General features: G+C 53.2%; 4 protein-coding genes and 5 non-coding genes across 14 annotated transcripts; 1 reads left to right on the top strand and 8 right to left on the bottom strand.

Annotated features, from left to right (window-relative positions):
- Window positions 1-14,328: 14,328 nt before the first annotated feature.
- Window positions 14,329-33,800, bottom strand: SCARB1 (scavenger receptor class B member 1). Of its 3 annotated transcripts, none has more exons than XM_040080876.2 (12): window positions 33,664-33,800; window positions 29,844-30,001; window positions 28,156-28,297; window positions 27,510-27,713; window positions 27,216-27,311; window positions 26,513-26,625; window positions 24,443-24,609; window positions 23,729-23,847; window positions 22,615-22,688; window positions 21,788-21,839; window positions 21,146-21,292; window positions 14,329-14,975 (listed from the first exon to the last, which is right to left on the bottom strand). In XM_040080876.2, the coding sequence occupies exons 1-12, from the start codon at window positions 33,781-33,783 to the stop codon at window positions 14,853-14,855; spliced, it is 1,515 nt and encodes a 504-aa protein (XP_039936810.1). In that variant the 5' UTR covers window positions 33,784-33,800; the 3' UTR covers window positions 14,329-14,852. The 3 variants fall into 3 exon arrangements, with proteins under 3 accessions (XP_039936810.1, XP_039936811.1, XP_039936813.1); XM_040080877.2 differs by lacking the exon at window positions 14,329-14,975 and adding an exon at window positions 17,583-18,250; XM_040080879.2 differs by lacking the exon at window positions 14,329-14,975 and adding an exon at window positions 18,484-18,876.
- Window positions 33,801-35,720: 1,920 nt separating this feature from the next.
- UBB (ubiquitin B) lies at window positions 35,721-38,386 on the bottom strand. Of its 2 annotated transcripts, XM_040080935.2 has the most exons (3): window positions 38,229-38,386; window positions 37,152-37,876; window positions 35,721-36,540 (listed from the first exon to the last, which is right to left on the bottom strand). In XM_040080935.2, the coding sequence occupies exon 2, from the start codon at window positions 37,868-37,870 to the stop codon at window positions 37,181-37,183; it is 690 nt and encodes a 229-aa protein (XP_039936869.1). In that variant the 5' UTR covers window positions 37,871-37,876; window positions 38,229-38,386; the 3' UTR covers window positions 35,721-36,540; window positions 37,152-37,180. The 2 variants fall into 2 exon arrangements, with proteins under 2 accessions (XP_039936869.1, XP_039936868.1); XM_040080934.1 differs by lacking the exon at window positions 35,721-36,540 and having other exon boundaries at window positions 37,106-37,876.
- Window positions 38,387-40,793: 2,407 nt separating this feature from the next.
- TRNAA-UGC (transfer RNA alanine (anticodon UGC)) lies at window positions 40,794-40,865 on the bottom strand. The gene has a single exon. It is a non-coding gene; the product is annotated as a tRNA-Ala (tRNA).
- A 280-nt stretch (window positions 40,866-41,145) lies between these two features.
- Window positions 41,146-41,217, bottom strand: TRNAD-GUC (transfer RNA aspartic acid (anticodon GUC)). Its single transcript has one exon. It is a non-coding gene; the product is annotated as a tRNA-Asp (tRNA).
- A 247-nt stretch (window positions 41,218-41,464) lies between these two features.
- On the bottom strand, window positions 41,465-41,537 carry TRNAF-GAA (transfer RNA phenylalanine (anticodon GAA)). The gene has a single exon. It is a non-coding gene; the product is annotated as a tRNA-Phe (tRNA).
- Window positions 41,538-41,850: 313 nt separating this feature from the next.
- TRNAD-GUC (transfer RNA aspartic acid (anticodon GUC)) lies at window positions 41,851-41,922 on the bottom strand. Its single transcript has one exon. It is a non-coding gene; the product is annotated as a tRNA-Asp (tRNA).
- Window positions 41,923-42,231: 309 nt separating this feature from the next.
- Window positions 42,232-42,303, top strand: TRNAA-UGC (transfer RNA alanine (anticodon UGC)). The gene has a single exon. It is a non-coding gene; the product is annotated as a tRNA-Ala (tRNA).
- Window positions 42,304-43,037: 734 nt separating this feature from the next.
- DHX37 (DEAH-box helicase 37) lies at window positions 43,038-59,488 on the bottom strand. Its single transcript, XM_040081193.2, has 27 exons — window positions 59,386-59,488; window positions 58,325-58,494; window positions 57,240-57,352; window positions 56,346-56,673; window positions 55,583-55,731; window positions 55,214-55,306; window positions 54,512-54,608; window positions 54,047-54,160; window positions 52,960-53,061; window positions 52,370-52,484; window positions 52,152-52,247; window positions 51,751-51,827; window positions 51,114-51,255; window positions 50,776-50,852; window positions 50,044-50,276; window positions 48,936-49,047; window positions 48,234-48,340; window positions 47,722-47,910; window positions 47,509-47,633; window positions 47,154-47,270; window positions 46,870-47,042; window positions 46,357-46,471; window positions 45,822-45,959; window positions 45,444-45,538; window positions 44,951-45,024; window positions 43,951-44,048; window positions 43,038-43,414 (listed from the first exon to the last, which is right to left on the bottom strand). Exons 1-27 carry the CDS (start codon window positions 59,486-59,488, stop codon window positions 43,332-43,334), a joined length of 3,435 nt encoding a protein of 1,144 aa, XP_039937127.1. The 3' UTR covers window positions 43,038-43,331.
- A 672-nt stretch (window positions 59,489-60,160) lies between these two features.
- On the bottom strand, window positions 60,161-66,990 carry BRI3BP (BRI3 binding protein). 3 transcript variants are annotated; one of them, XR_009208390.1, is made up of 4 exons: window positions 66,775-66,988; window positions 65,775-65,877; window positions 61,639-65,121; window positions 60,161-61,549 (listed from the first exon to the last, which is right to left on the bottom strand). XR_009208390.1 is itself a non-coding variant. In XM_040080965.2 (3 exons), exons 1-3 carry the CDS (start codon window positions 66,976-66,978, stop codon window positions 64,703-64,705), a joined length of 726 nt encoding a protein of 241 aa, XP_039936899.1. In that variant the 5' UTR covers window positions 66,979-66,990; the 3' UTR covers window positions 60,161-64,702. The 3 variants fall into 3 exon arrangements, 1 of the variants encoding a protein (XP_039936899.1); XR_009208391.1 differs by having other exon boundaries at window positions 60,161-61,682; window positions 61,773-65,121; XM_040080965.2 differs by having other exon boundaries at window positions 60,161-65,121; window positions 66,775-66,990.
- Between the last annotated feature and the right edge of the window lie 351 nt (window positions 66,991-67,341).

Below are 67,341 nucleotides of genomic sequence, written 5' to 3'. Positions count from 1 at the left end.
AAAACAAACAACCCACCAACCCCCCCCAAACCTAACAAAAAAAAAAAATCCAAAAAACCAAAAAACCCCCCTACAACAACAACAAAACCCCCCACAAACTAAGCACAACCAAGAAGACATTTCAAACCCAAAGCTCAGAAGACTGCTCCCACTGAAAGACAGTCAGGGATCAGCCCCAGGTCCCATCCCTGACAAAGAACAGGGGCACATCTCACCGTGGGAAACTTCAGGACTGTGACTAGACGAGGAAAAGCAAGGAAAGAAAAGCCAAGCTGTGCTGCTGTCAGGGACAAAGGCTGCTCCAAAGGCACCTGCACTTGCCAGCAGAGCAGAAGGGCCCTTGGCAAAGCCCACAGTGCGCTCCAGAAGCGGAGCTACCTCGCCAGAACACGGATTCCGGAGCAAACAATGGCTCTTTGTACGGCTAAAACACACCAGATGGCCCGTGGGGTGAGGATCCAAGTTTGAGGATGCACTGAGCCGCTGGAGAGGAGGAGCAGAGCAAGGCCAGGCTCAGCAAGGGATGCAGAGGTAACGGGCTGCGACATCCCCGCCTGCCTCGACCTCCAAACACACCCAAAGCCCCAAAAGCGCTCTCCAAAGGGACCCAGGGAAGAAGCAGCGCCTCGAGGAGAGCTGACTGACCAGGCTCTGCAGGGAAACACACCTCTCCTGTCTCACAAAAAGCACAATGTGGGTGTAGGAAAGAGGAGAAAAACCAGCCGAGGCTGATTGCCCGTGTGCTGTGAAGAAAACCTCTCCCAGAGAGGCGCCCTGGGTGTGCAACCCCCTGCAACGTGCACAGCAAGGGGAATTATGCCAAAGTCAGCAGCCTGAAGGGAGGAGAGCCCCAAGCAGTGAGTCAGAGGAAGGGATTTTGCCTATAGATGGTAGGAGCGCAGCAGAGAGCTGTGGAGGGGGCAGATGGGCGGCGGAAAAGGCCACCACCGCCACCAGCACCAGATGAGGGGATGGAGGCAGCCACGAAAGCTGAGCTGGGCTGGAGATCTCTGCATTATGCAAGGCAGTAAAAACTACAGCAGCCCAGCCAAGGGCTGCATTCTGCAGCGCTGCTGTCATCGTCCCAGCGGGCACCATAAACCACGGAGCGGCGGGGGAAGGCACAGGCGCACGGTGTGAGCCGTGGAAAACCAACAATAACTCAGGACCAACGGGATTCGTCAACCAAACGAGCCCAAAGCCAAAGAGAGCGGTTGCTACAAGGGAAAAACTGAAATTTGTGCCCACAGCTGTTAAAAACCCAGGGAGATCTGCCCTCAGGTTACCAGGGCATCGCTGGCAGGGATGCAGCATCTCCTGAGCACAAATCAGTGCTGGAGATTGTGGAACTGCAGCCTCAGCTCTGAGGATGTGTGGATTTAACTCTCTGGGGACGCCTGGCACTGAAAGATGAGCAGGAGGAGAGCAGCAGCCCCTCCAAGCACAGCAGCAGGACACAAACACGCCGTTTTCAACCCCAAAAGCACCGGCAGAGCTGCACAGGGCGGATGTCAGGTGCTGGGCACAGGAGGGTCCCCAGCAGCGGGGTCTGGAGCAGGACCAGCCCCAGGCTGTGTTTCCACTCCCTCACACCCAAAGCAGCCTCTCCAAGGAGTTTCACACTTCCCTCAGCTGCCAAAAACCACGCCGGAGCTCGCACCCTCACAGCCCCAGCAGTTCCAGGCCCCCAACGACAGCAGCACCCCTCCTCCTTTCCGATCAAGTTGTTCTAAGCGACAAAACTTCCTGTGGATTTGCACCATTTATCCTGGCAGCTCATCCAGGAGCACCAAGGGTCCCAACACTGCCAGATGCTGCTGACATTGCCAGGGGGCAATACAATAAATCTCCTGGAAACCCCCAATTTCTGCCCCTGCCTCCCTTTCCACCCCCAAATCACTCATTGATTTACCACTGAACTGTTAGGACAGAGGGGGGGAAAAAAAAACCAAAAACTTCAGGGGATTTATTTCTTGACCCAAAGCTATCCCTTTTGGAGGAGGCCTTACATGCCAAGTCCTAACTAAAAAAAAATATATATATAATAAAATAAAAAGAAAATAATAAAATCACATTCATTAGTCAGCTCACTTGGCTGGATCTGTAATAAGAATGCAATAAACTTTCCATATGTCTCTGATAAACTAGACAGCTTAAGTTACGAGCAGAAAAAGGCATCAATTTTTAAAATGTCAAAATTTGCCACGAGGCTCGGGCCAAGCACTTGTTCCTAACGAGATGGTGGAAAGAGTCAGCTCCAAGTTTAGAGACAAAAGGGCTGGAGCAGGACACGCCAGCTCAGCACTCCTGGCTCCTTTTAAAGCCCTCGCTTTCCCCAGCAGCGTCCGTGGCGAGCTCCTTCCCCTGGCGCTGGCAGCCGGCTCTCCCTGCTCCCAAAGCCATCCCAGCACGGGTGGGAGGCACTGCTGACCCTGCCAGGACACCCTGAGGAGCAAACTTTGCCTTCCCAGGGTGGGACTGTACCCTTTGCCCTCCGGCCCCGGGGATTTGCTGCCTTTACACCGACACCGTCCCAGTGCGGGAAGCAGGGGGACAATGACCTCTTCTCAGGCTGACACGTGTCCAGGGTCACTGCCCTGAGCTCAGCTCTGATGAACCCCAGCGGCTGCACCCCTCTGGAAAAGGGTCTTGAGGAGTTCTGGCACCCCTGGGTCCCACCCAAACATACTCTGCTGGTCAGAGTCACACACAGCCAGGGTGGAGATCTGTCCCCTGCCACACTCCTGATGCTGAACCCTGGGGATGAGCAGTTCGAGGGATGGGGCAAACCTTCAGCGTGTCCCCTGAGGGCCAAAGCTCATTTCGAGCCCACCAGGGATGGTTCCCATGGATGCAGAGTGGGGCTGTGGGGTTTCCAGTCAGTCCAGGGGACAGCAGCTGCTCCCCAGCCCCACACAAGCTCTGGGGCGGCAGGAGCAGGCTGAGACTGATCTATAAACATTTTGCAACCTGTCCTCCTTGCAGGTAGGCACGGAGCTGGCCCCCACCCGGGGGTGAATCCGAGCGAGCCCGGCAGAGTGATGGGCTTTCAGCACTTTAATTACAAAGCAGTAGGCGAGAACAGCCCGCCTGATGTTCAGCAGGAAATTGAACCGCACCAGCACAGCAGATATATTCCTGCGCGGCTCCCCTAGCAACTCCGGGAATGTTTCCAAATTCCTGCACCATTAACATTTAAGGAATCGTCTCTGAACTCCGGTAGTTAAACAGCGAGGAGAAACAAGACGCTGTAAATGGATTTGTTCGGTGGAGGTCACTTGCTGAAGGGGCCGTTTAAATCAGGGCTTGCTGCTGCACACTGGCAGCAAAGGTCTGCCCCAAAGCACTTGGTCATTTCAAGTTTTCCACCTATCCTTGTACTCTTTGCCCGCTCTCAGGCCATGGTGATATCCCGTGGTTGTGCCCTCCCACGGCACAGAGTGAAGGTGAGGGGGCACAGAGCCTCAGGCGAGAGCAGCTGCTGCTTGTGCCCACCCTGAGCTGGCCCTGGTGGCCACATCCCAAATTCCTGGGTGGATCAGACCAGTCCCACCTACAGCCAGCGCCGATGGGAAGGGGCTGAAAGCAGCAGTGGGTGGCACAGGCAGCCCTCATCCCCAGCACAGACCCAAAAATCACCTCCTGCCCCTCCCCTGGCTCCTCCTGACGCTGCACCAGGAGACAGCTCGATGCTGTGGGCAGGAAAAGAACGCCGTGATTGATTTATTTCCCCACACACAGCAGTCTGACATCTCTATTGGGGCTTGCAGCAGGCGCAGGAGCTGCGCTGCAGACAGACCCTGGCAGGAAACCACCATCCTCCAGTGCCCGGCACACGGTGCTGCAGGGGCTCAGGCTGCCCCCAGCATCCCTCACCCGGCAGGAATCATTTCCTGCCCAAATCACCCTCCGGAGCTCCCCGTGCCCCAGGCTGGGGGGGCAGCCACAGGGCAAGGCTCGCCTCTGGTTTTGTTCTCCAGTGCCCACCTCACCCTGGAGTTTAGCCCCTCTCTGAGGGTGAGTAGATGGTTGAAATTGTCCCTTTTCAAACGAGCCAGAGCTCCCCAGCCTCAGAGTTCAACACCAGCCCAGAAGATGCAGTTTCTTCCCTCCTCTCTTTCAGTTAACCTGCCCAATGCTACACAAGTGTAATTACAGTAACGAGCTCCTGATTCAGCATCCTCTGTCCCAGACTGAGAACCAGTCCTGCCTCCACTGCCCCTCTTGCAAAGACATGGATTTGGGGTTCTCAGTTGAAGAATCTAATTTAATTTTTATGTATATTTTTTTTCCCTAAGCCTGGGTCTGTTGTGGTGCAAGCTGCTGGGAAGCACAACCCAGTCAAGCTCCAAACCGTTCCACCTCTTAAAAGGGAGTTTTCCAAGTCCCCTTCCCCTTCCTACTGGCAGTAGATGAGAGAAAACAGTTCCAACCTGACCAAAAGGTGCCCCTGTCCTGGCTGAGCCCTGTCCACGCACCCAGCGGGACACAATGGCCCTGCCCAACCCATCTGAGCTGGTCAGACACATCTGGGAGTCATTGGGAGGGAGACCAGGAACACCCAGAGCTTCAAAAGGCAGGATCTGCACCCAAAATTCCATGTGTATCCCAGTGCTTGTCCTGGCCCAAGCTGCTGACGGCCTCTCAGTGCAAAATGCTGCACTGGAGGATTCACAGCACCAATAAATAGAGTAAAGTGCTCGTCTGGACACAGCCCACTGCCACGGGGCTTGGGTCCCCTCGGAGCAGTGCAAGCAGCCTGTGATTTAAGAGTATGTAATTTTTAAGTTTACAGTAAGTTTAAGAGTGTATAATGAGCCAAAATCACCTCCAATTAGTTCTGGGACCACCCTGTGCATGAAAGAGTTTGCTCCAGCCTGATGGCTCTACCTCTCCTGCAAAAGGCAGGGAATTGTGGAGAGCACAAGGGGAGAGGGGACTGTCCCCTCTCAGGTCTCACAGACCTGGCTGTGCTCCTGTGCCTCAGAAAACCAGAGCTGGCATTTGGAGACACAAAGCACTCGTGCTCCTCCTCAGCCCAAGTGTTTGCTGGATGTGTAATTCTCTCCACTAACAAATCCAGGAGGAGAAAGAAAAAAAAAAAAAAAAAAAAAGATAAATCCTGAAAGAATTCATGCACACCCTCCTGAGACTTTTGTTTTGAGTCTAATTGCCACTTACACGTATTCAATTCCAAGTGTTGACATCACGATTTCTCCCGGTGCAAACTGAGGACGGGAGGCAGAGGCTGCTCCTGTCCCCAGCCCAGAGCAGCAGGTGCTGTGTCAGACACTGAAAACCAGCAGTGATTTTCCCAGCCCTTTGTGGGTACCAGGGATGGGGCTGAGGCTGCCCCAGCCCCCAGATCCACAGACATTGCCCACGTCTGTATTTATACCCAAGAGTATTTCAGTAAATGAGTGAAGCCCTGCACAAGCCCAGCCCCACTGCTGAGAAGGGAACCCCAAACCCCTCTGAAGCAGTGTGAACCTGGGCTGGGAGCAGCTCTGAGATCAGCCCTGCACGGTAAATGGACAAGCAGCTCTCCTGCAGCAGCAGCAAGGCAAGCACAGCCCCAGAGCACACCCTGGCCAGGCAGAGCCAGCCCACACACAGCCCTGCTCACCTCTGGAAGGAAAATCCCCACTCGGTGATGCACAGTCCAGCACTCCTGGATTCGCTGTTATCCATTTGCACAAGCCCAAATCCCCCTGGTCAATGGAGCTGCAGGAGAGCCCATCGCTCAGGCGCCCCGGCTCTCAGGCACGGTGATGCACTGGCATCAATCACCAGGCACAGCAGAAATAAAAGCACCGGAATATTGTTGTTCCAGGATTAATGCCTCTAGCTGCGAAAACAAACGTCCCAGACCTGCCTCAACATTCGTTTTTGATAAATGATTTGACTTCACCTTGACGCTCCTGTAGCGGCGGGAGACCATTATCCTGAGACAATGTTTTATTCTATTGACATTATCTCTTAATTATAATGTGAGGGATATCAGAGAGAGCAGGAGCCCACCAATTCCTCAGGCAGAGTTCCTGTAGTTTCTCCTGTCAGGATCTCTGGGGGAGGTTTGTTACAGCAGTTCAATGATCTGCTCCAGTCCAGCCTGCAAAGGGGACCCTGACCCCCGAAGAGATGATTTTATCCAGTAGCAAAAGACTGCTGGCCTAGTTTCTTTTTTTTTTCCCCACCCTTTTTAATTTCCAGAGAGCTTTTCAGAAAGACAGAAAGGTCGCTTGCATATTTTAAACCGAGATTTTTAGCAAGATTCAAAAGGGATTTGGCATTTACTATACGTCACTTAACATTCAGATGCAATTTTTGGAAGGGATCACAAACCTTATGCTTCGAGGCATCCTGCCAGTTGCTAACTACTGGCAGGAGACTGACGAGGTGAGTTATGTGCTCACCTGTGCTATTTTGGGGTTGTTTTTCCCCACCAGAAGCCCCCACCAGCAGGCAAAACCCGGACGGCGCTGTTCGGATGTCAGCCCATGCTCCGGGGCTGTCAGCGAGCCCGATTGGCATTAATTGTTCGAAAGGCTTTGTTTTGCAAAACCGTTCTGCAAGGCAGAGAATAAACACGGCGGCGGGGAACCAAAGCCCTGAACCACAGCAAGCATCCCTGCTCCTGCCCGAGGGCCCATGGAAGGGAGGAAAAAAATAATAATTAAAAAAAAAAAAAATCCCCCCAAAAAACCAACCCAGCAAACAGCGTTTTAAATATTTAAACCGAGCCAAATTAATTCAGTTTCCAGAGAGAACGGCGGGGCGCTTTGGGGCGGGATGAGCAGGGTGGGTGCCACCATCCCGGCGGGGCTGGCAAAACCAGCCGGGACGCGCTCAGGAGAGCGGGATCACAGCGGGAGGATGGAGCTCAGGGTAACATCTTCATCCCCACCGGCTGCGGCGGTGGCAGAGCCACCAGCCCCCCGAGCGCTCGGGGCCAGAGCAATTAGCGGCGGCCGTGCCGCAGCCGCACACGCTGGCGGCTGGGGACATCCTGCAATTGCCGGGGGCTCTGGCAGCCACACAGCCACGGGGACAGAGCCGCGGGGACAGAGCCGCGGGGACAGAGCCGCGGGGACAGAGCCGCGGGGACAGAGCCGCGGCTCAGCCCCGCGGCAGCGCTCGCAATCCTGTCGCGCCCGGCTCCGCGTCAGCAGCTGGAAACCGGAGCGTGAAGCTCTCCGCAGGGAGCATGTGTTGATTTGTTTCACGATTTCCATTAATTACCAGGTAAATGAGATCCCTGCACACTCCTTGGGCACCTCGCCTCATCTGTTCGGGCTGTGACAGCTGCTGGAGCAGTAAGTATGTTTTCATCACATGACGCCTGGCAGCGCATCCTCTCCTCGCTCTGACCTCCAGAGTCATCCCATCTGCTTTATTTCAGCATCCCGCCCTGGAATTTGTTCTCAGCAGCTAAAAACCCATCTCAGCGCAGGCAGGAGGGGCTCTGAGCCCCCGAGGCTTCATTTAGCAGGGGGAAGGGACCTCGGAGCCTGGCTGCAGTTTTTGGGCCAATGACACCCAGGGCGCTGAATCTGGGGCCTGGCACAGGGCTCACGTCAGGCTGAGCTGCCGCGCACAAGGAACCGAGCAGATCAGTCCCGGTGCCTCCCGCTCTCCCCGTGAAACCTCTCCTGGAGAGCCAATTAACCGCACCTAGAGCCTGCTCGGCTGCTCTTAATTTGTAATTAAAGTCAAGCCACAGCTGAGAAATAGCAACCTTTGAGGGGAGGCGATGGGGAAGAGGGGAATAATCTTCGATTTATGACAAGGGAGAGAGCCGCAGCAGCGCTGCAAGAGGGAATCGCACAGGTCCCACGGCTTAGAGCCTTATTGACCAGCAGGGGCTGGAGGGGAGGCAGAGCCCCTTCCCTGTCCCGGGAAATTCCAGGCATGGAAAGCAAACAGAGTAGGGCAGGGGGTGCAGAAGACGCCGCAGGGCAGCCCCAGGAGCACCCAGACCGAGGCACACGGCTGGAAGGCACCAAACCCATCCCCAAGCTGCATCCCTGGAGGGGAGCATCCTGCTCCAGTCCCACACGGAAAGGAGCCGGGCACCCTCCCAGCCTGCTGCTCACGGCCACCCCCGGGCAGCAAGCTGCAGTTCCCGTCTCCCAGGGATGGTTTTTCTGGGGCACGGGCAGGTTTTGGGTGCCGTGGAGGGGTGGGACACGCTCTTACCCCGCTCGTTCACAGCCCGTGATGTGACACACATGCCCCAGTGATTTACAGGCACGGAGAGAGCCTGCAGCACGCTGGGCTTTCGGGGATGACTTAACACGGGATGAAGTAGATCAAATGTAAATGGGTGGATGGTATGTGGACCACTCCAGCCAGCCAGGGCTGCTGAACTCTCTTCGAAACGGGGAAATATAGCTTCAGGTCATCTATTTGTTGGGGCACTGAAGAGAGCAGAGGGGTATTCATGAACTGAAGAAAATCCACGAGGTCTCCAGGGCTGCACCCTGCCAGGACACTGAGAGCTGTCCAGGTGGGGAGGGGTCACCTCCTCCAGAACCCCCGAACTATTCCCATCAGGGCATAAAAATTCAATTTATAAACACAGCATCTTCTGGAGAGAGGGAGCACAGCCATGAGGTGCCCGGCAGTGACTGCCCCTTGTTCTCTGGGGGCAGAGAAGCTGTCTGGTGACCCACAGGGGATCCCCTGCACCCCTCCAGCACATCTGGAGCAGCCCTGCTGCGAGGGAGGGGACCGAGTTACCAACGCCAGCAATTCCTGTTTGCTGAAGCAGTGCTCAGAAAAACCCCTAATCACCATTTATTTTTGTCATCGCTGGAGGTGGTTTTACTGCTCCTCGTGGCATCCAGAGCTCTGGAAACACAGCGCTCCCGAGGGAGATCGCTGAGAGAGAGGCTCTCTGTGCGGGGACACTTAATGCAGATAAGAGCCAGGGGCTGTGAACCTGGAAAACACCAACTTCCAGCCCCGGATGTTCCCATGGATCTGCTCCGCTCCGGTTACTACAAAAATGGCCCCAAGCCAGACACTGACTTGGAAAAGCAGAGGAAGTCTGCAGCGAGGGGGAGAGGGAAATTCCTTGAAATGCTGTCTTTGGGGATGGAGCTGCAGTCGCTGGAAATTCCTTCCCTGGAAGCTCAGCTGCAGAGCTCAGCTCTCCCAGGCCCGAGCGGTGCCCCGTGCCCCACGAGCCCCCAGCCCGTGGCACCAGCTGAAGCCTCCTGTCCGTGGCACTGCTCGCCCAGGAGGCAATTCCCTACAGGAACCGGTCCAGATGGAAAAGACAGAAGGCAGCTAGGGCACCTTGGGAGGTGAGGTTTTTAAGAGTGCCACAGACAATGGTATCACACCCAGAAATGCAGCTGGGCACCCGCAGGAACGCTCAGCAGCAACACCCACAGGGGCAGACAGGGAGGATGGGAGCCAGGCAGGCAGCCCTTGGGGGTTCCCTGACTGAAGATTGGCTCCACCTGAGGAGACAACCTTCATCCACAGCTCTGTGGGGCTGGCAAAGCCCCTGATCTGCCATCAGCTGCTGGGCACGGTCCCTGCTGCTGCAGAACCCGTAAAGCAGCTAGAGAAGGGCCAGGGACAGCTCTCAGACACCACAAATATCCAAAACAGCATCTCGTACCATCAGCATCAAATCTGAGCCAGTTCATATCCGGGAAAACTAGGAACTTACAAAAGGAGGAAAATAATAAACGTTTTTTAAAAAGAAATTCCTCTGAAATAACATCATGTGCCTCTGTCCTAACCCCCAGGAACCACGGGCTGAGGGACCAAACCTTGTTCCTCAAGGGACTGATAGCACCATTTGGTATCAATTTTCCATCTGACTGCTCCTTTTTAGGAATTGTTTCTTTTGCTCGCAGGGAGCCACCAAACACAGGGAGCACGGGTCCGAGCTGGCTGCACACCACCACTCCCAGCCCCCCAGGCTCAGGTTCCAGGGGGATCTCCCTGCTGCAATGTGGGCATTTCCCCACAGGGATGCATGGAGAAGAGAAGCAGGGATTCCACGGGGGCTGCAGCCTGGTTTATCCCCACAGAGCCAAGGTCTGGCACACAAACAGCCGCAGGAAGGTGGCACCAGGGTGATTCGGGAAGCCCTGTGCCCACAGCAGCAAGGGTGGAACATCCCAAAGGGATGCTCTGTGCCAGGGACCCTCACTGCCAGCACACAGGGGTGACTCGGTAAAACAGCAGCTCAGAGCAAGAGGTACAGTGGGTTTGTTTCCCTTTTTGAAGGGCAGGAGAATTTCTGGCAGCCCTGGGTGGAGGAGCTTGTGCAGGGACAGGCTCGTTCCCAGAAATGGTCCAGCCCTGACTCCGGTGACTGGCAAGGCAATAAAATCAAGCTCCTGTGTCCTCCTGAGCACCGCCTGTGCCAGCACTGCAGCACCACCAGCTCCAGGGCACACCAAGCAGGAGCTGCAGGCAGCACAGAGCCCCAGACACAGCCTGAGAGCGGGGCACGGGCTGAACCCCAAGCTGCACACAGGAGGGTGATGGGTTTAAGCTGCACATCCCCGTGCAGGGCCTGAATCCTGCACCACGGAGCTTCCAAGAGAGAACCAAACCCCAGCAGCCCAGGAAAACCCTGCAGTGCCCAGGCACAGCCCAGGCTCCCCTCCAAAACCACACGAACTGCTTGTCTCCTCTCCAGCTCCTTTCTTCCAGACAGAGAGGGTCATTGTGGCCAAGTGCAAGAGAAACCAGGTACCGCGGGTCACTTCACCTCCTGCCTGGATTTTGGGCCCTGCAGCCCCACACTGCAGGGTCCCCTACAGCTTCCAGGAAGAAAACCAACTCCCCATCAAACATCACCCCTACAACCGCAGCAGTTACACATTGCTTTGTTTGTTTCTTGGGTTTTTTAAGCCATAAAAGCAAGAACTCAGTTCACAATCACAACATCAACTTCACTCACTGTTCTGCAGCGCTGAAGGACACGGTCACTACCGGAGAAGTCTTGTGTGCAGGAGAGCAGAGCTCAGGAGAGGAGCTGGACATGATGAGGAGGAGCAGAGCAAACACACACCAGAGCAGAGAGCTGCTGGAGCTCGAATCAGAGCTTGTACTGCCCAACAGGGGTTTAACCCATCAGAGCTAACGAGGAGCACCTGTGAGCAGCGAGGCACAGGTGGAGGGGATAACAGAAATTCCTCCTGGGGTCGGGGGGCTAAACCATCTCTCACCTCTGCAGCCCCAGAGGATGGCCAGGCTGGGGGTGCCCGGGGAAAAGTGGGATAGGGATGGACACAGGGAATGGGAAAAGCCCTGCGCTGTGTTTATAAAAGCATCCTATCCCCAGCGTGGATGGAGAGGGCTGTGTGATCTCTTGTCTCTATTCCAGAGGACACAGTGGAGCCTCTGTCACACCGAGGCCTGACACTTCCCCCTGGGTGATGAAGTGCCTCGTGGATGGAGATGACTCCTTCATTTCCCAAGGCTGTGCCAGCCCGGGTGAAAGGCGGCTCCCAGGGCTCTGTGCAGTAAATCGAGATCGTTGTGATGATAACTGAGCCAGTGGGGGCCGATTAAAATCCTCGGGAGAGGGTGAAGGGCTTCAGCCTGGCCTGGCACAGGGGAGGGAGGTGCTGCACCGGGCGCTGGGGCTGTGACAGCCCTGAACGCCGTGTACAAAGGCAGCTGGCAGGGGACAGTGAGTCAGGGCCAGGGAAGGACTCGAGCTTGTGAGGAGCATCTTAAAAAGAGTTGGAAAATTCGCAAGCAGCCGACAAGGTGATTGAAGTACAGAGGGAAAACAACCGGAGCTGTGTGCCGATGGACAGACACACGGCCGGGGTTCAGGGCAGGGGATCAGTGCCCAGCATCTCTGACCATGCCCCGGGGCCTGCTGTCCTCCAGGATCAAACGCCTGTCCCTCTGTCCCCCTGGTCCCTCTATCCCTGTCCTTCTGTCCCCTGTCTCTCTGTCCCTCTATCCGTCCCCCTGGTCCCTCTCTTCCCCTGTCCCTCTGTCCCTGTCCCTCTGTCTCTCTGTCCCTCTATTCCCTGTCCCCCTGTCCCTCTGTCCCTCTATTCCCTGTCCCTCTGTCCCTGTCCCTCTATTCCCTGTCCCTGTGTCCCTCTGTCCCTCTATTCCCTGTCCCTCTGTCCCCCTGGTCCCTCTATCCCTGTCCTTCTGTCCCCTGTCTCTCTGTCCCTCTATCCGTCCCCCTGGTCCCTCTCTTCCCCTGTCCCTCTGTCCCTGTCCCTCTGTCCCTCTATTCCCTGTCCCCCTGTCCCTCTGTCCCTCTATTCCCTGTCCCTCTGTCCCTGTCCCTCTATTCCCTGTCCCTGTGTCCCTCTGTCCCTCTATTCCCTGTCCCTCTATTCCCTGTCCCTCTGTCCCTCTATTCCCCGTCCCTGTGTCCCTGTGTCCCTCTGTCTCTCTGTCCCTCTATTCCCTGTCCCCCTGTCCCTCTGTCCCTCTATTCCCTGTCCCTCTGTCCCTGTCCCTCTATTCCCTGTCCCTCTATTCCCTGTCCCCGTGTCCCTCTGTCCCTCTATTCCCCGTCCCTCTGTCCCTGTCCCTCTATTCCCCGTCCCTGTGTCCCTGTGTCCCTCTGTCCCTGTCCCTCTATTCCCTGTCCCTGTGTCCCTCTGTCCCTGTCCCTCTATTCCCTGTCCCTGTGTCCCTCTGTCCCTGTCCCTCTATTCCCTGTCCCTCTGTCCCTGTCCCTCTGTCCCTCTATTCCCTGTCCCTCTATTCCCTGTCCCTGTGTCCCCCCGTCCCCGGTCCCGCAGTGTCCGCAGCCCCACAGCGCCCTCTCGCGGCCGCCGTGCAGCGCTGCAGCGCCGCGCTCGCCCCGAGGCCGCCGGCGGTAACGAGCTGCCTCAGCGAGTTCAGCAAAAAACCCACAAAATCCCCACCCGCCAGGGCTTGTGCAGAGCGGTGCCGCCGTGTTTTAGTTGCGTCCGCCTGTCCCAAAGCACCGTAACGTCCTTCAAGCCTCTCGCAGGAGCCCACGCGTGTTTCCTGCTGCCGCTCCCTCTGGTGTCCCAGGGCTCTGCCCCACCCCGGCTCATCGCCACTCTGGGTGTCAGCTGCTCTTCGCCGATTCGGATTCGAGTTCACAGCTGCGGTTTAGGAATCACTCTCAGTGGGGGTTTGTGCCACGCAGATAACCCAGCAGCGGCCACAAGAAGGGACCTGGGCAGTGCTGTCGTACCTGCAGGACCCTTCGGGCACGGAGGGGAGCTCAGCCCACGGACCTGCCACCTTCCCCTGGTGTGACACGGGCTCTGTCACGGCTGTGCCCACGGTCAGGCAGCCCAGGCCCACTGCAGGACTGGGACACGGCCAGCAAGGAGCACACTGGGCCAAGAAGAATCGGGTTTAGGTCCTGTGCTCCTCCTGCCCAGTAAGAGGAATGGAGGTGTAAGAGAAAAGTATTGCTGACCCCAGCAGAACATCACAGGGCTGTCCTGGACAAAAGTTTCCAGACCCCAAGAAAATCCATGTCACACACAGTGCAACAAGTCCTCTGCTCCAAGCCAGAGCAGAGATTCCCCACCTCTGTCTCTTCCTTGCCAGATTCTCCAGCACTGGCCCCTTTGGTTTTCCCAAGCTCCTGGCTGGAAGTGGGCAAGGCAGGTGTGGTAGACAACTACAGACTAATCATTTCCCAAAAATATTCCTGGCCTTTGGGGTTCCTTCCCACAAAAGCGTGACCCAAGATCACCCACCCCCAGGTGACATCCAGCCCCAGGTCACCCGACACACCATTCCAGAAATCTGCAATACTTTAATTACACCCTACTTAAGGCCTTTGTTACTTCCAGGGTTGCACGTACTCCTTCTCAAGAGCACAAATATCTTCATTAACACGCCAGGACAGGGTCAAGCCCCCCGCTTCCCGTGTGACCAGAGCCCTGACGGCCTCCCAGTGCCAGTGGGCACTCCAGAGCCGATCCTGGACGGCTGAGCAGGCAGCAGGGACAACTGCCAGGAGCTGAGTGACAGCTCATGCCCCAGCCAGCTTCTGGCAAGGCTCATCTCACGCAGTCCCCCACAGCCAGGAGAGGTTAAATAACGGGGCTGTGGGCTGGGATCGCTCTGGAGCACAAGGTCACGGCACAGAACTGGGGATTTAAAAGTCACCACCACTCTTGGACACGTGCAAAGGCTAGAGCAACCCCGGGCAGGCTCCAGGTGCCTGGGGAGAGACATCACTGAAGTGACAGCACCCAGAGATGATTTGCAGCTCAGTCCAGTTACATCAAGTGGCAATAAAAGCGTGAGCAGCTCCCGGACAGCGTGCCCCATTCGGTGAGATGAACAGCAGCTTTCAAAAAGATCACTAAATCCCATCAGCGCTACCTACACAAACCTCGTTTATTTTAAAGGCTCCCATTAAAATGCCTTTTATCCCTAGCAATAGGCAGTTTTAAATTGCAAATAACTTCTCAGATCAGTCGGCAGCAATCTTCATTCCACCGGAGAGAAGGGCAGTGGCTCAGGCTGGCCCTCGGGGACCTTAAGGGTTCTTGAACACCGCGTGGAGGTCTCTGGATGAGCAGGAACGCTGAGCTGCAGGAACACCCCGTGCTGTGCAGGGCCAACGCCGAGTTGTCCAGGACTTTGCCTTGCAGAGAGGATCTGAAGCAGGTGTCACCTGCAGCGTGGCCGTGTTCCTTGGGAAGCATGTCCCGTGGGAAGAGTGTCCCTGTGGGAAGCGTGTCCCTGTGGGAAGCGTGTCCTGTGGGAAGCGTGTCCTGTGGGAAGCGTGTCCCTGTGGGAAGCCTGTCCCTTGGGAAGCGTGTCCCTTGGGAAGAGTGTCCCTGTGGGAAGCATGTCCCGTGGGAAGCGTGTCCCGTGGGAAGTGTCCCAGGGCGGGTGGCTCAGGCCTCGGCCCCGTCCTGGCTCGGGGTGTCGGTGTCCTGCAGCAGCGGCGTGGTCTCAGAGGAGGGGGCAGCTTTGCTCTGCCTGGCCGGGGCTCCGGGGCTCTTCTCGCTGGCGCCTCTCTGCAGGGGAGGGACAGAGGTCACAGCCCGGCCACACCCGGAGGTGCCACCCCATCCCCACCCCGGGCATCCCCACCCCGAGCCTCTTGCAGTGGCCAAGGACCTGTTGGAACCCTGGGCACTGGGAATTCCAGGATTTCTGTGCTGCCAGGCTCTGACCCCCCAGCAAACACTGCACTGACCGAGGCCGTGGAGAAGGATCCCAAAATTGAGTGACAGCACTGGGATTGTGGGTGTGAGGTTTGGATAGAAGTGTGTGATGTCACAGGGTGCAAAACTCAGAGTTTAAGGGTTTAGAATACAGTAATAGATATAAAGCAAGGTGGAGGTTTTAGGGCAGAGACTGAGTCCTTCTTTTTCACTTTCTTCTTCATGGGTCTGGGTGGTTTTTGTAATTGGATAGAAAATTCCACATTGTGGGCCATGGGTGGTTGGTTATTGGGTTAAAAGTAAAAATAATTTAGGTGTCATTTCTTAATTGGACTGTTTGTGTTTAAAAGGCCTTGTAGAGAAAGACATAGGAGCCATTTTTTACTTTGTTAGCATGAAGTGCTGTAGAACTCACGATTTGTGAGACTGTAACTCAGATAAGAATTAATAAACATCTGAGTCCAAACAAGAAACACCATCTGGCACATTTGACCCCAGCTCTGGCAGAAAAGAAGATGAAAAGCAACAAGGACCTTTTCCTTCAATGGAAGATTTTTGTCCCTCCTTTTCGCACCTCTTGCCCCACGAATGGGAGGTTATTCCCATCCCTGCCACCAGCACCTGTAACACCACCCGAACCTGAGGAGCTGTGTGGAGGAGCAGTGGGACACTCAGTGCACTGCACAGCACCCCAGGTGGGAGGGAGAGGGACAGAAGAGCCTGGAGACCCCCAGGAGCAGCTGCAGCACACACAGGCAGCACTCACTCCTGGGATACAGCCTCTGGGGAAGGGTGGAAGCTGGAGCCTTCTGGCACCAACAGGGCTCCTCCTCACCTAAACATTTACACCCACAAAACAGGTTCACCTCAAAGCTGAGCAGGAGCCAGAAACGCCTTCCAACAGACCACCCTGACCTGAATTAATGCAAGAACCTCAGGAGGAAGCAGCAGGTGACAGGCGTGGGTCCCTTCCTGCTGCTGGGGACACAGGCACCAGCCTGCCCCTCACTCAGAGCCTTCTGCTCGCTGGGGACGTGGGCTGGGGTGCTGTGGAGGGACTGTGAGGCTCGTCTGACCCTTTGACTATTTCCCATTGCTGCTTCAGTGTGGGCACCAGTGATACCACCAAGAACACCTGGAGACTCTTTGGGCATGGTGGTCTTTGGGGTCGTTTTAGGTCCAGTGTGGACACCAGTGATACCACCAAGAACACCTGCAGACTCTTTGGGCACGGGGGGTCTTTGGGTGAAGTTTGGGCTTGAAGATCTCGGAGGAATTTTCAGCCTTAACGTGTCAATGATTCTAGAAAGTGTCTACAGAGCTCAGGTGAGGGAATACAGTCAGGGCAAAAAAAGATGGTTAATATTCAAGGGTCACCTCCTCCAAGTGCAAGGACAGTCCACCCTAACAAGCATCCCAAGCCAGGAAGAAATGCCCGCAGGGCAGCACGGATGAAGTAGGGGCTCCAAACACAAATGCAGAGAGGAAGCATACAGAAGGTGGGAGCAGGGACAGGTAACCTGGCAGGAACACAGGGAAACTCTCCCAGCATGCAGGGATGAAGGCAGGAAAACCAAAACCCATCTGGAACTGCATCCAGCCAAGGATGTCAGAGGACAAGAAAGGCTTCTCTGAGTACCCAGGTGACAAAAGAAAGAGGAGGGAACCACGAGGGCCTGAATGGGGCAGGGGACCCCAGAAACCAGGGGAAGGTCCAGAGCAAGGAAGATGCAGCCTTAGTGGAAGAGGGTGAGGTCAGAGGAGACCCAAGGAACCTAGACACGCACAGATCCATGGACCAAGATGGGATGAGCGGGCTCACATCACAGCCAGGCCACTCCCTGTTGTCTTTGAGCAGTCCTGGCTCAAAGACTGAAGGAAAGCAAATGTCACCTCTATCGCGACAAAGATCAAGAAGAAAGACCTCAGGAGCTATAGAGCAGTCAGTCTCCCCTCATCCCTGAGAAAGAACCAGGAACCACTTCCAGGCACATGAAGGACAATTAAATCATCAAGTGTAGACACTGTGCTTGATAATCTATGATGAAATGACTGGCTTGGTGGATCAGGGGAGAACAGTGGGGACTGTCCACCTGGACTCCAGGCTTTTGACACCACAAAAACCTTACAGGGAGGCTGATGAAGTAGGGGTTGGATGAGCAGGCAGTGAGGCGGACTGAAAACTGGCTGAACAGCAGGCCCAGAGAGTCGAGCTGGGGGCCAGTAACCATCTGTGTACACCAGGGGCCAATACTGGGTCCAGGCCCGTTTAACATCTTTATTAATGATCTGCAAAAACTGGGGGAATGGCTGGTACACCAGAGGCACCTCAGCAGGCTGAGAGATGGACTGGAAGGGCCCTCATGAGGTTCAACAAGAGGATGCACAAGGTCTCTCTCACTGGGGATGAACAACCCCACACAGCAGCGCACGCTAAAGGTCACCCAGCCCTGCAGCAGTGGGGCAGAAAAGGAGCTGAGGGGCTCGGGGACACGGAGCTGCAGGTGAGCCAGCAGCGTGGCAGGGTGGCAAAGGCAGCCAGCTGATTCCTGGGCTGCCCTGGGAGTGCTGGCAGCAGGTCCTGGAGTGATCCTTCCCCTCTGCTCATCACTGGTGAGGCCGTACACAGACGAGTGTGCACAGCTCTGGGCTCCCCAGCACAAGAGAGAGATGGAGACACCGGGAAGAGTCCAGCAAAGCACCACAGAAGTGACTCTGGGGCTGGAGTGTCTCTTGTGTGAGCAGAGGCTGAGAGAGCTGGGACTGCTCTGCCTCGAGAAGAGGAGGCTCAGGGGGATCTCACCACTGAGAACAAGGTTCTGAAGGGAGGGTGTAAGGACAGAGCTCTTCTTGGTGGTGTCCAGGGACGGGACAAGAGCACAGGGGCACTTTAGACACAGGGGATTCCATCTGGACATTGAAAAATACTTTTTTTTTTTCTTTTTTTTCCCCCTGTGAAAACTGTAAAAACGGGAACAGGTTGCCCTGGGGAATCTCCATTCCTGAAGACATTAAGAGACATCTGGACATGGTGCTGAGCTAGGTGACTCTGCTTGAGCAGAGGGATTGGGATAGATCACCTCCAGAGGTCCCTTCAACCTCAACGACTCAGTGACTTTGTGCTCCTGTAATACAAACCCAGACATTTCATACATCAGAAATTCCCTCCTGAAAGCCTCTCTCTGCGGAGGCTCCCGGCAGGCAGGGCAGGGGCGACACCCCCCCCAGTGGAACTGACCTCTTGTCACCCCACAGGGGTTTTTTTACCCCGTCAAAAAAAAACTTACCTCTGGAACTCAAACACTCAGAGATGGGGGGGGAAAAAACAGGCAAAGAAAAGTATTTCCTCACACCAATCCCACCTTTCCCCCCAGTGCCTGCTGACATTATTAGGGCTGCAGATCAGCTACAGCAGGAGGAGCAATAAGAGCACGTGCTCCCAACCTGGATTAAGAGATCTAAATTGCCCCAAACGAAGCCATTGAGACAACACCGGTGCATCAAAGCTTGCCAGGAGGGCACACCTGGGAGATGTGGACAGCAAACGTTTCATTTGATTGGTTTGAAGTGAAGCTCAATCAAATCAGGACGAGAGCAAAGCGTGTTACCTTGGCTGGGTACCCACCTACAGCCTGGCTTCCCGCAACACCGTCCCCTTAACCGCAGGCAGCTTTTTGGCAGAGGTGGCCTGGTTTGCCTTATTACTGTCTGAGCTCTTTTTATTGCTACTCCAAAATAAAGAGCATTTCTCCTAGAAGACAACCAGTCTAGTTTATGGTGCACTCAGACACGGATTTCATGAGGGTTCCAATTTTCAGAGGAGATTCAGGGGGGAAAGAATAATCACCGTTTGACTAGGATCTAGTTATAAACGAGGATTTCGAAGTGTAGATGAATCTAAGTCCTAGTGGTGATTTTGTTCAGTGTCAAGCCAGTTTTAAAATGGTCTGTTTGCCTTTTGGAAGTGTCACCGCACGGGCTTCAGGCCACAATGGCAGCGAGCTACAATGCCTGGGGGTTATTTTATTATTTTTACACCTCTACAGATTTATGCCTTTTTTTTTTTTTTTTTTTTTTTTGAGTCCAACAGATGCATTTCAAACTGGCTCCACTATCGACTAGACTAAGATCGAAGTGTTTTCACAGTACCTCATCCGCACTGGCTTCAGAGCCCAGCGCTCCCTCCAGAAGCCAGGGGCACAGCTGAGGGAGGAGCTGGCTTCACCTTCACGCTGGCAGACACGTGAAGGCGTGGACAATGTCCCCGCTCTGTGTCCCCTCTGACATGGCCTGTGACTCCGGGAGGCAGAACTGTGCACGATTAAGCAATCAGGGCTAGATCAGCAACACTTCAATCAAATGAGGAACACACCTTGGCTGCAAATCGCTGTCTTCCAGTTTACAACCTCTTATCTGCTCCTTAGGTGGAGACCTTCATGTGTTGCTGTACAGCTTTCTTAGAGATTTGTAAGGTCATTGAGGCTTTTAAATCACTTTCCAGGTAGTCAGGCACTTCCTGCCGTTGATTTTTAGCTCTGGCACTTCATGACTCTTTTGGCTGAGCACAGAAGTACAGCTGGCTTACCGGGGTATTTCACAAGCAGGTATTCAGTTGGCTCGAATGAGTTTAAAATCCAGATTTTTTTTTTTTTTTTTCTTTCCCTGACCCTTTCTAGCATGGTTAAATCTCTTTGATAGCAGGCATTAAGACTTGCACAAAGCAGGGTGAGGAAATGCCAGCTCAGGGCTGCATAAGGTGTTAGAAATAGCTGCCCAGCCTTTTTCCAGAGCCCCCGGGGTCATGCAGCGGAGCGCACAACCTGTGTGCCGGCAACCACTCACATGTGCTGAAGGGAGCAGCTCACCCCTGCACCATCCTGGGAGCTCTGGGCTCCGGGCTGGGCCCTAGCATCACTCCCACCCCGCAGGGAAGTGCGTGGAGGAACAAGGGGATTTGGGATCATGTGTTTAAGTCACTTAAGTAATTGTACACTTGATTAAAATCCAATTACGTGGTTCTCCGAGAGCCCTGGCGCTATTTAAGGCGGGTTTGCATCGGTGTTTCAGGAGGGGCAGGGACCAGCTGAGCAAAGGCAGCCCCTCACAGGCTTCCCCTCAGTCTGCTCTCATCCCAAGCACTGCCTTTCCTCCCCATCAGCAGCCCCCTCGCCTCTGCAGCTCCAGAGCCAGCCTCAGGCACCTGACTGCAGGGCAGAGCTGAATCAGCTCCCTTTGGCACAGCCTTAGGGTAGGGAGCTGGGATTGGCACTCCCAGAACTAAAGCCTGCAGAGAGCTTGGTGTTAACCACATCTGCACATCTCCACCGGGTGTTTTGGCTGTTTTATATTCAATCCTGACAGCTCAGCTCGGCCTCACCACACTGCCTGCCCCACAGCTCCCAGCAGGCTTCAAAGGTAAGCCCAGATCCACAAAGCCTCTGAGGTTTCACTTTCAGAGCCCTCTGGAGCAGTTTGCACAGAAATCAAGTGCGTTTCAAGGAAATACAGAATCTGTGCTGGGCTGAGAAGCAGCCACAGTGGCTGTGCCCCCTCTGCAGGAGCACAGCAACTGCATTTCACATAACAGGCTGCATTCAGAGAGCTCCATCCTCTGGAGAAGGCTCTGCTCTGACTGGAAAAACCCCGGGACCCTGCAGAGATGCAGATCTGTGCAACAGCACAGAGCTGCTGCCTTCCACCGAGGCTGGGCTGATAAACCAGGATTGTTTCCTCATTAGCTGGGTGAGCTGGGGAACACCTCCTCCTCCAGGAAGCCACTTTCATCACTGCTGTGCACCAAAAAAGCCAGAAATGCTCCGTGTTACCTACTTGCAGCCCAATTTCTAGATGGCTAAGGAAGTCCTGCTGCTATCTGCTGGCGCCTGGCACCGCCAGGAGGATTGCTGGTGGCATCAGCCGATGTTTCCTCAGACGTGTTAGATTGTCAGCCCAAACTACGTGGTGTGATTGAGTCTGATTGGACTGGCAGCACCTCCCACCAGGCATCTGCAGGCTCTTACCTGACTCATTGCCACGAGCACAGCTGCTGAGATAATGAGTGGGACACTCAGCCCGAGGAAGATGTACTGCAGGTAGTCCAGCACCAACGGGAGCAGCACCAGGTTGGTGTAAAACTGCTTTAGGACCGAGCCCTCGATGGATCCGCTCTGCTCAAAAAAGCAGAGCTGTCAGTGGCATTTCCCTCCCGCCCAGGCCTCGGGCAGACCAGCTGAATGATCCCTACCAGCTGAATGATCCCTACCAGCTGAATGATTCCTCTCCCACCACCTCCCAGCACAAATTAGGGAATTTATGCAAGATTCAGCCAGGCCAAAAGCTTTTACTAAACACTGGGGGTCAGCTGGATGTGCACCCAAGCTGGAGGCCGCACTCCCTGCCCCACATGAGGACAGAGATGCTGGCAGCTTTGTCCAGGGCCCTATTTAACCCCACATCTAGGGCAGAGCCAGAGATTTACCAAGTATAGTGCAGGGTTTGTTCAGCTCAGAGGGATTAATGGCATGGCCAAGTATTGAAAAGCCTTCTGTTGGTGCTTAATTAGTCTGGCTGGCTTAAAGCTTTATCCAGAGTGGAGTTTCCCCAGCACTGGGTGATGGGGAAGCAGGAGAGGCTCTGCAGAATCTCAGAGGAAGGCAGCTCACCTCAGCAAACCACAGCAGCGGCAGGACCACTGGCTTAATCTTCCCTGTTTGACTGGTGGGGGGGGGGGGGGGAAGAAAATTAAAAAAGAAAAACGCTTAGGTTTATGGTTGATGAGGTCACAATTAACACTATAATCCTTCCTAAGGGGATGTGTCTGATGGACTGACAGTGGCCAGGAAAGCAGCACAAGGGGCTGGCAATCCCTGCTGCTCCCACCTTGGGGCACCAGGTGCTTTTCATGCCAGAGCAGAGCTGGGGCTTCCATGGGGCCTGAACTGCCTGAGGACAGCAGTAGGTGCCACCCCAAAGCTGGGCTCCAGGGGGGTGAAACTCAGCCAACCAGAATGCTCAAGTTCTGCTGAAGGGGGCTGTCTGCAGGTGTTTGCCCCTCAGCCCAAGCAGCACTCCCACCCTTGTTGGTATTTAACACCTGGAACCACAGGGATTGGTTAGAGACACCTCCTGTTTGCTTTCACCGAGCTGGAAGTGTCTTTTGGACACAGGCTTCACTCTCTACCCCACAGGTTTTGCCTCTCAGTGTCGCAGGTGACTCCTGAGAGGCAGCACAGTGTGGGTGAGCAGCTCCTGCCTCACCAGGAGGAACAGCTCAGGGCCAGGGACGCTGCCCGAGCTGAGCAAACAGGCAGCCACCCCCTGCCCTGCTAAAGGATGCACTCTGTGGTCACTGGAGGGGCTGATATCTCAGCTCCAGCAACAGGACAACTGCTTCAGCTTTGGGGAGAGTAAACTCTGCAGCACGCCCAGCACCAGCAGAACTCCCTGCTGGGGGAAGGCAGGTGGACATTTCTGGGAGGTGACCACTTACATGATACCAGACACCTGCTTTATGTACAGGTTCAGCTGGAGCTTGATGGAGCAGTTCATGGGGATGCCCGTCATCTGCAGGGGAAGAGAACAACCAGTCCATCAGTGACTTCGTAGGGACCAAGAGACCCAGTCCAGTGACATTCAAGGACCACAAAAACACCACACTTCAAAACCAGTCTTGCTGACACCCATTGAGATATTGGCTTCTCATGACTCTGCAGTTTTGCAGCAGGTTTTTTACAAGCAGAGAATTTTTGTTGGACTGTCCCTGTTTGCAGTCAGCAGCCTGCAGCTAGATAAGAATATAGTTAACTGTACCGTTATCAGTAGCTGTTTGATACTGTAATAAACTTAATTAGATTTTCATAACTGCGATAAGAAAAGCAGTCAGAAGCCAATGTCTAGATAAGACACACAGTTTACCTTACCTCAAGAGGGAAATAGGTTTTTTTGCTTGAGTAAACATCACAAAACATTTGGAAGAACTGACCACACACAACACAGGCCTTGGGTGGAAAATCCCAAAGTCCCTTTCCCATCAGCAGCTGGGACAACGATACCTCAGGACACCCTAAACCTCCCTCTCTGGAGTGGTGACCTCTCTCACGCTGCAGGAACCTGAGGGGTGTAACACAGCAGCAGCCCAGTGCAGAAAGCAGTCAGTCCCAGACGGGCAGGCTGAGAGAGTGGAAGAAGCCAGCCCAAAACTGGAGGTGCCAGCTCGAGCCACAGCGTGGTCTTCAGAGTTTGCCAGCCAGCTCTCCTGGCGATGTGCACCTGCAGATTTGGGGCACAGCTGGGCTGCTGCCAGATACACCTCCTGGTGTCATAGGCCTGAGTCAGTGGAAAGAACTTCACTGCGCTTATCGAAACAATTACGTTTATAATTAGTCCTGCAATTCTCTGCAAGCCAGGCTAATTATTCAATTAGTTTATGGCTTTGACATTTTTTTTATCTGCACATGTCCTCGCCAGTCTTTGCACTATGGAACCTGCTCCAGGCAGTGCCACGAGAGCAGAGCGGGGCCAGCACGCAGCTAGCTGATGGCAGGGTCCCCCCTGGCGCTGGGCTGGTCCCTGGGCTTGGAGAGGACCCTGCAGGGCTCACTCACGGGGTGCACATCCAGGAAAAGCCCGTGCTGGTCCTTGCTGGGGTGCAGGCCCTCGACTGCGTTCACCAGGGACGGGTCGGCGTTGTAGAAGTGAGGGTGGGAAATGAACATCGGCGCATCTGGAGGAGATTAAAGGCATCTTAAGCTCCTCCACGCCCACCCAAGAGCTTTTCTTTTGAGGTTTTTTTTAAGCCCTTGCACTACTCATTCTGAACAGGCTTTTATATTTTCTCCTCCCAACCAGCAAAATCTCCTGCCCTCCCTGCAGGTTGTTCCCTTGGTCTGGGAGGGTTGAGGAGCACCAACGCTCTCCCATCACCGTGCAGCACACGATGCTGTGGGGTGACTCCTGCTCCCAGACACCCGTCAGGACACCCAGGCGGGACTGTCTCTCCTGCATGGCACACACTCAGTGTCCAAAGTTAACATTTTAACATGACACTCGTGTGGGCTGCCTCTTCCTCGCTCCCCCCGCCAGCCCAGGGGTTGTAATGCTCCCACACCGTATCCCTGGGCATTCCCACAAATGCCAGGCTCCCAAAACAAGAGTTTTCCCTCTTTCCCTTCATTGATGAGACTGCAAACAGAGCCCACCAGTACTTCTCAGCACCCCAGCAGGCACCAGAGCTGTTTTTCCGGACAGCCAAGCTTATATTGCATCTCCAATTTAATACTGGTCCATTAGAGGAGAGCCGGTGGGGGAAAAGGACTTACTGAGCCTACAGGTGCTGACGTTCTGGATGCCAGACTGCATGCAGGGGCAGAAGCCCTCGTTGGGTGGATAGTCGGTGCCGTTGGCAAAGAGGGTTTTCGGCGCCACAAAGCGATAGGTGGGCACACCCTTGAACTTCCCAGACTGCTCGTACACCAGTGTCATGGATCTGGAAGGGTTTCGGTGGAGAAGGAGCAGGATTAGCCAACAGGTTCCCAGCCCAGAAGTGGGTTCTTATCTTGGCTGGATAAGATGCAGTTGTAATGTAACTTAGACTTTGAGATCAAGATAAACCCTCGGAGCAGCGCTTTGGGGAATGAGTATTTAAGCCTTTTGCTTTCCATGTTTTAAGCACATCTAAAGGGTTTGGTCAGGACTGGTTAGGGAGAGAAACCACAGGCTTATAAGTCTGTTTGCTATATTCAGGTGAGATTTGTTTAAAGGCATGTAGTAATCCCCAGGGCTGCTCTCCAAGAGATAATACCCACTTTATGCAAGCCTTGGCTCCGAGGTGCTCTGTTACAGGGCATGGACACTGGATAAATCTCTTTCACAGGCCAACTCCAGCAACAGACTGCCAGGGGAGTGGAAAATTTCCCTACGTGACACAGCACGAATATTTTTTTTTTCCCCCCTTAGCTACTAGAAGCTATTGATGTTGTGCTGCAATATTGCTGGCCAGGTTTGATGCAAGTTCCCAGGACAAAAATCTGCTCCCTTCACCCTTGAGCGAGGCTTGCAGGGATCAGAGAATCACAGACTGGGTAAGTGGGTCACAGCAGCTGCCAGGACAGCCTGGGCAGGCCAAGGGGATGCTCGTTCCTACAGAGGCCTCCTGATGCTGGGACCAAGGATGGCACTCAGGGCACGTTCAGCAGTTACACACGCGCTTCTTGGCTCTGCCCACCTCCCAGCAAGGAGGCAGAGGCTGCTGCAGCACGTCAGCAGGATAAAACCTCGGTAGCTGCCTCTCAGCATCAGCTGCACCTCGCGTGCACAGAGCACAGGAGATGGGCCCTGCCTGCCCTGCAGAAAGGCAGCGCTGCTCCCAGCCTGCCAGCTGATGTTTGTGACTCTGGGAACAGAGGCTGAGGCAGAGCTGTGGGGAGAACACACAGCACTGCCCGAGAAGCTGAGCCTCTTCCCCACAGTCCTGTGTGGCAGGAACCTCCTGTGCCAACAACAAACCAAGCTTGGTTTCCTCCTCTTCACTGGAAGCCTGGCCTGGAAGCTCTGTTCCAGAGGTTTCTGTAGTTTTACAGGAACAGGGAGGTGTTTAAACTTTGGTTACAGGTAAACTTCCCTGTAAATTCCTGGCTCGGGGTCATTTTGGTGTTTGCTGATGTCCCCGGTGTAGAGGAATCCCTGTGCTATTGCTTGGCTCAGCTGTCTGTTTGTTCACTGAAGAGGTCATTGTTCTCCATTCAACACCAGCACTTGCTTGTTTTGTAGCACTAACTACAAAGCCGGAATTAACTTCCCCAAGCTAAGGACAGGGGGTTTGTGCCTGCTTCCCCTCCTTCCAGCCTCAGGTAGGGCACACAGACCGGCTCCGTGGGGTACTTTAACCCCCGTGTAACCAGTTAAAGTCAGGGTAAAGTCAGGGTGTCTTAAAAAAAAAAAAAAAAAAAAAAAAAAAAAAAAAAAAAAGCCAGGAAATGGTGGCACGAATTTCCCCCCTGACATAATTTCTCCAAGGGTTTAGTCAGCTGAAAGAGCTCTGCAGTTACGGTTGCATTTCCCTCTGACAACCCTTACTTCTCCTTCTAATTCCCCACATCTTATCTGCACTAGATAACCACATCTGGTTATTTTGCACTGATTAAACGCGGGCAAGATGGACTCCTCCAGCGCTCTGGGAGGTATTTATGGACACCACAAGATGCTGATAACCAAACAGCCACGCTGTGTGCGAAGCTCAGATCATGCAAACCCGAACCGCAGCTGAACTTTTAACTACAGAAACAAATCCCGAGCCCTGTGCCTCACTGCCCGGGGCTGTGTGTGTGTGCAGGACGGCTGCAGCGTGTCCTGCCACCGGCACGGGGACAGCCCGGCAGCTGGGGCCTCACCTGCAGGCATCGGGGCTGTAGAACTCCAGCGAGGTGGGGGACATGAAGGGCGGCCACATCTCCCCCGCTGTCCCGTTGATCATGTTGCACTGGCTGCTCCGCCAGTAGTTCACCTGTGGGACAGGAGTAGAGAGGAGAGCTCACAAGGACGAGCCTGCTGGAGGCAGCTCCCAGCCCTGCACGGAATGTCCACCACCCCACACCCGCCTCCACGGCGGCAGCAAGGATCTTGCCAGTCTTAAAGCGTATTATTTTGCATTCTCCGTGATTCTGTGAGCCAAACATCCACCCGGTTCCAGGACAAGATCCACCTGTCCCCAGAGGTTGATCTCTATGGTCAGCTGGGTTTAGCTAGGAGCAGAATTCCGCAAGGGAAGGCTGAAGCATCCTTTAACAAGAGTATTTAACAACACAGGCCACAGGAGCCTGGGCTTCAACCTTCAGAGGCAGCCAGCTCTGCCAGCACTGCAAGGGAGTGCAAGTGAAACCCACGAGATGAATTCAGTGCTTCCTGAAAAGCCCCTTGTCACATGGCTGCCTCCTGGCAGGTTGCTACAACAGAAGCTGCAGCACTTTAGGTCCTGTAAAAGCTTGTCTTGAAACCTTCAACCTTCAAACCACACACACAGCAGCATCCAGAGCTTTCACCCTACCCTGCTCTCAATCAGGCATTCCCCACCCTTCAAGGCTGGCTGCCACTCACCTTCTTCAGGCCATTCCATGAATCCACCATGTGAACCTGACTGATGTTCCTCATGCCTGTGTTCACTGTGAACAGCCCGGAGTTGGAGTTGTTAAACTGCAGGGAGAAGGGATGATGGTTTAACGTGCTGCACACAGCAAGGCTGCAACCCGTTACTGCCCCCGGGTGCCCCACCAGCTCCAGGGGTGCTCACACCCCGTCACCTGCTCAGCTTCTACTTGGCTGAGTGCCTGAGCTACCCCCAGGATCGACACTGCTGCGATTTTAGCATTTCCCAACCAAGGCTGCACTTACATCCATGAACAATCCGAACTTCCCCTTGAATGGGATCATGCCAGGAACAATCGCGTTTATGGCGTCGATAAGGGGATCTTCGTACCCCCACATGATCTCTCCCACCGTGCGGTTCATGAACGCCTCCTGCTTCAGGCCAGCCAGGGCTCCGCTCAGTAAAATCTTCAGAAAATTTGGCAGTTTTTCCATCATCACAGCTGCTCCCTGAGAAAGAAAACAAACCTCTGGCACGAGAGCCCCATCCTCCTCCGAAGAGGAAGCATTTTTGGTGCTAACCAAACTCATTCTGCTGCTCTCATGCGTAGCCCCAGAGGAATCCTCTGGGCAGACTGAGGTGCTTCATTTATTCCCCAGTTGGGGAAGAAAGCATGTGAGGGCTCACAGGCTTGATTTCCCCACAGGATGCTCAGATGAGGTTGCAGACTCAAGACCAGCTGCTCTGCACACTCTGGTTTTGGAACAGCAGCAGCATAACAGAACAATTAACATCAAAAAAAGCAGAAAATTGCATTATATAAGCTTAACCACCTCATTGCTCGATCAGCCTTAAGCCGTACAAGAAAGTGATTCAGTGATTCAATGCTGGATATCACCACCCTCCCCAGAAGCTCAGAAGGTGGAACCCATCCAGGCAACAAGCACTTACCATCATCATAATGTTTGGCACAACAATGTACTCATCTTCCGTGCCATTGGACAAGTCTGGCTGGAAGAAAAGGTTCCTGTACTCCAGGTAGGAAACAGTGTCGTTGTCATGGAATGTGATGTTTGTTTTAATCCTGTACTCCCTGCAAAGAGATGGGAGATCATGGGAACCATCCCTAGGCAGAGCCCCTGCAGCCTGTGGAGCAAGAATGGGCTGCACGGGCCTGGGATTGCTGCTGGGGGAGATAAAACCCCAGCAAGGAGCCATGGGGCAGCTGGGGAGGCAGCGTGGGGCAGATAAAAACCTCCCACCCCAGCCAGGGTGAGGGGCTGGCAGGAGCAGAGGGCAGCCCAGGCACCCCTGACAGGTGCAGACACAATGTGTTTCTTCCCAACTCAATACCCCAGAAATCCAAAGCAAAAGCGCAAATCTCTGTTGTTTCACCTACAGCCACCGGAAAGCCCAGCCACATCAGAGAGGTGCCCAGACACGCAGAGCCACAGCAACCCACACGCCACAACAACCTGCCAACGGGACAGGAGCAGCCAAGGTGCCACATGCTCCACCACACCGCTCTGCTGCCACGCTCCCCGCTGGCTCCTGGCTCAGGGCAGCCTGACCCTCCACACCTGCTGCTCCTCAGGGCTCCAGGCCCTGCACGCTGCCCCGGCCACAGCCCCAGTGCCCTGCAGCAGTGCCAGGCTGTCCCCAACATCACAAGCCTGTGACTGCTCCTGGAGGAGCTGAAGCTCAGCTCACCAGCAAAAACAAAGTCCTTCACTGTGGAGCCTCTGTTTTACAGCCCACATTAGGGAAGGGCCCTAATCTTGCTCAGCAGGAACACAAGGACACTAATAAGCTTTGCCCCTTTGTTTATTCTTATTTACAGTAAGTGAAGCTTTTCCCCGAGCCAAGAGAGCGATGAGATGGCAACATACACAACGCACACGGGGGGAAACAAGGGCACACGCAGACTGCAGCCTTCCCCTGCACACTGCTCAAAGAGCTCTGCATTAACCAGTAATCTTCCCACAGGAGCTTGCTCAGGCTGCTGGTTTAACCTCACCACGTCACTGTGGGCACTAATATATTGAAACATATTGAATGTATATCCACTGCTTATGGGGAAGTTTACACGCTCAGCATCAGTCACCGCTTCCTCTTTCAGGTGCTGAGAACACCTGGGCTTCAGCCACGGCAAACAGCCCCAGCCCTGCCGAGTGTGGGGCTGGCCCAGTGTCAGGGCTCCATCCTTGCTCTCCATGCTGGTTCCCATGACCAGAGCGCTCACGTTTGGCACGTTCTGGAGGATGTTAGACAAGGACTTAGGCTGGCCCATGAAGTTTGGTGTTGAGGCCACTCCAGCTCAAGAGCTGGGCTCTTAAACGCACAATAAAGATAAAAGAAGAGCACTCTGAAGACAGAGTCACCCACCACCACCCCTCACACCCATGCTTGGACCGTATCAGCCCAGGTCTGCCTGCCCAGCAGGCCCCAGAACAAGACTGAGCTCCACAACTCAGTGCAGCACCCTCCAACCAACCCCATTGGGGTCACCGTAAAATCCGGTGCCCCGGGCTCTCCCCAGGCCTGCTGATGCCATGCCCTGGCAGAGGAGGCAGCCCGCAGGCTGGCAGGCAGCACGGTGGTCAGGCTCACGCCAAGCTGCACCACGGGCGGTGCCTGACCTGTACACGTAGGGCCCACGCTGGCTCAGCACCGGCTTCGCGCCCTGGAGCACCTGCTTGGGGTTCAGCACCTCGAAGAAATGCACCGACAGGTAGAAAGGAACGGGGATGTCTTTCCACATCTGGAAGGAGATGCTGCTGGGGTCGATCCTGACGTTCTGTAAGGGAAAAACAAACAAAAAAAAAAAAAAAGGAGGCACAACTTTTGGGCTCTGTGGCTGCAGGTGAGCGCATCCACCCTCAGCTCAACGAAGGTGGCAGTTACAGCAGGAGCTCTCCAGAGGATCCAGGTGTGTCTGGCAGACTGAAACTCAGCTAGATCTACAGGGAGGACTCCTGTGTGTGTGCAGAAGCATCAGGTTTATGCCACAGGACAGATATGCTGGTTTATTTATTCAGGCTTGACTCTTGTAATCCTACCCAGAGGGTTTCCGAGTGTTTTGATGTGCTGGAGACTTGGCTCTGAATTATTCACTGCTCTGTTTCACTTGTCTGGCAGACATAGCCCTGTCCCAAAGGCCTTCACTCATGGGCTTGGCAGCTGCACACAGCTAAAAGCAAGCAAGGAGGAGTGGCACAGCTATCCTCACAGCTCTTTGGGTACCAGCAGGGAGAGCCTACTAGATTCCCAAGGAGAAGATGGAGAACTGGGATGGCAACCCAGCTGTGTCCCAACAGCAGGAACAGGACAGCTCTGCCTCCTCTCAGCTGCCAGCCTGCATTGACTCACAGCTGATCATGGGGCAGGTCAAAGGCAAGGCACAATCGTTCCCATATCACTGTCCTGGCTGCTGGGAAATGCCTGCAGGAGCTCAAAGACAACTTAAGTCCTCCTCAGCTCAAAGACAACTTAAGCCCTCCGTGGCACATGGGCACATCTGCCTCCACTCCCACCCTGCCTCCGGGGCACTGCAGGGGGGAAAAGAGCTTGTTCCTTCTTGAACATTCACTTTGGGTGTGTGCCACCATAACCTTTTCTTCTGCAAGCACAAATCCTCGTCCCTGCTGGGGTGATCCAGCCAGCTCATGGAAGTGGGGTTGATCCACCAACAGGAACAGAGAGGTGGGCTTTATGCTGGTGCAGCTCCTGTTCTGGAGCAGCTCCATCTGACTGGGCACTATTTGCTGACACAGGGAGTTGAGGTGCCAGAGGTTTTCCCAGAACACCTCATCTTTCATGAGGCATTTCATGGCAAGGCTGTGAGCAGCAGGCCTCTGCAAGCCCCTCATCCAAGCCCTACCCCTGGGGAAGACATCTCCACAATAACCTAGCAAACCCTTCCCACCACCACTTCCATACCCACATGCTGCTCTAATCTTGCCAGCCTCGAGGACTTCACAGCAAAAAGCAAATTTTTACTTAGTCTGCTTTACAACCCTGATTCCCAACTGTCAAAGTGATTATGATCAAGAACATCTCGTTTCCTTTAATTGCTCGTTCTGTCTTGCACTCCCTTGACCGCTTGTTGCATATGCATTTATTTTTCATAATAAGTACCCAGTCCGATGGAGCTACATCCCAGCTCCCTGCTGCCTTTCCCAGCTCCCTCCCACCTGGGCACAGCAGCTCAAGGTACTCCACGGGTGCTGCTGAGATTCCCCACAATGGGGTAGCCTTAAAATTAAGCTACTTTAAGGTCAAACCAAACCGGGCCATATGTCTGAAATAAAAACAGAGTGTTAGTCAACTAGATGGCTCGCAAAGGGTGATTGAGACGTTTGACCCCTCCTGACCAGGCTGATCTTTGTTCCTCAGGAACTGAAAGGAACTGGTTACTCCAGGTGAGGGCCAGAGGAGCAGCAGCTCCACCACAGCATCCAAACCCTGCCTCTCCAGGAGGGAGGCACCCTGCTCAGTAAAAGTGAGAGATGAAGTTTCCCCTGCAGACTGGGAGGAGCAGTTAAGCTGGGTGTCAGCCGGACCTCACCTTCCACATCCTCTCAGCACCCTCCTCCTCACCCTGCTACCTACAAGGACAGCTCCTGCCACCCAGGACAGCATCAGAGGTCCCATGGGGAGCAGCCACAGGTGGCAGAGGGAGGAGCTGATGCAGCCTCACTGTGTGCAGCAAGTACCTTAGGAAACAAGGTCTGTGGCATTCCAGAGAAGCAGTATCCCCAGGTCTGGCAGGGCCAACCCCCCAGTGCAGACAGGGCAGGAGACAGGCTCCAAGCTCCTGCTTCCTGTGCCTTTCCCTGCGACTTCACCCAAAGCTAGCCTTGAAACAACCACCTCTCTGTAACTGAGTGCTCTTCCACCAGGACACACCATCCTGACAGAGCTCAGGAAGGCAGGATGGGCAAAGCAGCCTTTACCTGCCAGCCCTTCAAGCTCCTCTCACCCACACTACTCTGAGGACCAACCCAGGAGTTTCAGTAAGGGCCTGAATGCTTCTCATCACCTGTCACCACTCAGTTATTAGGCTTAACGTGAAATGGAAAAAATATGAGCTCAGGGCAATTTCGTGTCATGTTGAAGATGTGGAGACCAAGGGCTTGAGGTGAAGGGAGGAGAAACAAGGGTTGATGTTTTCCTCATCTTCTCTTCTCATTGCAAATTACTAGGACTTAGCTAATTAGGTTGAGAGAATCAGGATTGGCTAAAAAGAGGGCAGAAAGGTTTTTCTACAAAAAAATGTCCTTTCTGCTCCGCAGGGGCCATTCAGCCTTTTATCTGCAGGTGCCAGTTCCTGATGTCCTGAAACTGAACAGAGATTTTGTACTGTTTAATCCACAGGACTGTCTGGCTCTGCCCAGCCAGCAGCACTTCCAAGGGGTATGTTTAAGTAGGTCATTTTCGGCAGAGACTTTGCGCCACACGCAACGCCAGCCATTGGCTATGAGGTGTTTGTTCACCTCTTTCATCAGAAGCAAATTTTCAGGGGCTGATCTGGGTAGGTGGAAGCTTGGAGAAAGGCCAAGGCAGGGAGCACATCTGCCTCGGACAGGGAGAAAAAGGTTTGGCTAAATGTGGGGATGAGCTCTACATTAGAGCAGGATAGCTGGTGTCCCAGCAGCAGGGACAGGAGCGCTGGCTCATAAAACCCTGCAGCAGCTACTGAACAGACCAACAACTCCATCCACAGCCCCACATTTTGGGGACAAAACCCTCTTCAGCCTCAGGACCTCTCCTGTGGATAAAACAGGTCTCCAGAGAAGCAACTCTTCAGGCTTTCAGTCTAGGAGAGAGAATAACTTGGAGGCTGCTCCGTGCACATCCTGTTTCCAGCTGGGAAAGCATCTCACCAGAGCATGTGCGAGCCCGGCAGTCTGCTCATCTGTTTATGAAAGGAATAACTGGCGCTGCAGGTAGAGGCAGGAGGGAAGGGAGGAGGTGTCGGTGCTTAGGGTGATGCTCTGCCAAGCCCTGCATCCTCAGCCATTTCTAGTGATGCAAAAGCAGCGTTAACCAGCGGTGCTTGACCTGCTCACTCCGGGCAAATTTACTGCCACCAAGGCTGGAACACCCCAAGCCCCCATTTGCCCAGAGCGGGAGCCCGAGGCTGCTCGGAGCTGCAGCAGCGACACCGCCGCCACCTCCAGCGCTCGGCTCTCGGGACCGCACTGCACAAGGAAAACGTGTCCGAGCGCCAGCCCCGCACCGCCTGCATCGCATCCCGCACGGCACCGACCCCGCACCGCACCAAGCACCGCACACGGGCTGTGCCGAGCCCAGCACCGCACCGAGCCCAGCATCGCACACGGGCTGCCCGCACCGACCCCGCACTGCCGGCATCGCATCCCGCTCCGCACCGCCAGCGAGCCCGCAGCCCGCTCCGAGCCCCCGCCGCGGCTCCGCTCACCCCCGAGCCCCGCTGACCTTGATGACCTGCTGCCTGATGATGACGGGCCCCACGAGCAGCAGGCAGCCCCCCAGGAGCGCGCAGGCCACCCCGGCCAGCCCCAGCCCCACGGACAGCGTGCGCCGGGCCACGGCCATGGCGGGGCGGAGCCGGGAGCGGAGCGGGACCGGGACCCGGACCGGGAGCGGCTCCGGCCGCCGCGGCCGCTTTATGGCCCCGCGGCGCGGCCCGGCCGGGGGCGGGGCCCCGGCGGGAGGGGCGGGGCTGGATGGGAGGGACACGCCCCCGGCCACGCCCCCGGCGCGACGGGAACGGGAAGCGGAGCGCGGGGTCCGTGTAAACACGTGCGTACCCGCGGAAAAACGGGGAAATTGGGGAAATACAGGGAGAAGGACGGCATGTAGATAGATGAAATATCGCTCAGTCACACGGTTGTACAACAGAATGGGTTTGCGTTGGAGGGGGCCTGAAAGATCATCTCGCTCCACGCCCTGTCGTGGGTAGGGAAACCTTCTGCTGTCCCGGGTTGCTCCAAACCCCGATGCCTAGCCTGGCCTTGGATACTTCCAGGGATCCAGGGGCAGCAGCAGCTTCTCTGGGAAATCCGCTCTCGTGCCTCACCGTCCTCACAGTAAAGATTTTTTTTCCTAATATGTAATCTAAACCTTTTTTTTTTTTTTTTCCCAATTTGAAGCCATTTCTTCTTCTTCTGTCATTACATGCCGGACTAAAAATACATGAAAGTGTTTGTATTTATGTGTATATGTATATATTTGTATATGTCTTCCCTGAGAAGTAAAGTCCATCACCCATTAACCTCCCTCTGTTTTTCTATTTAACCCAACTCAGCTTTTCCAAGGAACTGGGTCTTTTGTCTATCTTGCACATTTGAAAGTGGCCCTGAATAAAAACCTTGCTGAGACTCATCCCCAGGAGCAGCAGAAGATCGAGTCCAGTTTGTGACAGCCTGTTTTAAATCAATCATGTGCAACATCCCATTGTCCCAGCTGAGCTAACACATGTGGAAACTGGAGCGCTTCCACCTGCCAGACTGTCCTGCACGGTGAGAGGAGACAATCTCGTGGCTGCCACCAGGCAGGGACCAGCACAGCACAGGACACTCCTCTTGCCATGGTCCCCAGCTGGGTGGAACATTTACATTTGTATCTTTACTCTTAATTATTATCTTTTTTTTTTTTTTCTTTCTAAACCTTTTACCCTGATAGTTATCTCTGTTTAATTACCAGTTAACTCTGTTTAATTATCAATTAACCAATGTCTCTGTTCAATCCTGACAGGTCTCAGCTGTGGGATGGGCTCCCTCTCCCAGCAGCAATGCCTTCAGAACAGCACAAAGTAGGCGCTGTGTTTTCTTTTACTTTTAAAAAAATTTTTTTACAAAGAAATGCTGTGAAAGGAATTTTTCTTCAAATCCCAGTAAACCCCAGTAAAATCCAGGAGATTCCCCGAGGCGCTGCGGAACAATGCCATGAGAAGATCTCTGGGAACAGCATGTTCTGCCATGGTTAGAACAAAAGATGTTCTGACAACCTTAAAGTTTTTGATACGCTTTGCTGTTCTCATCAAATTTTGCAGTTCTGTGGTTGATCCCACCCCAGCTGTGGTATCTGCTCTTGGCTGCCGCCTCTGAAGCGCTGGCACTGCTGCTGTGAGCCTTGAGGTTCCTCAAACCCGGCAAAGTGACCTGCAGAGGTCACAGAGCCAAAGAACGTCCTGAGTGGGATGGGACCCACCAGGATCAAGTGAAAAACCTGGACAGAACAGCTCCAAAATCCCACCACGTGCCTCAGAGTGTTGTCCAAACTCACCTTGAACTGTGGCAGGCTCGGTGCTGTGACCAGGCCCCAGGACCCCACTTCAGCCCACCCTCCGTGGGGAGAACTTTCTCCTAACACCCATTCTACCCTTCTTGACATAATTTCATGCCATTCCCCTCGTGGTCAGCAGAGCCTGACCCAGCTCACCAGACCACAGCACAGGTTTCTCCTTCGGGCTTCCTGCTCTGCCTGGCTGCAGCCTGCTCCAGGCTATTACAGCTTTGTGCAGCATTGTGGTTTTTAAATATGCCATTGTAAAGGTTTTTAATGAGACACTGAAAATAAAGGGATTTCTTAAAACACAGCTCTGCAGTCATTTGTGGAGGCTTTTGACATTCCCTGATGGCAGTCAGGCTGCCTTCAAATCAGAACCATTGCAGTTATGCTCACTGCTGTTCCAGTGACAGCCGCCCCTGGACTGAGCAAGGACACCTGTGCTAAAGGAGCTCTGCTGAAGAGATGCTCAGTTTGTGAATTCTGAAGTCCCAAGAGGACAGAAAGCCCACACAATGGCAAATTGTTCGTTGCACTTGTTTGGGTTCAGCTCAGGAACCGGGAGCCAGGGCGGCGTGGGCAGAGCCTGGGGCGCTCCAGTGGGAGAGGCCAGGATGTCCAGGATGGCACAGCACCAGCTCCCACCCACACAGGATTTAACTCCTTAGAATTCAAATGCTTCCCCCAGCACAGATCCTGGTGATCCAAACTTGCTCCTTAGAGGCCACATTACTAAAGGCAACTGGTATTACTGGAGTCACACCCTGCTATCCCACCCGGGCAGACCCCTCCTGCTCCCCCTGAAGCCCGTCACCAGCTAAGACCATTGAACACCCACCATATCCCCTCCCACAGGTGAGCCCCTCTCACCAACTCCTGGAAAGGAGTTGTTTTACTCTCCCTTCTCCATCTCCACACACCCATGGTTAACTGCTCCTCAGCCCCTCTGCAACCTCCACCACAAATACTTCAGTGGGAACTTCCCTTTTGCCAGGGCTTCTCCGGCGTACGTGAACTGCTCTGTGATAGCTCAGCTCAGCAGCGTTTCCACTTGGGCCACAGCTGGAATGAAGCACATTCAGATTTCCAGTAAGTACATCTGAAATTACTGCTTGCTTAATGTCATTAAGCTTGACAAAAAAAAAACAAGTCCACCCCGTAACTGATGAGATCTACACTTCCCACCCCACTTTTCGAGCCCAAGGGCTGCAGGACCAGCAGCAACATCTTGTTACCCCAGCCTGTGACAGAGGTGCAGGATCACCCTTCCACTTGTTTGTCCACTAATCCCAAAATAAGGGCAGTTGCTGGGCAACCCAGAGCAGCTTCAAAGCCTTCCGACTGAGGAACATCTACAGCTTTCCGCTGCTCAGCCCTGCTTACACAACGCCCACAGCTGCACCACATCTGCAGGCGGGCACTGAGCTGCAGCCAGGTATCAGAACACTTATACAAGCCCAGGAAAACCACGGCTGAGGGATTAGCTACAATCATCAGGCATGTGGAAGCCTTGCATAAGGCAGTTTTGTAACTCCTTTGTCTGTGGAAACTACATAATTATTGTTTATTAGAGAGCTGGAGTCGGGCAATGTCACAAACGGCCCTTCATGTAACTTGGGACACAAACTTTTATGGATGCAACAGCTTTATTGGAATGAACAAGTGCAGGGAACCTTTTATTTGGAAGCAACAACCTGCTGGTTCAGTTACCACCCCGCAGGCGCAAGACAAGGTGCAGAGTTGACTCCTTCTGGATGTTGTAGTCAGACAGGGTACGGCCGTCTTCCAGCTGCTTGCCAGCAAAGATCAGCCTCTGCTGGTCAGGAGGGATGCCCTCCTTGTCCTGGATCTTGGCCTTGACATTCTCAATGGTGTCGCTGGGCTCGACTTCCAGAGTGATGGTCTTGCCCGTCAGGGTCTTGACAAAGATCTGCATCCCACCCCTGAGGCGCAGGACGAGATGCAGGGTGGATTCTTTCTGGATGTTGTAGTCAGACAGGGTACGGCCGTCTTCCAGCTGCTTGCCAGCGAAGATCAGCCTCTGCTGGTCAGGGGGAATGCCCTCCTTGTCCTGGATCTTGGCCTTGACATTTTCAATGGTGTCACTGGGCTCGACCTCAAGGGTGATGGTCTTGCCTGTCAGGGTCTTCACAAAAATCTGCATCCCACCTCGCAGGCGCAGCACCAAGTGCAGGGTGGATTCTTTCTGGATGTTGTAGTCAGACAGGGTACGGCCATCTTCCAGCTGCTTGCCAGCAAAGATCAGCCTCTGCTGGTCTGGGGGAATGCCCTCCTTGTCCTGGATCTTGGCCTTGACATTCTCAATGGTGTCGCTGGGCTCCACCTCAAGGGTGATGGTCTTGCCCGTCAGGGTCTTCACGAAGATCTGCATTTTTCCCTGGAAGAGGGAAAACCCGCCGCGCTTTAGTGACTGTTCCCCTTCCCCGTACCCAGGGCTGCGCCCCCGTCCGTGACGTCACAGCGCAGGCCCCACCCACAGCCCCTTCCCGCCCGAGGCGCGCGCCCGCCACCATCTTGAAGCACCGCTGCGCCTGCGCCGCCGCCATTTTGCCAGCGGCCGCTCGCCCTCCCCCGCCGCCTCGCGGTGCTGCCGTTGAAGGCGAAGGCAACGTCCCAGGCCTCCCCCCGCCATCACTGTCTGCCGTCACCCCCAGCCACATCTCCTCAGTGCACACACCCCGCCCAGTCGCCCAGCCCGCCTCTAGGCCCTCTCCCCGGCGAGCTCTCACCGCGGCGCTGCTGGGCCGAACGGACACCAGAAACCTCACCCAGCGCCAACTGCGCCACGCATCCCCCCGCTCGGTGCCTTTATGGCCCCCGCCGGCGCCCCGCCCCCGCGTTCGGATCACTCCGCTGCGCACTATTTTCCTCGCGCCGCGCGCCTCGGAGCTCCTGCGCGGGTGAGCGGGGAGGGCGGCGCGGAGGGATCGGCGGCTCGCGCGGTGCGCTGAGACCGCCGCGCGCGGGACGGCGAGCGGAGCGGCGGCAAAACCCGGCCTGGAGCCACCGGAGCGGGGCCGTGGCTGGGCCGTCACAGGGACCCCCAACTTGAAGACGGAGTAATGTAAAAGCTTCTGTCGGAGCATTTCGTTATGTTCAGGCGTTTAAGCCCTGCAGTTGCGCCCCTGCTTGAAAAACGGCCCCTTGGCTTCCAGCCCCGGGGCAGGGCGAGGGTCGGCTCTGCCCAGGGCCGCACCGTGAGGGGGTTCCTGAGGGAAGGAGTTCGTTGCTTTAGCCCGAGGCGTCCCTCGAGTGTTATTTCTGTGTGAGGCCTCCGCATGTGGTGGGTGGGACGGGGTGCTCCGTGGCACCCACCGGGGCACAACCCCACTGGGATGGGCACGGGTGGAACAGGTTTATCCCGCAGCCTCGGTGCCATCGTGACCGTGGGACAAGGGACAGGCCAGAGAAGGTGTCTGGCTGCTGTGGTGATGCTGGGGCACCCGCCGAGGTTGGAGCAGGCTGGAAGGGCAGGGACCACCCCAGGAAAGAGGGGCTGCAGGGTGCTCCTGCCTGGGGATGGAGATCAGGGAGCCTGGAGGGGGGACGTGAGGGACAAAGAAAGGCTTGATGGATAAAGAGATCAAGTCCTGCAGATGGTGTACCTGAGAGATAATCAATGAGTGTGTGTATGTATGTGCACACATATAGTGGAGTGTGCATCTGAGTTGTAACGGAATTTATAACTCATTAAAATCAGGGAAAAATTAGAAATAATAATAATGCCTGTTTCTTATTCTGTTCTCAAAGAGCCCCTTCTGATAGACCTCTGCTGCACTCTGACAGGCAGCTCCTGAACCATCCTCCTCAAACTGCACAGCAATTCTGGGCAACAGCTGAGAGCAGAATGGAGCTTTGTCTGCAAAATGCAAGCAGTGCCATTCAGTTCGATCTGCCTCCAAAATCCTTCATTTGGCAGCGCCCAAGGAAAATGGAAGGGATGCCGATAACACCCAGGGCTGCTCACCAGCAGGAAAGGAGCAGAGCTCCAACACCAGCTTTGTGGTTTGAGGAAAAGTGCCAGTGTCTGCCTGACACACGGAGCTGTTACAGGAGGGGAATGCTCTGGGCAGCTCTCTAGCCTCTGCTGCTGTGTGTTTGTATTAACACTCACCATAGCTGTAGTGATAATAATCTCAAACACTTGGGTCATTTAGATGGGGAAAGAAAAAGCCACAGAAGTCTTTTGGTTACTTCTGAGTGCTCAGTGGCTGACACTTGTATGCATTGGGAGTGTATAAACATCAAAAACTGGAGAAGTCTTCCAGGTTTAGGTCTTTGCTCAGCAGAAAGTGAGTAAGAAGGTTAAACTTGTTTCCGTTACAAGGTGAGCATTTAGGACTGGTCAGGAAATCATCAAAAAGGGGAAGCATTGAGGGAGCACACGGGAAAGTATTTTGTGACAAGAAGCCTGTTACTTCATGCCTGTTAGTACAAACTGTCTCCTACTTTCACATGCAGGTCACATTCCAGAAATACAGCTGCCCGGGAGTAATTTACAACAGGGATCTTCGCACTTAGCAGCGCTGCAGCCAGACGTTGGCTCAAAATAACAACTGGAAGTAAGACAAGTAAGTAAATAGCACAGGGAGCTTTTCAGCCGCTGTGGCAGGAAATGTCACTTTGCATTTGTCAGCGGTCAGCTCCTGCTGTTGGTGACCAGGCAATGAGATAGAACAGCTGCCACTGAGCTGTGTAGATCAAAGCTCCCTCAGGCTCTGCGTGGGCTTTGGTCTCTCTGGACCAAACCTCTCAGCCCTCCCAGCCCCACAGTTTCCCCAGCCAGCCCCGGGAGATCAAAGCAGGGCAGTTTTTTCCCTGAGAGCTCTTCCCAAGCTGCTCACGGGGCTGGCAGCGGAGGAGAGTGGGCACTGCAGAGCCAGGGAGAAGCTCCTGCAGCATCGCAGCCAGCTGCACTGTCCTGGCTCCTCTCCTTCCCCTCTGGCGCTGGGAATGTGGAGCAGAGCTCCTGAGCTCTGTGGCTGCACGCTGCCAGCTCTGCCAGGCTCTGGGGTGTGGCAGCGTCAGGCTGGGATGAGTGGCCACTGTCCCCCTGCATTTCGGGGTTTGGTGCTTTGTCCTTCTGTTTGTGCCTCCTGTGTCCCTTGGTGCACAGATGGGACACCAAATCCGTGTGTGTTCACACAAGCATGAGGAGAACCAGATGGAAAAATCACTCACTTTATGCCGCTGGGCAGTGCTGCTGTGAGCCCATTTTGGCCGCACAGGGATGAGCTGACTAACTGGCTAAACCACTACCAAAAAAGTGGGTAAAAAAGAGCAGTACTCTCCCGTGGAGATGCCGGGGATTGAACCCGGGACCTCATACATGCAAAGCATGCGCTCTACCGCTGAGCTACATCCCCCTGCCCGTTTTGTATTTCCTGCCCACCGGTCAGGTCCGCGCCAGGCCGGCCCCGGTGCAGAGAGGGGCGGCCGGGGCCGCACCGAGCCCCGCCTGGCCCGGCTGCGCTGTGTGCGCTGCTGGGTGCGGGGCCTGCTGCCATCCCCAGGCAGCCCTCTGAGGGACGGGAAAGCGCTGCTCCGCACACGGAAAACGGAATGCTTTTGCTCCGGCGGAAATCAGAGAAATCCGTGCAGAAAGGAAAAAAAAAAATTAAAGGACGAAAGAAAAAGATAGGCAACCTCCCCGTCGGGGAATCGAACCCCGGTCTCCCGCGTGACAGGCGGGGATACTCACCACTATACTAACGAGGACGGCGCGGGAGGTGTTCTCGGCCGGCCAGCCCATGGCCGAGCGGAGGGCGCGGGACCCGCTCCATCGCCGCCGTTCTTCGGGAAGCGGCTCCTGACACAAAAGTCCCACATGCGGGAGCGCCTGCGTTGGCACCGGCTCAGCCGGCGGGCGCAGGGGCGGCAGCCCAGTCTCGGCGGTAAAAGAAACCGTCTTTACGGTAAAGAAAAAATAAAATCTAAAAAAAAGAAAAAAAAAAAGAAAACCTTCTGCCGAAACCCGGGATCGAACCAGGGACCTTTAGATCTTCAGTCTAACGCTCTCCCAACTGAGCTATTTCGGCGGGCGAGAGCGCCGTCACTGGCCGTGGATACGACCCCGCCCCGCGCCCCCCTGCCCGGCCGGTGCCGCTGTCCTGTGCGGGTCTCTCCGCCCGGCTCTGCGGTGTGCAGGGATTCCCGCAGCCATTTCCACCCCCGGGATCGCAGCGAACGCCGAGATACAGCAGCAGCGGCGGGGTGAGCCGCACGCTCCGCTCGCCGGCACAAAAGGCGGCTCTGCCGGCTTTGCCCCGCGCCTGCGGCGGGGGTTCCACGGCAGCGTCACAGACAAACCCGGCACAAAAAAATGTCCTGCCGGGACAAAAGTTACAGTACCTCCCCGTCGGGGAATCGAACCCCGGTCTCCCGCGTGACAGGCGGGGATACTCACCACTATACTAACGAGGATAAGCACAGGGAGAGGTTTTGTGCCATGCTCTATGAGGGTACGGCCCCGCCGAGGCGGAGCTGCCGCTGTCCCTCTCCGCTCCCGCGGGCGCTGCCGCCGCCGGGGCCAGCGCGGGGCACAGGGGACACGGGGAGACTGCGCTGTCACTGAGGTGTCACCGCAGAGCACGGGAAACACGGGGAGACCGCATTGTCACTGAGGTGTCACCGCGGAGCACGGGGGACACGGGGTAACCACGCTGTCACAGCGGTGTCATCGCCGGCTCCTTCTATGGTTGTATAAACTGTGCACGATGGCGATTTTCGCAAGGGGATGTAGCTCAGTGGTAGAGCGCATGCTTTGCATGTATGAGGCCCCGGGTTCAATCCCCGGCATCTCCACTTTTTGCCCTCTCCCAACCAAAGCTGGTGGTTTTTGCTTTTTCCTGCCCCATTTCTGCGAGGAGCCGACAATTCCCAATGCACTCGGTAGCTGCCTGTTGTTTTTTCTTCCCTCCCCTCAGCAGCATTTGCAGATTTGTGCTCCAATTCCTGCTAAACAAAGGAGCCCTCCCAAGAGCCCCCAGCCCTCTGCTGCCTGGGGTCATCCCAAACCCAGTGGTGCTGCAGCATTTGACTGAAAACACTGAGCGCAAGAGGCTGCTTTCCTTCTGGCTCCAAAGCTAAAGGCACTGTTCCTGCAGTTTTAGATACTTTTAATGCTTACTCCTGTCCTGGCCTCGCCCCTGATGCATGTGGGAGTGGAGGGAGCAGTGGGAATTATGGACACACATGCAGCAGTTGGGCTGCACCAGTTTCCTGCAGAACACGGGGACAGAAGGGTCCCTGTCCAGACTTTTCTCCTGCAGCAGTGTCACAGGCAGCAGCCCATTAGCACAGTGTGAGCACTGGGTGTACCAGGACTCAGAAGGACCAGGGGAAGGTAAGCTCAAGCTTCTTCTCTTCACTAATTAAACCATTCCCATCTAAACCCATGAGTTTCCTCATTTTTGTGCTTCCTGAGCTGCTGCTCAGGTTCTGTCTGCATCTGGATGTGCTGACACCCATGAGGATGTGCCCGCACAGCTCTGATCCTCTGCTCACTGCAGCACCCCACACAGCAAACATTTCTCCCATCCAGACCAAGAACTTCCCATATTTATTAAATTCATATGACTAATATAGTCCAAAGAGAAACTTCAGGTTAAAAAAAGAAAAAAAAAAATCCGTAAAATACAGTGGATAAAATTATCCAATCATTAATATTATAAAATAGCAGCCAAACAGCTGGCAGGACTCGTGGGGAATCAGGACAACGCCTGGTTTGCTCACAGAAGGTAAATCTGAGTCCATCTGCTTGAGATTTCCAAGGAAAGCCTTGGAAACCTCTCAAAACATCTTGGAGAAAAGGAATCCATCAACAGCGAGGGTCAGAGGGCTATCGGCGGCCACTTCAGGGCGAGCTCCGCGTGCATGGCCTCGGGGAGCCACTGGCGATAGGCTGCGAGCAGATCTGCAGGGAACAGGAGCAGTTACAGAGTGTGCCTGCAAAAACCCCCCGTAGGATCACCCCACCCCGAGCCAGGACCAGATCCCACCGCAGGGGTGGCGCTGGAGCGTGGATGTTCCCATGCACAGGAGACAGCATCCACAGGGATTTCTGTGAGCCATCACTGCAGCACGTTGCTGCTGCTCCTGTGAGGGAATTCTCAGCATCTGCCACCCAATATTGAAGAAAAACCATTTTACCAGGCAAAAAAAAAAAAAAAACCACAATATATCCGTGGACAGTGCCACCACAGTTTAATATATTTTAACTGTGGTTACAACTGTAGAAAAAAGTCTTGTAATATAAATAAATGTTGCTTTCTGAAATGCTTTCTGTCTTTTTTTTTACAAGACCCAAACACAGGGCGTTACTGCTTCTGGTAAGAAAATAGGAAATACTTGGAGCTTAACACGTGAAATAGTCCAGTTTTTGAAATGATAATTCAGTAGTGCTCGAGGTACTCCACTGATGACTGATAATTAGGCAAGCAGAACACTTACATTTAGGATTTTTCTTCCACGCAGCCAGCAAAGCATCACGATTATCACAATTTTCTTTAACTAGAGCCTGCAGGAGGGCTTCTGTCCTGGGCTGAAGCCTGCATCAATGAAATGGTGCAATAAAACAACGCTCATTAGCACAGCTTAGCAGAGCAGAGCATTCAGCTCACCTTTAGGAACTCCACATCTTTTGAAAAGGCCAAATACAGACGTACAAACACACAACCTCTGCATACAGAAATGGCTGAAGAAAATTCACTACAAGCAGTTTCTTCCCCCACCACACACAACTTCTTGTGGTTAAAAGTAGAAGTAGGTTGCTCTTGTGTCTCCTCTGCAGCTGCAGAGCTCAAGGTAAAGCAAAAAGGAGTCCCCAGGGGCCAGGCTGAGCTCTGAACTGACTGAAACAGGAAAACCCTCGGTCACTGTAGGACCCTCAGATAACATCTGTCACTTCTAACTAACCTTGTGCTTATCAACTCCAGGAAAAGTCAGAGCAGACTGAGAAAGTTCATTTCGGTAAATGAGAGAACAAGGGGAGAGAAAGGGAGTGACAGCCCACAGCCTTTTGGAGGCTCACAGGCCTATGTCATCAAAAACCCCCAGTGGCTGTTGGAAAGATGCTTTTGAAAAGAAGTAAGGGCAGAGTGAGCAGCCAAATTGCAAAGCAAAGCACGGAGGGCAGCCGTGCTCACCTGTCACTGCTCACAGGGGCCAGCAGCAGAGCTCAGTGGCCACCAGAGCCCAGCAGTGGCCACCAGAGCCCAGCAGTGGCCACCAGAGCCCAGCAGGCTGCATGTCCTGCACTGCCCTCACCACCACCAACTCTCCTAGGACACAACTGTTCTTGCTGAGAAAACTCAAAATTCATTTTCCTCGCCTTGCAGCTACAGCCAAGATCACAATCTCCAACCCCCTCCTCAGCACTACATTTTCTGAACTTAAAAGGGAAAAGTGTATGCTGGAGACAACGACCTGAAGTTTGTTTTGAACAACTTACTTGGACCATGTCTTCAGCATGATGAGGGGGCTGGACAGCAGGCACTGTCTGTAAGAACTCAGCTTTTTAATGACCTGGAAGATTTGTTAATGAATAAGGTAAATTAACTGTTATACAGTAACAACCATCAATGTGCTACTACAGATTTCCATGTCATATTCACCACCTTCCTCCTCTCCATGTGTCCATAAGTTTTGTCCTGACTTGGACAATTCTTCTGTCTCAGGGTGGACAAACACATGGGCTATTAGCTTTTTTTACTTTGACTTGAATTTGTAGGTGTCTTTCACCAAAATACTGATTTTTCAAGCTTTTTTTTTTAAAGATACCTTCCCCACCTCATCAACAACAACAAACTCTTCCATCCACAGCAAGTGATGAGGGACAGGAAGACACAAAACAAAATGAAGCCTTCATGCTCACCTCCTCCAAAAATTGGGCTAAAAAACTTACTGATAACATCAGGGGAATGCTGCAGCTGGAGCACACTCACCTTTCCTTCCAGCAGGAACCTGGCAAAGTGTTTGTAGCGCTCAATTCCTGCGGGGTAATCCACTTCCACAGCGGGCAGCTGCCAGCCCACACGGTCTGGAAAGAAAGGCCAGCCCAGGTGTCCCCTGTGCTCCCCGAGGAGGGCACACTTCCAGGGAGCTGGGACAACACAGGAGCCAAGAGGAGCGGGGAGGGCACTGCCAGCCCCACCCAGCCCTCACAGTGGGCACCACAGAGCGCTCATTTCAACGGGAAACACCAATATCTAAATGCTGCAAACCACTGCTGAGCTCTCTGGACAGCCCAAGCAGAGCTCGACCTTCCCCAAAGCAGCACCACAGGAGCCCCAGAGCAGACAGAACCCCTGAGGGACACTCACAGAAGACACTGGGTCTGTGACAGCGAACTCGGCCCGTGCCAGGGCAGTAGGAGGGAGGAGGCTCTTCCAGAGGCTTCCCGAAGTGGCAGTACGGGGGCAGCAGGGCAGGGATCCACTCGGGTTCCACTGCAGACACACCTGAGGAGGGAAAATTCACAGCTGGATGCAGCTTCGCAGCCCCACGGGCACAGGGCACGGTCAGGATCTCAGCTCCACAGATTTATTTGTCCCTCATTGTCCAAGCCAGGCTTTTTATGTTGTAAAAAGTCTGTTCAGAGATCAGCAGCAGGCAGCTGTGGTTGGCAGGGCTGGGGCAAAGCAGACATTTCAGAAGCTGAGCTTTGCTCCAGCCAATCCTGCCAGATAAATTTAAAAAAAGGCCAATTTAGCTCCTGATCCAGACCCAGGAAGATCCAAATCCCAGGAGTCACAACCACTCAGTAAGGAGAGCACCAGCAAGCACAGAGGGGAAACACAGCCAAGACATTTGAGCTCCTCACCAGGGCTGCAGCACGAGCTGGCCCCCAGCACCCACCTTTCATGTACAGCTTTGTAGTCTCAACAATTTCTTGATACACCACAAACTCTGGGAGCTCTTTGAAGAGGACTGAGCTCGGGTGGATGAACACTGGGTCCTCCAGGAGTGCAGTCTGGCAAGAGGCACAAAGATGGAAGCAGAGTTAAGACCAGTTACTGACAATTCAATTTCTTCACTGCATCTCATTTCAGTCTCTCTCAGATGAGCATTTGCAAGCTCTCCTTAAGTGATGGAGGTTTTTAACAACCCCATCATTTTCTGCTTCACCTTCTCTGGAGACACCAAGCACTTTACAAAATGAACTAATGGCACTTCTCAGCTCTTTTATAACGTTTCCTACGTGAGCACCAGGAAATGGCAACACTGCAAACTTAAATTCCACCAGACAGAAGCTGCAGGAAGCCAGCAGAGGACCCTCAGTGCTGCACCCAGCCAGAATCCAGGGCTCTGCACAGGAGCATCTTTCTGCCACGCAGGGGAGGAGGAACTGAGCCCAGCCAAGCTGCTCACCTTGTAGGCGTTCTTCCACTTGTCATCCAGCAGCTCCTCTGCCTGAACCCTTCGGGCAACGTGATCCCCCAGCCCTGCCAGCACAATCTGCCTCAGGTAGGTCACCTGAGCTTCTGTGGGGGGCTTCATCTTCGGGTCAACGTAGAGCCCGGCATCCGCGCACACCGAGTTCACTGCAGGGAAAACGACGTGAGAGGAGACTCGACAGGACAACAATCGGCTCTGGGGGTGTGCCATCCCCAGAAAGGGGAGAAACACAGCAGTTCCTCCCCGGCCCCGCTCACCTGCTGTGGTCAGCTGCCCTCTCAAGCGCCGGATTTCCAGCATGGCTTTGTAGCGGAGCCCGTTCTCTTTGCAGAACCTTTGGGTGCACCCGGCGTATTCACAGGCCCCCACTGCTCCTGGGAGGGCACAGACAGGAGCTGCTCAGTTCTCCTGATTAAACTGCACTGTCCCAGGCAAGGTGTGCATTTCACAGTTTGCTCTGGGCACTGGCAAAGTGGAGGCTGCCCAGAGAGCGGCCTGGAGAACACCGCTGGGCTCAGCCCCGCAGCACAGGGGAGCCCTTGGCCGTGCCAGGCCGGGGGCTCGGGGTGACAGCAGGACGAAGGGAACGGCACAGGGAAGCAGGCTCTGTACCTAACATCACCATCAGGTCCCCCAGCTTCTGCATCGGCCCCTGCCCAGCCCAGACCTTCTGCATCTGTAAAAACCTGGCTCTCCTCCCCTTCAGCTGGGCTGCCTCCTCCTCGCTCCCCGCTGGCCTGAAAGCACGGGACAGCGCCTGTGAGCGCCGTGCCTGCAGGCAGAGGGGCACAGCTGTGACAGGGACACAGCCCCTGAGCCACCCACCTGTCCAGCTCCTCAAACAGCTCCCTGACGGTCATGGCAGACACGATGGTGATGGTGTAGGGCAGGCACTCGTGCTGCCTGCTCAGCGCCAGCATCTTGGCATAGCGGGGCGCCACGGGAAAAGTGGCCATCACCCTGCCCAGGGCACTGATGGGGCAGCTCAGCTTCGCTGCCAGCTGCTGCTTCAGCCTGGGAGAGGGGAAGGAGAGCTCATGTAATGAAGTGACTTTGAATTAGAACAAGTTCGTGCTCCTGGTTCTGGCAGCCCAACTGATCTGAGGTGTTTTCTCGGGTTTTGTTACGGGCTGGTCCCAAAGGCTGGGGGGAAATGCTCCTCTTCCTCACACAGCCCTGCATGGGGCTGCCAGCACAGCATTGCCCTGCCCAAACACACCCAGGGCCAGCGAGATCCCAGGTGAAGAAACAGCTGATGCCGCTTTCTGTGCCCAGGGACACCCCTGGGTGTGGGGGCTGAGGTGGAAGGGGAGCACAGCAGAGCCCACAGGCAGTACCTTCCTGTCATGGGGGGCTCCTTCAGGGCACCCAGGGCTATCAGCAACTCCTCAGCTGCTGCCAGGGCTTCTGTGGGAGGTGGAGTTGGGAAGGGGAAGTTGATGACCTGAAAACAAGAGAAAAACCCCTCAGTCCATCGCTGACACGGCCCCCACTGGAAAAGAGTCTGAAGGCAGCGAGGAGCTGTGGGAGGGAGGGAGGGAGGGAAATCCTCCCCTCTGGTTACGTGTTCCAAAGGAAAACATCGAGGACGTTTGCCAGGAGCGAAAGGAAAGGACACATAATGGCAGGAAATGCTTGGAACAAAAACATGAGGGAACAGGAACACCAGAATCACCCTCAGCTGCCACTGAGTGCAGGCACCGCCTAGGGCAGCCCGCTTGAAGGTCTAAATTGAAGTGTTGTGCTTTCTGAAAGTGCTCCAGTATCTCCAAAACACAGACCCTGTTCAGACAGGGTTTTTTTTAACCTCTAAGAATATAGAAAAGCATTTAGTACTGGAACAAACCTGTCTGCTAAGGCCTGGTGAAATTCAGAGCAGCTTCTGCAATGTGCAGAACCAAAGTGGATTCTCAGGGTCTTAATTTCTACCACAAGGCACAGCTCCAAGCAACGACAATAAAATATATTTCTGTTTGTTTCTGGCTCCTAAGGGCAACCTCTTTAATGGGTGCTGCAGTGCCAAGCCCTTTCCAACTCACCTTTTCTATATTTAATGACTTCATTTGCAGAATTAAGTCTTCTACTGGTCGCCTTGTTATTTCTGGAGCAGAAAATTTCTCAAAGTCCATGAAAACCGCTGAAGAGTATAACCTAGAGGAGCAGAAGCGTTATTTAGATTCTCAAAAGAAATCTTAACTCAAAAGACATGCAAGAAAAATTAGCATTAGGGATTAAAAAAAAAAAAAGGAAAAGGCAGCAGCTGTGGGTAGTGTTTACGTAATCATATCATTATTTACAGGTTGGGGCATTCACGTTATTCACAAGTTAACTCAGCCTGGAGTTAAATCCATCTGGCCATGGTGAAATCTCATCTGGCCATGGTGAAATTTAACCCGGCCATGAAAATAAGAGCTTTCAGCAAGGCCCCTGAGAAGCCAAACTCAAACCAACATCACCAGTGACAGTTCACATTTAGGCTTCACCTCTCCCACTGGAACGCAGGGCAGACTGCTGAATTCTGGAAACTGAGGATTTGGGGCTTTTCTGTGCTGAAGGGACCCTCAGCAGGCACCGAGGCCGTGGAACAGGCTTTTGAAGGTGAGTGATAGCACTGAGGCTGTGGGTGTGTACTTTGAATAGAATTGTGTGATCCCACAGGGTGAAAAATTGAAGTTTAAGATTTTGGTATATAGTAATAAATATGGGGCAAGAGGGAGACTTTAGGGTGGAAGTTAGTTTTTCTTTTTCCGCCTTCTTCCTCATGGGTTTGGGTGGTCTTCTGTAACTGGTTAATAAAGTCTGCACTGAGGATTTCGGGTGGTCGGTTATTGGGTCTAAAGTAAAAATAATTCAGGTGTCATTTCACAGCTGGACAGATTGCCCTTGAAAAGACCTCACAGAGACAGAGAGGTGCTCCATTCTGCACCTTGTTCCTGCAGAGCCCACTGCTCCTGACACCTCAATCAATAAACACCTAAATCCAAACCTCACCTCCCGCGTTATTAATCCCAACCCCGACAGAAAAAGAAGCCAGAACCGCCACAGCAACCACCCCAAACCATCCTGGGCAGCAGCAGCAGGGGCAGGGGGGGTGGGATGGTGCCAAACCCGCAGCGAGCCGGCCCTGGGCTCTTTGTCCCCGCTGACCTGTAGCAGTGGCCGGGCTCGGTGCGGCCGGCTCGGCCCGCGCGCTGGTCGGCCGAGGCCTGCGAGATCCAGGTGACCCTGAAGGACGAGACCCCCGTGATCCTGTCGTAGAAACGGCGCTTGGCCCGCCCGCAGTCCACCACGTACTTGATGCCCGGGATGGTGAGGGACGTCTCGGCCACGTTGGTGGCCACCACGCAGAGCCTGGTGCCGGGAGGAGGAGCCCTGAACACCTGCAGGGGACAGGTGGGAGTGGGACGGGGGCAAAAAAGGGGCAGGCAGTCATCCTGGATGGGCTGCAAAGGGATGGCAGCACACACGGCACTGCACGGGGAGCCCAGGAGTCGAGAGAGATGTAACCCCATGTCTCCAGCTCTTTGTCCAGCTCAGGAATGACCACAGGGGCTCCAGGGGGAGCACAGACCAGCTCTGAGTCGTGTTCAGGCAGGAGGGAACACAGGAATGTGTTCAAGCTGCCTCTGGCAGCAGCATCTCGGTGTGCCCAAGGCCAGGATGGATTTTGGGGTCCCGCAGGGCTGTGGATGATCACCTCTCCCACCCTGCTGAGGTGACACATTAGGGACATCACCGCCCAAGCCAGGCCTGCCCCAAGCCCATCCCAACCTGCCCACTGGGCAATTCATGATGGGAATTTCAGCTCACTTGTGATTTCAGGCAATGATCACTCCTATCTGTAAGACCTTCTGCTCAAGGTGACAATAAATCCTTTACCTTTGCCTGTTTCTCTGGTGCCAGCAAGGAATAGAGCGGGAGCACATACAGGGGCAGGGACAAATCGGATTTCTCATCTGTGGGGAAACAAACCAACAGTGTTCAGTCCAACTTCCAGGCTCAGCCCCTACAACATCTGCACAAACACCACTTCATTAAAACCAGGAAAGTAATTGGTACAAATTGGTGCCAGTAATTGGTACTGGAAGACCTGAAGAGCTTTCCCACGACACGGGGCTGCTCTGGTGCCACAGCAGCTCGGCACAGCACAACCAACTCCTGCCACTCCTGTCACAGGTGACACGAGACAGGGATTCTCTCCTTCATGCGTGCCAAACCTTCTCCTGAGTCTCCATCTCCCAAATCCAGGTCAAGATCAGAGCCTGCGGCAGCATCATCATCACTGTCAATGTCTCTGTCTTCATCTCCTTCATCCACTGGTACCACAGAGTAATTGTTCAGATCGATTTTGGGGAGTGTCTGAGGAGAGGGAAGATGAAAACACCACGTTAAGAGGGGGACACAAGCAGCACTTTGCACTGCTTTGAAAGCAAGGCTGAGCACTGGCTGCAGGGGCGACAGAGGGATCAGTGTCTGCAACACCAGGATCTTCTGCTAGCAAAGTGCATCAGCACAAGCCAAACACCAGCCTTGGTAGCAGAGGCACCAGTCCAAATTTTGGCTAACAAATGGTGAGATGAGGAGCAGCCCTGGTGCCAGCAAGTCTGGAGCTCCTTCCATGCAAGTTTCAGTGGTCAGTACTCGATCTAAATCAACCTCCTGCCCATACCATCCGGAGTGTCAGCGCCCTGCAGCAGTGTGAGCAGCACTGCTGGAGCTCCTGGGGGGACACGTGGGGCCTACAGGGCTTCAGGCAAGTCTGGAGGAGCTGGTGAGAGGCACAGCTGCACAGGGGTGCTGTCTGCAGGGAGGAACCTCCTGTCTCTTGGAGGAATTCTACCCATCACACATTACCAGAACTTTCCTCCGCTTCCTCGACTTCTTAAATTTCCTGATTTCTTCCACCGAGTCCTCTTTGTCATCCTCTCCCCCTACAAGAACAGCCAGTGGAGCAGCTGTTAGCTGAGCACGCTTCCCTCCTGGAAAAGGAGGAGTCTGGTCCCACTCCCACCTTTCTGGGGATGCAGTGTGGAAGAAGCAAACTGTCACACTGAAGGCAGAGGGGAACTGGAAGGAACCTTCTCCCAAACTCCAACCAGCACAAAATTTAACATCAGTCATGACAACCACCCACAACGAGCCCTTTCCCCAAACCTTGTTTTCTGTGGTTTTGAAATAAAAGTTCACATTTTTAAAGCAAAGCAAGCCCATTTCTCAGCGGGATTAATTTGTAGTTTAAGTTTCCACGGCATTACCTGCAGTGCTCTTCTTTTGGTATGGGAATGCTTTCCTCAACCTTCTACAGAGAGAGTGAACTTCTACCTGGCCTGTTAAAAACACCAAAATCCCACCTGCAAGAGAAAGAACAACAAAAAAAAAGAAGGGAAGGAAGGGAAGGGAAGGACCCCACAAAAACTTTGGACATGTTCAGCACGAGGAGTTTGAGAGGTCCTCAGCAGTGAAGTTCTCTTACCTGCAGGCAGCATCCGATGGATTTTACACACCTTCCTGAAGCACTCCCCACTGTAGTCATCCAGGGGGGTTTTCTTGTTAAAATGAACAGTTACAGGGAATTGCCTTGCATCCACCTGGAGAGAAATTAAGGATTGGTTTGCTGTCATAACTGCACACAATCATCACAGTGTTCATGGGACAGTGAGAAAAAGCTCACCCTGGATTTCTGTTCACTTCCTGGGTTTGCTACCCTACAAAACACCAAGCCCACAGAAATTACTGGAGCTGCCTGCTCTGAACACCATAAAACCATGCTAGAAACCAAAGCTTTTCTGCCTTTCACATCATCAACTCAGATTGAGGATTTCTAGTTCTCCTGAACCATAACTTAAGAGTTTCTCAAGATAATCAGATTCTGCCAGGGCGGTTTCCTGATAAAAGTGCAAAGAAAAACACCGAGTCCCAGGAGAAACAATAGCCTAAACAAAATGCCTGTTTTTAAACGGCTATCTGAAAGATTCCAGCACCAGCTGGAAAGATCAGAGCGGCCCTGTTTTGTAACTGGTTTTCTAAAGGCTGCATTTCAGCTGCCAGGGAGGGGGAGAGTACCTGAACGACAGGAGGTTTAACAGAGAACAGCCTGGCGTTGTCAGTGAAATCCTCCACCCGCAGAGTCGCCGACATGATGATCAGCTTGAGGGGCAGCCCCTTCTGCAGGGACACAAATCTGTCACCCTGTGTCCCAAACACCCGCACACTGCTGCTGGCAGCCTCAGCCAGCGCAGCAGTAACACCCTGCTGTCCCCCAGACCGCTGTACCCAGTTATCTGCACGCGTCCTGTGGCACTGCAAGCCTCAAAGCAACTGCGCTCTGCCTGAAAAGTCACCTCTTGGGACTGACGTGTATTATCTGCCCCCAGGTGTAGGCTCTGTGCCTCCTCAACAGAAGGACAAATACGTTAAACTGAGCGTGATTCCTGCCAGATTTCCATGGGATTCCACAGCACAGGCGTGAGGTTTTTATCCTCTTTTCCTCTCCGTGTTAGAGCTGGGATTAATACACTGGAGTATATTTAATAAGATAATTTAATCATTTTATACTACACAAAAAGTTTCGTGTTCGGACCCAGCGTTTATTAAATCCTTATCTATAGTACAGCCTCATGAGTTGTGAGCTCTAACTATCAAATTAAAGAAATGAGGAAAAGTTGATGCCTCCACTCTTTTCAAGGTTATTTAAGTGCTCATTACCCAATAATGAGGTGACACCTGTATTTATGGTTTTGAGCCAATAATGACCATTTAAGGCCTGCAATGCGGACCTTTTTCACCTAATTAGAAAAAAAACACTCAAAACCAAGAAGATGATGAAGAAGGATTTAGACAACACCCTAAATCCTCCATCTTGCCCCACAGATATTACTGTACACTCAAACCCTAAATCTAAGTTTTTCACCCCGTGAGATGACACAACACCATCCAAACCGCACACCCACAACCCCAGCGCCATCACTCAATTTCGGGAGCCTGTTCCACGGCCTCAAGTCAAATGCGGCTCTTGCCTGAGCGTTGGCCCCTTTCAGCACAGAAAGCTGAACTTCTCAGCCCCCAGGGCTCCCAGAACAGGGAGTCCCCTGTGGCAGAGCCTCTCCACGCGTGCCCTGCCCGCCCGGAGCAGGAGCCCTGCCCCTCTCACCTTCTGCCGGAGGGGCACGATGCGAGACAGGAGGCCTATCAGGATATCCGTGTACACGCTCCTCTCGTGGGCCTCGTCAATGATGATGACGTTGTACTTGGAAAGCAGAAAGTCCTGAGGAGAGAGGAGGGTTTCACCACAGGAGGCCTCAGCCAAGGATGCGGGTCAGGACATCCCAGAGCTAGGCAAGCACTGACCCCACGCAGGGCTGGGCTTCTCACACAGCTGAAGGCACTCACCCCACACCGAGCAGCCTGGTTCCCAACTCCCTTCTTGCTCTCCTTTTACCCAGCAAGATAATCTAATGTTTAGGGACTTGGGCAGGAATAGCAAGGGCAGAGATGAAAAAATCTCTGGTGCTGAAAAGGGATTCTGATTCGAAAGACTGGCAGCAAATCCACACCGGCCTCTCTTCCCAGCTATACAAAAAAATCCCTTTTTATAACACTGAGGACAGCAACTTACCTTCTGAATCTCTTTGAGCAGCACACCATCCGTCATGAACTTGATCTGTGTTTCATCTGTGACGTTCCCTTCATATCGGATCTGATAGGAAACCACCCTGTGGGGAAACACCAGGGCAGCCAGGGAAAAAGCAGGGGGAGAAGCACAACGTCTGTGTCACTCACTGGGGGAAATGGGTTTGCAGGGAATTCCCAAAGCCTGGCAGAAGCTCCCACAGCCTCGTGCACCCGTGTGCAAACCCTGAGATAAAGGTGCTGACTGAGAAAGGCCGTGGGACAGCACAGACATTGCTGGGAGAGAAATGGAACTGGAAACGAGTTTCAAATGATGGCCTGGCAAACAGACTGGATATTCTGGAGAAACAGAACTGGGAAAGATGTGTTGTAGCAGGACCCATGTGGGGTATTTTAATAAATCATTGGTTTAGAAGCATTAGCAGCATGGTGTGGCAAAAGCTGACAGGCCAAAAAAATGCTTATAATGGATTGTAATTAGGAAATAGTTTGGCTTCTGATTGTGGTGGTGTGAATTGTAACGTGTGAGCTGTTCCACCCTCCTCACGAGACTGAAAATGGGATAGAAGTCTTTAAACACCTCTCAGGAGCCCCGTCTGTGGGTCAGAAGAAGGGTTTTTCTGACAACTCACACAGAGCATCTCAGTGCCACCTTCCAGCGAGGTCCCGAGGTGTTTTTAAAGCTCACCTGTGGGACAGGTTCATCTCCTTGGCGACCCTCTGGGACATGGACACCGCAGCCACGCGCCGAGGCTCCGTGATCCCGATGGTGCCGCCGGAGCTAACGGCGTGAGGGAGACAAAAGGATGGGCTGTGTCAGCTGAACAGAGGAGCAGCCCCAAAAGTGACAACAGGACTTCTCACTAATGGCTCTAGACTGGGTGGCATCAGTCACACAGCCTCACTCTTGGTTATAGCTGGAATAAAAACTCGGACAGGAAGCTTTGGGATTCCCTTCTGTTCTGTACTGATCTGAAGATGTGTGGATTACAGCAGAGTTTCTCCCAAAATGCTGTCTCTGCAATTCCATTTGCTGTATATAGAATCCAATTCCTACCTGGCATATCCAGCCTCGTAGAGGAACTGAGGCACTTGTGTGGTTTTGCCACTTCCTGTCTCTCCACAAATGATCACAACAGGGTTCTCGTTAATGGCTTCCATCACCACTTGCTCTTCAGCAAGGATTGGAAGCTTTAGTCTTGCTTCCTAAACAGAGTAAAACATGTATTTTAGTTGCCTTGCTCCTCACTCCTTTTTTGTTTTCCTCGGGATTGAAAACTGTTACATCCCTCAGAGCACAAAACCCACAGAAAGGAACTCTGCAAGCCTGTGACTCAGAAAGCTCCAAACCAGTTAATACCAGCAGCTTCCCAGAAAGCAGAGGACAAGCCCTGCACTTTAATTTGTGAAACTTCAGGGTCCCTTGAGTTTCTTAATATAGCACTTCAAGAGAAAACTCATTTCACAACTGTCTCATCTGCTAAGACTCCTGCAGAACATTTCCTGTTTCTACATGATGCCCAACCTACAACAAATGGGACAAAACCATCCAGCAAAATTACAAAACAAGGGAGAGTTGAAAGGGACTGCAGATGATTTTCCAGCAAGCGGCAATAAAGGACTGTTAATAGATTCTGTATGTAAAACTAAAGGCAAATGCTTCCACCCTAAAACACACTGAGTTTTCCTGCTGCTGGACCAGATTTAGAGCTCAGACCTGGAACTGCCCCAGCTGCCAGAACAAGGACCCTGAGAGCACCCAGCTGCTGGGACACACCATCCCCTCCAGCCCCTTGGATAAGCACCGTGCAGAGCCTCACCTGAATCTGAGGAGTCCTGTCCACAGGGACAAACACTGCAGGCTTGCAGGGTGCCCTGCTGGGGGCTGCCTGGGGCCCTGGGGCACGGGGACCAGCTGGAGGCTGCTCAGCCCCTGCCTTCCCCACTCCTCCCTCTGCCTTCCCAGCAGCATTCACAGCACTGGCTGAGGACTTCTCAGGGTCTTGTTTCTGCTCCTCCTTCTCCTCCTCAGAGCTGCTGGGCTCTTCCTCAGGCTCTGATTCTGAACCTGAGCTGTGCCTTCTCTTGTTTGCACCACCGACGCTCCTGATCTTTTCAGGGACATCAGCCTTGGGCTCCTGAGTCACCCTGGAAACAAAACATCTACATGTCAGCTGTGTTTTGGCACCTCAAACCAGACACGACTTTCCCAAAAGCCAGGATCTCCACTCCTGGAGATTTTCAGCACTCTGCCAGGTAAAGCCTTGGCTGACCTGATTGATGGATCGGTATCTAAGCATTTTCTATCCTGAGGTTTATTAATTTCTTCTGAAGCCATCGTTATAGTTTAATCTATAAATCCATCTCTTGACGAATCTACCAACTCTGGGCAACATCAGTAGATGTCTTCCAGTACAAGAAAACAAGTAAATGTTTATCCACCAATTTTGTAGTTTAGCATCACTGCCAAAAGCCTGCAGACTGTGTCACCCTCCTCATCCCATATGAAAGACCAAGTTCTTTTAGCTAACATCCTCTCATTCAAGAAAATAACTATCACATTATCAGATAAAAATAGCAAATTTTTTAACTCCATCCATTCTGAAGAACCTGTTTGCACCAAGAAGAAAAAAAAAAAATCAAGGGAAAGCTCAGAAGGTTGCGGTTCAAATACAGTGATCAGTTGCAAGGGCTCTGCCCAAAAATCACTTCACCTTTTAATCTGGTAGATGCGCTCCCCAATCCCCAGTTTGGAAGTAGTGTACAGGAGTTTCATTTCTGCCTCAGAAGCCTGGACCTCATTCAGCTTGCTCAGCAACTCAGCTCGCTGTTTGGGGAAGACAACCAAAAGTCAGTGCTTGCTTGAAGCAGGAAATAATTTCATTTCAGGATTTGCACTTGAGCATTCCGAGGTGTGCTCCGTGCTCTGGCAAATCCTGCTGTGCAGTTGTAAAACCTTCCTGCTGCTCCACGGTCAGCCCTCCCTGGTGAAGATTTCAGCTCTGTACCGGAGCAAAAATAGAAATGGGGACTTGACATCACTGCAATGAGCAGCTCAGCTGCACCCTAAAAACAGCAGCAAAGAAAATAGGTTCGAACTAAACCACTGGAATGAGGCCTGGAGCAATGGGAGCATCCCCTCAAATCCCTCAGGTGGGACATGGCACTGGCAGGTCAGGCAGCAACAGTTTAAAACCAACTCCAAAACCAGAGTTCCTCTGTGAAAGCCATTATTCAGACACTAACAGGACCAGGGATTTTGCCTGGGAAGGTTTTACAGAGACAGAAAAGCTCTTATTTCCACACTGAAAACACACAAGAAGAATTTCAGGAGCACTGCCAGGCCAGTGTTGGGGGCGCACGGAGGTTTGCAGGCACAGCTGCTCACAGCCCCTCTCCACAGAGTGCTTTTAAAATGCAGTAACTCACTGACTGCTGCTGGTGTGCTGCACAACTGTTGAACACTGGGCCAGAACAGGAACCTGGCCCCAGAAACCACGTGTTCCGGCAACACTCGATCCACTGAGAGCGCAGGGAACGCCATCCCCGCTGGAGCTGCACCCGTGGGTGGTGCACCCTTGCCACAGCGCCCAGCAAAGGGGGGCTGATGCTGCTGTAGCATCACCCTCAGCACCCCTGAGAGCTCACAGCTCAGAGCCCTCACCTGAGAGCTCACAGCTGGGACAGCCCCTGGCAGCTCACACCAGCTCCTCGCCATCACCCACCTTCCCCACACACCACGACCAAACCATCATTTGGAGAGAACACAAAGCTGCTGTTGTCAGAAACAGCAACGTACCTGTTTCTTCTTCTCCTTCTGCTCCAAAACTTTCTGCAGGTTTCTCTTCTGTTTCTTGCTCAGGGGTTTCTTCTGCTGTTGCACAACATGCGAGACTTTTTTCTTCTTTGCTTTTTTTGCTGGCAGCACCAGGGCATTGCTTTCATCAATTCCCTTCAGCGTTGCTCCATCTGAAGGCAAGGGTTTGATTATTCACTCGTGCCAGGTGGATTATTTTCAGCACACTGCTTAGCAGGCTTATCAAGCACCAGGCCAGATTTAGCTGCTTCAAACAAACACAACTCTCATGCCCAGCCAAAAAAAAAAAGGAAAAAATCCTGCAACATCAGCAAGGGCAAAAGACCTCAAAACGGGGGATTCGATAACCCTGAGCTTTCTATAGCCCTCAGGGTGGTTTTCCATGATTTATGTAACAACATTATGCAATTTTTGACTTTTTACTCAATTCCCCAGGGTCAGGACACGGCGGGCCCTGGGGTGACTCCCCAGCCTCCTGCTTCACCCGGGCACCAGTGAATTTTAATACTAAAAACCTAAAAATACTAAAGACCATTACTAAATCCTGAATAACAAAAACAGAAAAACAAACGTCATTTTTTTAAAGTAACATTTGAGAAAGCGAACGTTTGATATAAGAAATGTTTAGCAGGTGCTTTAATAAATAATGGAAGCACTGAATGTGGAAGGGACCCACGAGTCCAACTGCTGTACCAGAGCTGATAATGCAAACCCGGCGAGATGACAGAACCAGGGAATCAATTCGGCTGGAAAAGCCCTCTGAGATCAGCGAGTCCAACCTGATAACACCGATTAAAATGACCCAATTTTATATGTTCTGCCTTCCATATATTTTACTGTACGTATACTCATGCCACCCACGACACTGAGCGCCACATCCAGGGACGGCAAACCCACCGGCTCCCTGGGGATTCTTAAAAAATAACAACAACGCTTCCGACAGAAACGTAATAAAAATATAGCAAGGACACGACAGCAATGCGATGTTAGCTCTGGATAATGAACAGGGCCCGCGGGAAGAGCCGCGCCGGGTCCCGCCGCACCTCCCAGCTCCAGCGGCAGCTCCAGCGGCTCTGCGGCGGGCGGCGGCGCGGGGCCCTGCGGCAGCCGCGCCTTCCAGTTGTGCCGGCGGCGCGCCCGGCCCATGGCGGCGGAGCGGGGACGGGAGCGGGGACGGGAGCGGGGACCGGAGCGGGGACACGGCCCGGCCCGGCCCGGCCCGGCACGGCCACACGTGAGAGCCGCGCGGCCGCCGCTTCCGGGCACGCGGGATCTCGCGAGAAAGGCGGGGAAAATAAAGGGGCGGATAGAAAGGGAAGGAGGTGGGCGGGAAAGGGGGCGGGAAAGGGGCGGGGAAATGGGCGGGGGAAATGGGCGGGGAAATGGGCGGGGAAAGGGGCGGGGCGGCCCCGCGGGATCGGCACCCAACCCATACCGGGACCCCCGATCCCATCCCATCCCACCCCATCCCATCCCATTCCATCCCATCCCATTCCATCCCACCCGACCCCATCCCATCCCATTCCATCCCACCCGACCCCATCCCACCCGACCCCATCCCATCCCACCCGACCCCATCCCACCCCACCCCATCCCATCCCACCCCATCCCATCCCATTCCATCCCATCCCATTCCATCCCACCCGACCCCATCCCACCCGACCCCATCCCATCCCACCCGACCCCATCCCACCCCACCCCATCCCATCCCATTCCATCCCACCCCACCCCATCCCATCCCATCCCATTCCATCCCACCCCATCCCATCCCATCCCATCCCACCCCTCGCAGCCTCACCAGGCACTCGCGGCTCAGTGCAAAGTCTCAGTAAACATTTATTCGAAGCTTTGCCACAATACCTTTAAGTTGATTTGTGAAACTCGTCTACAAATACTGAACTACGGAGTACATGGTTTGGATGGTCCGATAAAGGAATAAATAAAGGCATGTAAAGCTCTGTAAAAAATAAGTCTGGTACAGCTGTAACTACTTAACAGTATTACCAGTAGGATCTCGTATGTGTCTAGGATCAGAAGTGAACACACGGCATCTCTTCGGACCAAATCAGTTTTTACATTAACAATTGTACAAACTTAAACACTGTAATCGTGAAACCTGATGTACAAAACAGGATGTGAAATCACTACCATCAGTGCCAACAACAAGTGTTACCACAGCAAATATAACTTCTGAATAAAAGGAAAAGATCGGTTTTTTACATGTGCTGTCATCACAGGTCAATGGAATTATCCAAAAAGTTTAAAATACATGCGGATACAATAAAACCTTTTATTTCCCAACCCAGATAAAGAGAACTCATGGTCACTTAACACCATTAGCTGCCAAATACAGATCAGTATGTGAGGCAAACCACACTTAAACACTTCTACACCACCGAAGAGCTAAGGTTGATACTGGTCTATTCTCCACACCGACGATGCAACGAGTCTTGAGAAGCGAATCACGAAGTGAAGGACGCGCTAGAAGCACAGCACTGAGCTACACCAGGTTTGTACACTGCACTCTGCCACCCAAAACCACGGGGAAAGCGCCACATTCCACAGGACACATCGGTTATCTACAGGCGTGTGCGTCCGGAGGAGCCGCTCCGCGAAACGGGGAAAACGCTGCAGCAGCTCCAAAGGCCGGGCCCCAAAGCAGGCGGCTGGAAACCCTCGGAACCACGGGGAGTTCCCGATCCCGGGCAGCCAAAGCCCATCCTCAGCACCTGGGCCACAGTGGTGGGTCCTCCAGCGGCTGCAGGGAGGCCCAGGAGTGGGATCTGTCCTGGAGGGGCTGTCCCCGTGTCACCTGTGCCAGCAGCAGCTCCCAGCAGGGCACCGCGGGCCGTGGCTGTGGCCGAGCTCCATGAAATCACAGCACAAAGCAGGAGCGATGAGCGCTGTCCAGTGCCAGCCCAGCCTGGAGCAGGTGTTACCTGCTGGGGCTGTCCAGTGCCAGCCCAGCCTGGAGCAGGTGTCACCTGCTGGAGCTGTCCAGTGCCAGCCCAGCCTGGAGCAGGTGTTACCTGCTGGGGCTGTCCAGTGCCAGCCCAGCCTGGAGCAGGTGTCACCTGCTGGAGCTGTCCAGTGCCAGCCCAGCCTGGAGCAGGTGTCACCTGCTGGAGCTGTCCAGTGCCACCCCATCTGGGGCAGGTGTCACCTGCTGGGGCTGTCCAGTGCCACCCCATCTGGGGCAGGTGTCACCTGTTGGGGCTGTCCAGTGCCAGCCCAGCCTGGGGCAGGTGTCACCTGCTGGAGCTGTCCAGTGCCACCCCATCTGGGGCAGGTGTCACCTGCTGGGGCTGTCCAGTGCCACCCCATCTGGGGCAGGTGTCACCTGTTGGGGCTGTCCAGTGCCAGCCCAGCCTGGGGCAGGTGTCACCTGCTGGAGCTGTCCAGTGCCAGCCCAGCCTGGGGCAGGTGTCACCTGCTGGGGCTGTCCAGTGCCACCCCATCTGGGGCAGGTGTCACCTACCAGGCTGGGTTTGTCCACGGGTGACAAAGAGCCCTGCCCATCTCTGGGATGCTCTGTGGGATACAAAAGCGATGCAGCCACTGGCATGGGTTTCTAAAAAACAGCAAAAACCTCCATGGATAAACTAGATGGCCCAGTATGGAAAATACTTGTAAAAGGTATTTACAAAAGTTGAAAGAGGTTAAATACAATACCACATTCATGTCCCCAAAAGCGCTTTCACTACAGTGCATGTTTAAAAATACAGAGCATTTTTAAAGTATATATATATTTTTATATATACATATATATATATATATGTACTGAAGATTAGATTGTGCTTTAAAAAAATCATTACTTCTGAATTTGACTAATGTGAAAACTGAGTGCTGGGAAAAATACTGATTAAAAATACCAAATTTTATATATACTGCTTTTCACGTAATATTTTGCTATACACGGGATGCAGGTAAATATAAAAATACCATTTTTCAAGCAGCAGGGTGATTGAAATTAAGAGTATTAATATAGGAGGGCTGATTTTACAAAACTAAGATAAATTATTGGAGCGAGACGGGGAGAAACTATAATCCAAATTAACTTTTATATAATACTTTTAAAGAAATCTTTATCATAGACAACTCTTAATATATAAATGATTCGGTATTTTTAACTTCAATGTTAAATATGGATTACACAAAATAAAATCTATGCAAACTGACCCATGCACAATGTCCTAAGAAGGCGATGGAGCCGCTGACATGAGCAAGGTTTGCAGACTTTGGTCCTCAGGTCTCAAATTCGACAAAACTCATCAAGACCTGACAAGCTTTACTAGTCAATTCCTAATTTCCAGGTTGGTGTTTTAGCCCAGTCCTCTGTGCTCAACACTAGGGAGAACTGAGTTTACAGGGAAGACTCTGTAATACTATGGAAAATGAGCTGGAAAAAGGAATTCACTGTAATTTACATTTTCAGCTTGACAAAGTGGACTATTTGTTGCCATAGCCCCTCTCCGTGTTCACAGGAAAGATTTTAAGTTGTGATAACCAGTTGTTTAACAACTCTAAACCATGTACTTGTTAATAAATGGGGTGCAGGGGGATTTACAGGTGACATTAAAAAATTAAAATGCATTCCAACCGTGCCGAGTGCATATGAACTTCAACCGTGTTGAACCGAAGTGATCACCAGGAGTCAAGGCCATTAACATGGATTAAAAAATAACCTCCATGGAAATGTCACACACAGACCCAAAGAGGTTAGGCAAGTAACACACACATTTCAAGAAGAACATTAAACTTCAGCATGAAGAGAAAAAGAAACTCGCCCCACAGTTACATTCAGTTAAGCATCACATCCAACAAAAGCTCTGCCCAGTGGAAGAACAAGCTGTGCTCAGCTGCCCCAGCCCGTCCCACCAGAGCTGGCACTGGCAGGCACACCCGGGGAACCTCCTCTTCCTCCTCCTCCTCGTTCCCTTGCTTTGTAGCCAGGCCCCATCACAGACCAATTTTTGTTGCGCTTTTTGATGTAATTGTTCGTTTGGACCCTACGGAATATGGAATGCTTCAGCTGTGCTCCATCCTACCCCTCGTGGGATCAGAACTGTGCTCATCACTATGGGGTAGATGCTTCCCCTCCCTCCACACATCTGTGTCCTTGGATGCTGCTGTTTCCAGGTGAAACCACATTCCAGACTTCCTTCCCTGAGGTTACCTTTGTTTCACTGCGTTTCAGTAAACCAGCACAGCCAGTGATATCCTACCAAGCTCGTTATCTCTATGAAATACAGAAATCCTGCAAAATAAAATTGCTTCAAAGCTCCACCGCTTTGAAAGAGAACCGTTTCCTACGCCCTCCTCTTAAAGGTGACTCGCTTTTCCCAAAAACCTAATGAGGACACAGACTTCAAGCAAAAAGCTCCTACAAAACTATTATAATTTTAGAAAAAAAATCCAGATCTTCCTGAAGGTAATTTATTGCCGCTTATTGGTCCTGAGAAAGCTTTAAGCAACAATACATTTGCACGTGTTTTAACTGCTGCCTTTTCTGAGAAAGTACGTGGGTCCTGAGATTAAAAATCATGTTTTAGTCTATGCACTTAAGCTTGGAAAATGCTTCACTGTGCAGATTGAATGAGAATTACAATTTGTCACGCTACATCTTCCTTCTGTGCCAATTTGTTAAACCGGATTTCCTTCCAGACACTATTAAATTAAAGTTCTCGGGATGAAATGCAATGATAAAATGCCACACGTGCGCTTCCTCACATTGGACTGGCATTTAAGGACTTCAGATCTTCCTTCTCCCTCATTCCCTACCTCCTGTTAAAAGCTATGGTGTGAATTTTTTGGCCTGGATACCAGAAAATTCCTCATCTGATACTCTATGAAAGGCAACTTCAAGGCAATGAAATAAGCCAACAAAAACACAAAAACATTCACAACTCTGAAGAAAAAATATGGACCCACAGCAGTTACTTCTCAATGGAAGTGCTTGGTAGCTTGAGATTTTTTTTTTCTTTTTAACTGTTAAAAGTGTCAAATTTGCATATGTTTAACTCAATTTCAATATCTGAAAGACTACTCAATTTTTGCTTTTATAAAAACTTTACAAAAGATGTTTTTAAATGCTTGTAAAAGTAAGCGTTTTATCTACTGAGAAAATTCTAGTACTGGATAAAACTCTGAATATACAGCTGAATTTTGTAAATGTTTTTTCTTTCTCCTAGAAGTCTAACGGCTGAGTGTTTAACCTAGATAAATTAGTCTCAGACATGATGAAAAGTTATAACTCTGCACACTTTTTACCATGTGATGTCTTGTTGCTTTGTAACTTTCGGATGAGACAGTGCTTAGGAATTTTCCGGAGCTGGTGTACAGTGGTCGGCAGGGGCCGGCTCATTGCTCGCTGCCCCTGTCCAGGTTCTCGATCACCCTGGAAAGGCGGATGTTCAGCAGTCTGATCTGACTATCCAGGTGATCCATCTTCTCCTCCAGGCTGCTGTTGCTGTTTCTTCTCCAGTAAAATCCAACCGGCCCCGTCATGAAGTAGACGGCCACGACGAAGCAGAGCGGCAGCACGGCGTGCTCCGGGTCGCCCTCGTACTTCTGCAGGATGTACACACAGGACAGGGTGAACAGGGCCACCCTGGCGATCCAGAAGAAGCGGCCAAACAGCATGTGCAGGAGATAGAAGAAGAATCCAAGGAAGAGAGATAAAAACCAATAGGCCAGTAAAATGGCACCGATCAGCAGGAGGGCGCGGGTCGGGTTGTTGGCAATCGCCGCCGGGCTGAAATAATGAGTCAGGTTGGAGGCTGAAAAACAAAGGAAAATGTACGGGATGGTAATGAGCGTGGGCCGAAGGTGGCACGGGGCAAAAACACCAGCACAGCTCCAAAGGGTCAAACCCCCACAGCACTGGGGTCACAGCCCTGTTTTCTAAAGTAAGGGCTGAAGCTGCTTCACCTGTTTCTGGATGAATCTCCCTCAAATCACTGGCTCAGCTCCAATGATTCAACGGAATTCCTTCCAGGAAAGGTGCTAAAGGCTCTTTAAAGACAAACCGCTGTAGAGCCTGAGGTCAAAACTCATACTGGGGCTACAGATCTTGCTTTGTAAAAGGTACATTCTAAAGGCTTTCAACTGCATCTTTCCTTCCTCTGGTCCTGATTGATTTTCCTGCACTGCTCCTGGCTGTGTGAATCCATTTAATGATGACACCAAGGAACCAAACTGTGACTTGTAATTCATTCTATAGACATCCTGGAGATACACATACAGAAATGGAATGGTGGGGTTCAGTCTTCTTGTTTGAAGATATTAACGGGAAAATCAAAGCCAGTGAAGCACAGAGAGACACCACTGACGGATGTTTAAGCAGCATGATAAAATGTAACTGTTCTCCCATTTGCTTGTAAACACTGTTACAGGCTGAGACAGTTCAAGGGTGAGCAGGCATCACACTTACCATCAATTCCAAGAACATCTAACAAATCAGTCCATATTCTCCAGAATGTGTCCATTAATACATCCACCCCATTCACAAACCTCTCTGTCAACCTTGAGAAAAACTGAGAAATAAAATCGAAAATTAAAAAAAAATCCTCAATTCCTAAAGTAACACTTTGAGACTTATTTGTCAAGAGTAGAATTATAATTCATTAAGCAAGAATTGCAGATTATTTAAGAGCCCACATGGGAAAAATTGTACATCTGAGATTTTTTTCAACTCTGTGAATCATGAATTTATGCATTGCAATTATCGTTGTTGTAGGTATTTTGGCATGTAAACGTATACGTTGGCAGGATTTAAAAATGTGCTTTATTTGCTTTACTCTTGTTTCAAAGTTTAGAGAAAACACTATTACCAACATCTGGTAAATCAAACCAAAGATTTAGTTTTATCAAGCAACCGAGAGACGTCCCCGGCATCACATCCAAATGTCTCAGGTGTACTCAGAGGTCAATCCAACAAAATTTATTATTCCTTCCAACTGCCTGAGGAAGGCGTGAGCAGAGGAATGTACAGCTCCCGCACGCCCGCTTTCCTGCAAGTTCCGATGGCCCTACAAGCACAGGATGCTCTGCTGATGCAGACAGACCGGATTTCAGCTCCGGAGGGCTCCTCACCGCCAGCGAGCGGCCCTGGCCGTCTCCCCCACCTAAAACCACCTTTATTTAAGCATTTGGCTGCTGTTTCTCCCAGCTAGCTGCAAGCCCGGCCTCCCGCTTTTCTCCCCAAAGCAGCGCCGGCCGTTCCTCCGCCTCGCACCGGGACGAGGCCACGGCCGGTCCAGCACCGAGCCCCGCACCGGGGGGCGATGGGGGCGCGGGGCTGCGGCCCGAGAGCCGCCCGTTCACCCTCGGATCATCGAGGCGGAGGGAAAAGAAGCGAAAGAAGCGGAAAAGAGAAGGCGGGGAGGGGGGTGGGTGGTGGTGGTGTAGCGAGCAAGCAACTGGCGCCTCACCTTCTGCAGGGCCCGCACGTTGTCCTCACCGAAGAGGCCGCTGACGCCCTGGTAGAGGCCGCTGGCGGCGCGGCGGAGGCTGTTCTGGCGGTCGGCCCCGCGGCTCCTCGCCGCCCGAGCGCCGGGCCCCGCCGCGCCGAGCAGCAGCAGCAGCAGGAGCAGCAGCAGCAGCCCCCGGAGCTGCACCCGCCGCGCCGCCGCCATGGCCGCCCCGCCGCGCCCGCCGCTGCGCCGCCCGCCGGCCGCGCTCCGCGGCGCCGCCCGCTCGGGAGGGGCTCCGCGCCCGCCGCCTGAGGGGAGCACGGGAAAATCGCCGCGCCCGGGAAAGGCCGCGCTGAGGGAAACGCCGCCAGGGCGGCCACAGCCGAGCCGGAGCCTCTGCTCCGCCCGAGAGAGGCCGCGCAGTGCGCAGCGCTGTGCCATGCTCCTGAGTGCCGGAGAGATAAGGAGCTGCTGGACAGGGTCCACAAAGATGATTTGGGGTCTGGAGCATCTCTTATGAGGAGAGACTGCGGAAGCTGATTTTATACTCCGTGTTCTTGACCTCAGGCTCTACAGCGGTTTGTC

This window comes from Hirundo rustica, chromosome 17, assembly GCF_015227805.2.
Source record: "Hirundo rustica isolate bHirRus1 chromosome 17, bHirRus1.pri.v3, whole genome shotgun sequence".
Classification (NCBI taxonomy): domain Eukaryota; kingdom Metazoa; phylum Chordata; class Aves; order Passeriformes; family Hirundinidae; genus Hirundo; species Hirundo rustica.
Note: the sequence above shows the minus strand (reverse complement) of the source record. Positions and strands in the feature narration are given on the sequence as shown.

Bases quoted from the DNA above. Each gene is read 5' to 3' on its own strand.
- SCARB1 (XM_040080879.2), bottom strand. From the start codon at position 33,783: ATGGCCGTGGCCCGGCGCACGCTGTCCGTGGGGCTGGGGCTGGCCGGG. The intron at 27,714-28,155 runs GTAAGTGCTTGT...TTTCTTTCTCAG, and splicing joins TGCCAAACATTATGATGATG to GGAGCAGCTGTGATGATGGA. The intron at 23,848-24,442 runs GTAAGTCCTTTT...AATCTCCTCCAG, and splicing joins CGTCAGCACCTGTAGGCTCA to ATGCGCCGATGTTCATTTCC.
- BRI3BP (XM_040080965.2), bottom strand. From the start codon at position 66,978: ATGGCGGCGGCGCGGCGGGTGCAGCTCCGGGGGCTGCTGCTGCTGCTC. The intron at 65,878-66,774 runs GTGAGGCGCCAG...TTTATTTCTCAG, and splicing joins ACGTGCGGGCCCTGCAGAAG to TTTTTCTCAAGGTTGACAGA. The intron at 65,122-65,774 runs GTAAGTGTGATG...TTTGTTTTTCAG, and splicing joins AGATGTTCTTGGAATTGATG to CCTCCAACCTGACTCATTAT.
- UBB (XM_040080935.2), bottom strand. From the start codon at position 37,870: ATGCAGATCTTCGTGAAGACCCTGACGGGCAAGACCATCACCCTTGAG.
- DHX37 (XM_040081193.2), bottom strand. From the start codon at position 59,488: ATGGGCCGGGCGCGCCGCCGGCACAACTGGAAGGCGCGGCTGCCGCAG. The intron at 52,248-52,369 runs GTAAGAGAACTT...TTTCTCTTGCAG, and splicing joins CCATCGGATGCTGCCTGCAG to GTGGGATTTTGGTGTTTTTA. The intron at 49,048-50,043 runs GTCAGCGGGGAC...CTGCTCCTCTAG, and splicing joins GAGCCCGGCCACTGCTACAG to GTTATACTCTTCAGCGGTTT.